The sequence below is a fragment of the Lottia gigantea genome, assembly GCF_000327385.1.
Source record: "Lottia gigantea unplaced genomic scaffold LOTGIsca_4, whole genome shotgun sequence".
Taxonomy (NCBI): domain Eukaryota; kingdom Metazoa; phylum Mollusca; class Gastropoda; family Lottiidae; genus Lottia; species Lottia gigantea.
Genome location: NW_008709379.1, coordinates 5,939,162 through 6,011,250, shown reverse-complemented (window position 1 = coordinate 6,011,250; position 72,089 = coordinate 5,939,162). Strand labels below are relative to the sequence as shown.

At 35.0% G+C, this 72,089-nt stretch overlaps 5 protein-coding genes across 5 annotated transcripts; 2 read left to right on the top strand and 3 right to left on the bottom strand.

The window, feature by feature from the left end:
* Positions 1 to 1,993: 1,993 nt before the first annotated feature.
* On the bottom strand, positions 1,994 to 4,779 carry LOTGIDRAFT_153921 (hypothetical protein; the record flags this gene model as incomplete). The annotated part of the gene is made up of 2 exons (XM_009059917.1): positions 1,994 to 2,343; positions 4,323 to 4,779. The coding sequence occupies 2 exons, from the start codon at positions 4,777 to 4,779 to the stop codon at positions 1,994 to 1,996; spliced, it is 807 nt and encodes a 268-aa protein (XP_009058165.1).
* Positions 4,780 to 17,444: 12,665 nt separating this feature from the next.
* On the bottom strand, positions 17,445 to 18,038 carry LOTGIDRAFT_153920 (hypothetical protein; the record flags this gene model as incomplete). The annotated part of the gene is made up of 1 exon (XM_009059916.1): positions 17,445 to 18,038. The coding sequence occupies one exon, from the start codon at positions 18,036 to 18,038 to the stop codon at positions 17,445 to 17,447; it is 594 nt and encodes a 197-aa protein (XP_009058164.1).
* A 7,331-nt stretch (positions 18,039 to 25,369) lies between these two features.
* LOTGIDRAFT_153919 (hypothetical protein) lies at positions 25,370 to 26,551 on the bottom strand (the record flags this gene model as incomplete). The annotated part of the gene is made up of 1 exon (XM_009059915.1): positions 25,370 to 26,551. One exon carries the CDS (start codon positions 26,549 to 26,551, stop codon positions 25,370 to 25,372), a length of 1,182 nt encoding a protein of 393 aa, XP_009058163.1.
* A 12,624-nt stretch (positions 26,552 to 39,175) lies between these two features.
* LOTGIDRAFT_153918 (hypothetical protein) lies at positions 39,176 to 41,969 on the top strand (the record flags this gene model as incomplete). The annotated part of the gene is made up of 2 exons (XM_009059914.1): positions 39,176 to 39,724; positions 41,886 to 41,969. 2 exons carry the CDS (start codon positions 39,176 to 39,178, stop codon positions 41,967 to 41,969), a joined length of 633 nt encoding a protein of 210 aa, XP_009058162.1.
* Positions 41,970 to 53,999: 12,030 nt separating this feature from the next.
* Positions 54,000 to 66,102, top strand: LOTGIDRAFT_228863 (hypothetical protein; the record flags this gene model as incomplete). The annotated part of the gene is made up of 9 exons (XM_009059913.1): positions 54,000 to 54,072; positions 55,019 to 55,058; positions 57,269 to 57,341; positions 59,516 to 59,819; positions 61,910 to 62,119; positions 63,016 to 63,141; positions 63,604 to 63,684; positions 65,041 to 65,142; positions 65,346 to 66,102. 9 exons carry the CDS (start codon positions 54,000 to 54,002, stop codon positions 65,960 to 65,962), a joined length of 1,626 nt encoding a protein of 541 aa, XP_009058161.1. The 3' UTR covers positions 65,963 to 66,102.
* Between the last annotated feature and the right edge of the window lie 5,987 nt (positions 66,103 to 72,089).

Here is a 72,089-nt window from a genome sequence, read left to right as displayed (position 1 = left end):
TCGAATTCCCGCACTGTCCGAATTGGGTCTTTATTTTTCGTGTACACAGGTCTAATTCATAATTATAATATTATTATAAACTGGCACGGTGTACAAGAAAGAAATTGTGATTTGACCAAATGAAAGCTTTTAAAAATATTCGTTTTATGATGTAAAATGTTTTGATTCCTATCCCGCAAATTTAGTTTCGATGGGTCTTTTCTGGCCCAATTCGGACAGTTCGAGAATTCGGAATTTTACACCCGCCGTTCATTAGCCCACATGATGCAGAAAAGTAGGAAGTAAAAACCCCAAAATTTCATTTCATTTTGAGTCCCAACACTAGATTAAGCTGCTTATTTAACAATTAATTATTTTAATTAACATTTTAAAATCAAGTTCGATCAAGTAGATATGTAAATAGCATATTGTATTATTACGACCTTTTTGATAATGACAAATTTACATACTGCCCTTTTAATTACAAAAGAATAAAGTGATTCAGTAAAGAATTTACTTACTATATTCATTTTGTAGCAGTCGTCATATTCAGCGTCAGTCGAGTGCTGCTCGTCAATATCACCAGAAAGAAGAAAACATTGTTTAATAGGACTGGAACACATCAACACATAATTACAAGTTATGTCTTCGAAACATTTAAATAAACAAAAGTTCATATCGACGTCCTCTATAATCTGAGTTTTATTATTTATATTATTAAATCCTCCAACGTATACAGTCTTTATCAAATCTTTCACAGGAAAACATCCATTTAAATATCTTAAAAACAAAAAGTACAGCAGGTAACTTAACATTTCCATATTGCTTTCCTTGTGTTGATCAGCTAATTTCAGAGTATGAATGTCTCAAGTCCAACTTAAATGATATATTGTTTAAATTTATTGTCGAACTGTTGATATCAACTTATTGACGTTAATGTCAGAAATATACAAAATATTGCAAATAACACTAAGAAATATTCAACTAGCTCTCAATGCATTTAAATCATAGTATTGTGTACTTTGAGTACCGTGGTCTGAAGGTATATAATATGAAGTACACAGTCTTTGCACAGTAGTACACGAAGGTATATTATTATCGATTCATATAACACTCAACTTTTGTTATTGATGGTCACACAGGAATTTAAGATTGAAATGAAGAAAATCTTAATTCTGAATAAATAAAAAGTTAAAATTCGAACTAAGATATCATGAATATAAATGATCACACCAAATTCTATTAAAATCAGATAAAAACTGTGGACGGACGGACTGACCGACCGACCGACCGACGGACATGGGCGACAACAATATACGACCATGTTGGCGTATAAAAAGGGTATACGTGAGCAAAGGGAGTATACAACATACTTTAGTGAAACATAATATACATCTACAATTTTTACATACATTCTCAATTCCAACCGCTATTTTTCTAAATCTAGTATCAGGACATATTTGAAGTGTTACAAAAAGCTCCAGCTAAGTTAGGCCAATTTATAATTTTATTTAGTAACCACCACACCAACTCAGTTTTAGCATGTATTTGTATTTGTCCTATCCCTAAATATTTCTAGAACTACAAATGTTGAGTTATAAACATGTACAATGTCTATGGGAGCATATCGATAAACAGATTCACTGTGTTCTATAACGATTCTAAACCCTGATCCATTAACAGCTGCATCATAAACTTGATCTTTCGAACCATATACCACATCTCTCGACCCATCAAACGTCAGTATCTTCTCCCACGTTTGTCTACTTTCAACATACCACCTTGTTCCGCCTGTTTCAATGGTTGAAATGTTAGTTGAGGTTTGTTCCAAGATGTGAGATACAGATACTATTAAACCAGTTAACGTAAAACTATCACGTGATACAAATATTTACGCGCGAAATATAAACCAATAAAAATATACCAGTAAACCTACTGGCGTGACTTCTCTTTTAACAAGATTAAAGTTCCCATCTAACAAAATAATGTCATAAAAACAATTTAACAAATCAACCTAGTACGATAAATCATAGTCATTTAGATATTTTGGTAGTTTGCGGAGTCTCTTTGGTCGTTGAAGGGAGGTTGATGGAGCAACTGTAGAATCAACAGATGGTTCTTCTGGCAGAGTTATCTCAGGTGGTGCTTCGGGAGGAATGTAGGGTGGATCAATCATAACAGACTGGGGAGTAACATCGGGTACGTCAGCTTCCTCATCGCTGTCATTGTCGTCCTTTCGATGAACAATATTAGGAACAACATAACTAGGGACTTTGTAACATTCATTTAGATTGACTTTGTAGGAGGCGGAACGAAGCTGTGATCCTGAAAACTTTCGAATATAACACCAATCATCCTTCATCTCTATAATCAAATAACGGTCTAGAGAACAAGCTTTGTTTCGATCCGACTGGATGTAAACCAAATCGCCTACTTAAAGTGCTGAAATATCAATAACTTGTTTGTTCAAATTTTTTGATGTTTGCATGTGTGAATGGTTATTTAAGCGTTGACTCTGTTGTTGGGATATGAGATCGCGATCGATGACGGGTATCTGTTCATTAGAATACTGATTGGGATGTGTCCATATTTCACTTGCAGATAAACCCCTGCTGCGGATACGGGAATTGAGTGTTGGCGTAGCTAGTGCCAAACCTAACGACGAAACGGGATCACCACTGGGGTCTGTACGTAATAGCTCCTCTTCAAGTTCACGAATAGCTTTTACAGCTACGGGTTTTTTGTTAGGGCTCTTGTAGCGACCTACAACTGTAACTGTAAGAGTTCGTTATTTCAAACAAGAACAGCAAATCCCTCATAACAGCAGTAGGACCATCCAATGGTCTTAGTTCTAACGAAAGTCGAATAAGCCCACCACGTAATGTAGAATGCTGTTCGTTGTCGATAAGTACTGTAGATGTATAGGATAAAGCAGTCTCGCGGAGAACAAGTATAAGTTGTTTGTTACATTTTAACACGTCAGCTGCAAAATAAACTCCAATAACTGTCGGTGGGTCTTGAGAAGTTTGTTCAGTCAACATAGTTGGGAAGTGCATGTATGGCAAGCTTCAGAGACTTTATCGATACTTTTGTCAATATCTAGAGCGACAAGCTTCAATTGGTGCTTAGTAGGGTGGTCCAATTTTAAGTGAATAGAGGTTAATACGGTTCTAGGAACTATAATGAGTTTACGCTGTGACGCCAAAGGTTGCGATTGTTTAACTACGAGAAATCCATCTCGCGCTATAGTAGCACAGTGTAAGTACCATATTACATCACTGATATTGGTTAGCTTTCGAGAGGGACGAGTTCCTTGTTTTAAGTGGGAATGAACACGTCTTAAATCTGGGTCTTCAGATTGTGTTTGAATCCATGCGGATCTAGACGTAAAAGGTAGTCGGTGAGCCCCACTGACAATGTCACTGACGGTATAAGATCAGTGGTGGAAATAAATACACAGATTTGGCAGTTGGGTTCTTTGCACGGTAAAGAGTTCCTACTGGCAAAATCGGAAGGTACATTGGCGGTACCAGCCAGATGGACAAGATTAACCTTGAAGCGGCTAACAGTAGAAAGGAATGAGGTAACTCTTGGACTCGCTGAAAATTCTCCTCTACATAATTTACCAAATGCTTGTACCCAGGTTTTTTCTGTCTGTTAGAACAGTTGCTGTATGTGTAGACTGAATGATGTAAGGACTAAAATGTTTGATTGACGCGGCTCTGCACAACGCTTCGATCTTGCATGGAAGCCATATAACTTGATGCTTTCGTAATTTTGCACTAAAGTATCCAGCCAGGGACGGTTTATTGCTGCGGGAGACGTATAATGTTGCCCCACTACCGTGATTGGCAACGGAGCCATCGGTCCAAAGCTGGTTGTTTGGACGGGGTAGTAAGATGGATGTATTGGAATGAAGTTTTTCCTGAGCCATATAATACTGTGCCCTGAGCTCATCTGTCCAAGCTATACAGTCTTTAGAAGATCTCCGAGGACGCGACACATAGGTTCCTCAAGTGCAGTTTCGGACCCGGGCACACCCATGGCCGATCTATTGTAAACACGGACACCGCGAAAGGGGGTTGAAACACCACAATACTTCATAGAAGATTTGTTAAGCGGTATTTGATAAAAGGCGTTACTCAATTCAGTTACAATTATGTATTTCCAACAGGTGATTGTTCTCAGAATCGAATCGACGTCTGGCATGAGTGAGGGTTGGGGTTTGCTATTTCTACCGACATCAGCGAAAGCAGTAACAAGTCTGAATTCACCAATACCTTTTTTTGATGGGTTTAAATATTCGATATTAACGCCTACATCTTCCGGGCGGGTAAATACACCCTCAGATTCAAGTTCGTCAAATTTGGCCTGTAATCCGCATAGTCTGTCACGAGCATATTGGGGAAGGCGACCTTTACGCTGTGGGGGCTGAACCGGTCCCATATTTACAACAGCTTCAAAAGGGCCTGACGCACCATTGTAGCAAGAAATATGCTTATCAAAAACATGGTCATAATCTTGTAGAACTTGCTGGAATGAAGTTTTTTGCTCTAAGGTGAGTATATTATCGGAATCTAGGTTAATTGACTCAGAATGAAATGAATTACTGGACGTGTGCGCTCTGGTATGTTGATTGATGTACTGAGGATTCGTGTCTCGGATTTCTGGTTCGGACACGGACAGTAATCGTGCTTGACAAAAGTGATCATTCTTGGCAAGTAACTTGGGATATGATGAAGAATTGACTAGGCGGACTCTACCAGCTGCTGCTTCAAGAGTGTTGGAAGGTGGCCACATATCAGAGTCCTTTCGATTTCAAGCGCAAATAGAATCTGATCTACGCTCAACGGCGATCATGCCTTCAGGTAACAATATTTCAATAAACTCACCAGGCAAAATGATAGATGCGGTCAAAGTGGATCGCAATACGTATGCTTGCGTGCGGCGAATAGTGGATGATGTGGAATCATATTGTTGATTGGGTCCATAATATACAGTCTTGTTGCCTTGAATGGTAATTTCTTGTCTAGCTGGTCGAACATTCGACACCATCGAGAAGGAAAGGAGCAAAGTTTTGGTCTAGTGACAATGTCTATTGAAGGTTTTGTCTCCACGCCTCGAAAGAGGTGATATTTTCATGCTTTGTGAGACTCCATTGTTTTGGAGCTCTTATATTTGCTGTCATGACGACTATTTTCTGTTGTAAAATGAATCTGGCAAAGTTGGAGGCGAATGTAAAAAAAAAACAAGTGAATGTACCTTTAAATTAGTCACGACTTCCGAGATAGTCGACTCATCCAGATCTCTTTTGATCAAAAAGTTGTTAACGGTTGACAGATTGAACGAAATAGGTAGTTCGTTGAATGATTAGAGTTCTGATCCCAATCCTGCCTGTCAATGTTAACACACTTTTTGATGATGAATTCACAGGTTTAATCACAAAATAAAGTAATAACAAAACGCCGCTTTTACTTGAGCGGAAGCCAGTAAAAGTAAACAAAACTATCACGTGATACAAATATTTACGCGCGAAATATAAACCAATAAAAATATACACCAATACTGCCTTAGTATTTGTAAGTGCCTTCTCATTGAGATACACGTCAGCTCCTTTGTTTATATCTTTTAGACAATTAGTCATAGACCCTATTATTACATTGCCATTTTTCATTTCTAAGCAAGGAGATGATCCAATTTTATTCTCCTGGAACCATTTTATCGCAAAGTTCTTCAAATATACAACACTTTCTTTTCTGTCATTGAAAGTCATAGACCATTCAGAAGCGTGTGGTTGTGCTGAACTTATTTCAAGTCTATGCCGTGCTATGAAACTATCAGTTGTAATCAGATGATTGAGTTTAACATTTTCTATTGTAATTGCCCAAATATTGTTTGATACCGATGCACCAGTGTTCTATGTTGAAGATAGTAGTGTATTCTGGATTTCCATAGATAATACTAACTTTTAAACCTTTACCAGCAAACCGAGTTGTAAAGCTCTTGTCCTGTCCCGTAATCCACTGAACTATTGGGCAGGACAGACAATATCAGTGACCACACATTCCCAGAATTACAATGAAGTGTATTACACAGGTTCAGCAAAACGATTTGAGCTCGTAGCATGCATATTATGTACATGTAGGTCATATATATATGCCCCTTGTAAACAAAACAACGCGCCAGCTTTAGAAGTTGGCGAAGGGGGTGGGAAGGATCTCAAACAAATGTTTACGACGTAATGTGAAATATTTAATCCGGCAACGAATTTCATATATTTATATTACATAAGCACAAGTAAAAGATTCTATTTATCATACAACTGCCAATAAACACATTGAATGTACCGTTTGCACAGAGGAGGCGTTTGTCTTCATTTTGAGGTCACACACTTTATACACCTTCGCTTTGTTAAAGATATTCTAATGTTATTATACGCCGATGATCTTAGTATTTTATTTGACACAGTTGGAGATTTACGGAGAAAAATTATTATTCTTGAAAACTTTTGTTTAGATTTTAATCTTAGAGTAAATACATCTAAAACCAAAGTGGTTGTGTTTAGAAACGGTGGAATCCTCCGTAATTATGAAACTTTTAATTATAAAGGTAATAAGATAGATTGTGTGTCATATTATAATTATCTTGGGATAATAACTTATTCGTTAAAACGAAATATTTTATAAAAGTACGGAAAATTGCTACGTAAATTCACACCATTATAACACCTTTACTGAAAAAGATATTATTTGTATATTGGTAAAAAGTTTCGATATTTTTGTGCCGATATTAGGGCCACAAAACAGTCGATAAGATTTTCATGCTTTTGAAACCTTTTGTACAACATTCCATGACCCTGCAACGAAAAAGGTACTCTTATAGGATGGAGCTCAATAAAAATTTCTTTGTTATTTGTAACATCCGTTTGTGGATTTTTGTGTCGCTTGATCACAAGTCAGAAACCTTTCAGATTGAATCCAGAAGAGCATAACAACAAACTTTTTTGTTTGATACATCTGTCTTGTTTTAATAAAGGGAAGTATTGAACTATGTATGATTGAGAATATGATTTCTCACATATCGAAATTGGTTGGCTGACTTTTGCCGTGTGCTCATTCTGTGTCTTAGATTTAAGGTCCAACATTATAAACAAATTTTAAGCAGACCCAAACGTTACAAATTGTTTATCTCTAAAAATTATCTATATAGTGATGTTTGAACTTATCGCGTAAAAAAATACTGCTATACTGCGATACATAAAAAAAATTACATCTTCCAACTCTTATTACTTTAAAACCCAATCATTACATTACTCACATATATATTTTGGATTTCACTTGTCATTTATACGCAGTTATTTAAACCTCCTTCCAGTGGCACTTTATTTTATATACACTAAGGTGCACCTGGGCCTCATAGACACGGTCCCGTGGATTTGTTTATGTGCTTTTCACTAGAATAGTCTAATAGTATAGCCAGACGAAGCTTAGTATGTAGTGTTAGGGTGTATTGAGACAAGTCTCAATGAAAGCACTGGCCTAGGTCACAGAGCAACAGATAAGTCTATTGATTATGTGAAAATTAGTTAGTATTAGTATGATTTTAGTTGAAAAGACACAAACACAAAAATACACTGCATGTTATATAATATACTGTATATAGCCATGGCACCAGTCCTGAAATAAGTATTCTCTGAAATCTAACTCAGAAATAGATTAATTTATTGATAGAACATGATACATTTATATTAACAAATCTATGCTCCTAGGATGAATGGACATTGTTCAATGGTTCAAGTCTACAGTGAAAGAGAAAATTGCTAAGATTTTGATTTCTTTTGTAAGCTACAACCAAACGTTTTGTGTATACATGGGGAAATTTGTTCTGAAGTTCCGAGTAATGGCGTTTGACTATTATGGAGGCTTTGGTAGTTGTAGAATCAAATGTCGTTATAAAGGGTATTATCTGGTTATCATGTTGAATGTTGAGTCCATTTGGCCTCACAGTCTGCAGTTGATCGATCCAATAACTTTCGCGTTGTAGACGTCTAAGCTTAGGTTTCATGCTAGGTGATGTAGAAACTGTTTCTATAGGCATGATGAGAAGGTCATCAATGGAATGATCGGGAAGGTTGAAGTGATTCGCAATTGGTCTATCCTTGCCATGCACTATATCATAGCGATGGCCATTGAATCGCGTCTGAGTTTTATTGTCCTCTGCTAGGACATTTGGACTGGGATATCTCATGTAGCGAGTAGCGATATATGTAGCGAGTTGTAATATTGTCTGCGAGGACGGTTGGGCTGGAATAGCTCATTCAACAGCAAATTGAAATGTCGTCTTCTTGGACAGTGTCGGTAGTGCGTTGTAATCTGCTTAGACAGGGGGACTGGGAGTGCTCAGTCAGCAGCGAGTTTGATTGAAAGTGGCCTGGAATAGATCAGTCAGTGTTGGGCTAGATTTGTATCTACTAGGACAGTGGGATAGAAAGCTCAATAATCAGTTTGATTGTCATCTACTGAGACAGTGAGAATGCCAGAGCGCAGACAGTATCGGGCTGGGTTGTCTTTTGATAGCACAGTGGGAATCAGTCGGTAGTGAGTGGGATTGTCATTTGCTAGGACATTGGAACTGAAGAATACTGAGGATAGATCAGTTGGTTGTGTGATGGCTGATTTGTGTCCTGAAGACTCATCACGGATGGGTAGTTCAGTAGGTCCAAAGTCAGCCCCGCTGCTGGTGTAACCATTATTATCCGCTTACCCATGATCTGGTGCAGCACCATTACCATGAAGAAAATACATCAAAAACATTCCTAGCACCTGTCATGCTTCACTCGAAATGCTGGCTAAATAAGAATCATTTGAAGAACTACTGAACAGTCCTGAAAATTAACATATTTTTCTATGGACCGAGCCTGTCAGGCCCGGCTACACTTTTACTTCGGAAAATTTATTCTTCAATATACTGGGCATATACGACATGAGATGAGTTTATTACTTTGAAGAGGGTTAATAGGGGAAAAGAAAGTGGAGGTTAATGAGTGAAGAGAAAGCGAGGAAAAGGGTGAGGAAAAGGGCCTTTTTTACTCTCGCTTTCTCGCCTTTTTCCTCGTTTTCTCGCCTTTTTTGCCCCGGAAATACGGTATCAATTGTGAAAATTGATTGAAAGCTCACATTACTATTGCAGTAACCGACTTCGCTTTCTCGCCTTATTCCTCGCTTTCTCATGGGCTAGAAGTCGAGAGTTGAAATGGCCGCAGCCGGCTTCGATAGTGTACGTAAAGTGGCCAAAAAGACCAAAAGACCCAGGAACTCTTGGAGCGTTAATGTGTCGTCGTTTTATGTTCGTTCATTTATATGTGATTCGGACTAAATCTATATATTTTAATCCATCGACCCATGATTAGAAAATTATGTATATTAATGATACCCAAGTAGGTCAATATCAATCCTTCATCACATCGCAAAAACATCTTTTATTCAACATGTAAATCGGTCATGAGTATGGAAATCCATATTATTGGTAATATTGTATTTCGCGTGATTGTAAACGTTCCGTTTTATGAATGTGAACGCAGGAATCTGGTATTTTTAACAGATTCAATGAAGCTGTCAATTGGTACCAGTCCATAAGCAGCGTAGTGCCTCATAGGAATGTGACAGAAAAAAAACAATGTTGAAAAGACTGTGTTTCTGAACAATGTTATAAATATTACATCTGCATTTGTCTACATATAAAATTCGCTCGACTGATTACTACTACATAATATATACAGGATAACGATTACTTACCCATATACCCACATTGTCCATTTGAGGGATGAAAAACAAAATTTACTGTTAAGGACGAATTTGTAAGGAGCGAAATGGGAAGGGGCTATGGGAATAAACCGAATGGTTAGATAATTTTTCTGTCTGGTGGAGGGTGCCACGTTTAATGCCTTAAGTCAGGGAAAATTGTTCGACCAAGAAGCAAATCACCTTTGCCTTGATCCAAACTCAAAAACAAATAAAAAACCAATCTGTACTAACGTTAAAACTGAAGACCGAGTTGTATCAACTATCTCCCCTTTGTCGATTAGATTTATGCAAAACCTAATTTTACCACCAGGATTCAGAGAAGACATGCAATGGAACGTGGAAGATTCCGGCTAACAATTGATATTGAGTGGCCCCGCCACACCTGAAAGGCGTTCTCACTGCTCTACTATTGCGACGGAAAATTGGTTCAGCGTGTGTTAAGGACACTTAGGCTTGAAATGTATCGCAATTGTCGCCACAAATCGCCGAGTCACGTAGATTATTTTGGCTCTGTAGAAAGAGCTCTATTATGTTAAATATTATGATCATGCCATCTGAATTCATTTTTTTGCAAAACCCCTGGCTATTGTAAAGATTTATATTTCTGTCACTCAAACTGAATGTAGTTATTAAATTGATATTTATTCAGGTTTTATATAGTTAGTCAATCTGAATATGATTTGTGGTTTCATTTAGTTATTGAATCGTAAATCAATCTGAATATGCTTTGTGGTTTCATATAGTTAGTGAATCGTTATTCAATCTGAATATGTTTTGTGGTTTCATTTAGTTATTGAATCGTAATTCAATCTGAATATGTTTTGTGGTTTCATTTAGTTAGTGAATCGTTATTCAATCTGAATATGCTTTGTGGTTTGAAATAGTTAGTGAATCGTTATTCTATCTGAATATGTTTTGTGGTTTCATTTAGTTATTGAATCGTAATTCAATCTGAATATGCTTTGTGGTTTCATATAGTTAGTGAATCGTTATTCTATCTGAATATGTGTGATTCGTTATTCAATCTGAATATGTGTTCATGGTTTCATATAGTTAGTGAATCGTAATTCAATCTGAATACGTTTTGTGGTTTCATATAGTTTGTTAATTGATAGGTTAACAAAGTTGAAAGAAACCTTCCTGGATAAATTTAAAAGCTGGTGAGCAATTTATCCTGTTAGTGTGTAGGACTGAGTATCAGTTTCTTTAACATACACTTTAATATCCAGTTTATTTGTTTCTGCTATGGAATCTCCCTTAAAGATAGTGGTATCAAGAAAGTCTATGCTTTTGTCACTCACGTTTGCGGTTAGTTTGATGGAAGGGTGGTGGTTATTGAGAATTTCAAAGAATTCCCAAAACTGTTCGATAGAATAAGTCAAAACCATAAAAATGTCATCTTAAAAGCGTCCGTAAAAAAGTGGGTCAAATGGACATAGGGGCAATACGTTCCCACTTAGCCATTAAAAGGTTTGCGTACGAAGGGGCGAATCGTTTGCGTATAGCTGTCCCTGAAGTTCGTAAATATGTATTACCATTAAATGTAAAATCGTTTGGACTGAGACAAATCTCTACAAGCTGTAGAATTACATCGTCGGGTCTGTTTGGATCTGGGTTTCTATTAAAAACTTTACGAACTGCCGTTAAACCAGTAGTGTTATCGATATTGGTATACATAGAAGAAACGTCGATAGAAATTAAAATAGCATTAGAAGGAACTCGATGATTTTTTATTTTATTGAAAAAAATCGGTTGTGTCTTTAAGGTAGGCGCGATGTTGACATGCTAGAGGTAGTAAGAAATGATCAATGTATTCTGACACTGCATACGACTCACTACCACAGTCAGATATAATTAGGGATTTAATTCGAGATAAACCACTCCTTGATTGGATTCTTATGGATTTTAGGCAAAGTGTACAAATGTCTCTCGCGACAATCAGGTTTGGCAGACAGATAGTCATATTATTTCTGTTTGAGATCATCATCATCATCGGCAAGAATATTGTTAATCATATTAGCAGTTTCTTTGAAAATTGGTTTCGGTATAATGGCATAATGTTTAGGATTATTCAGTTGATTCTCTGCTTTTGAAACGCAATCCTCCCTATTCAGAATGACACAACTCTTTTTAATGACAGTGACAAGTAAGTTAAACGCTTCACGTTCCACTCGTGTGAGATTAGGCTTTTCGTTTGTTATGGAGAGATTCTCTGTTTGGCTATTCATACTCTCAAATGCTTTCAAAGTGGATGACGGCCTGAGGGGGTGTCCACATGGATTTAGGAATAAACATTGTTCTAGCACCACGTGGGGGTGGTTTCGAAAAAAATATGTGTAGCTAAGATTTTGTTGAAATCGTTCAATGGATGGTCGGAGAAAATTTAAGTTGGCTACCTTCGGTGACGGTCTAATATTAAATGCTGAAAGGGTGTCAGAATTTTGCGGTTCAAGTTAACTACAGTTTGACCTAGCGGTGGCCTCTCAGTATATTTATCCCCAGTAATTAGTTTAAAGACTTACTCGATGCTTGAAGCTGGTGTATCCAAAACAAATAAATACTGTTTGCTGTTTCTGGAGATCAATGAAGATTATCAATTGGTTCGAATTCTTCTTCGTAGGGTGGTACGATTGTTGCGCTGCTTTCTTAGAGATTTAATTTGAGATGGGTATCCATGAAGCTGTAGCAATTACTTTCTGGGCTACTTCCTTTCTTGCCATGCTTGTTGAAGAGAGTAGAGATGTCGGTCATTGATTGTGTGTGATTCATGTCACCCCTTTTTAAAATCCTTTTAAAAAAATTACATCAAAATGAGACCCGATATATATGTGACTTGGTTCTAAGTTTTAGACCGATTTCTAAGATCCGATTGTTTCTTAAGATTTGTTCAGTGTTTAAAGCTAGTTTTCTATATATTATAGTCCAAGAATAGGCTAGTCCGAGCCAATTTAGAGCCTTGTTCAATTTTTAGTCTGACAGCTGGTTGTCCTTGTACTATATTAATAGGATATAATACATGTGGTTGTTAACTCCGCATTCACTGAGTGAGGTCAAATCTCGAGTTAGTGTTCTGTGTTAGTGTTAACACCAACACATGACACGACATTTGAACTCATTCTTCGTGTTAATATTGTATGTCTGGTGTTACGCGAATCTAATATTACATTTTCATTAACACCATATAAACAATATTTCTAAAAATTGTTCTTGCATTGTTTTGTTTCTTCAACTCACTCGATGAGGACCACGAGAGTGGCCGCATTCGGGGCAGTGTCGGCGAGCGCAAGGTGCTTAGCGAGGAGTTCCCTGTGCTTAGGGCGGTTTAGGCTGGCGGGGTGTTTTGTGGGAAGCCAAGCGTTCTTAGCGACGTTGCTTTTTAATTCGCGGAAATACCGATAAATGAGGAAGTATTTCATAATGAAAGTGGTATCGGGTGTCAAGAATGGTAAGCATCTCTTGCATGGCCTGGGCGTTGAATTCGAATGATTACACCGTCAATATAGATTATGATATCTTTGTTATTACCATCAACATCTCTAACAGTTAAATTAGCGTATTCCTCTGGGCGTGGTAGTTTGATGAATCTTGGAGCAAAGCTTAAAAAAGAATTGGCAACCTCATGGACGTATAACAAGGTAGTAGTTTTAGCTACGGCACTGGAAAAACCACCTGAAGCCAGATATACTAAAATGTCTGCGTGCGTTTTTGAAAAACACGCATTTGTTTCCTTGCTGGGTCTCGAACTCTATAATCACGATACTCAGCCGATAACTCATCTAATTCATGTTGATTCACCCGGATATGACGTACAAACGGTTCCGCACTTGTAGCAGGATGCCTTTCCAAATTGTTGCCTCTATTTTGTACAGCAATAGCTTGAGCATTTAAATGAAATAAAATGGCTGCTAACACCAACACTAAACTTGAACTCATGCTCGTGTTAATACCCAAGAGATTAGTGTTAGCGCAGAATTTCTAAATCCATTTTTAGACTCATTTCAGACGGGAATCGATTAGAATTTAAGTACCGAATGTCAAATTGTAAAATAAAACCGATTGCCAAAAGAAATTTCATAATTATGTCATTTTCACCCGCAAATAATGTCTTAAGGTAACCCCTGAAATCGCATTTTCGATATTAAGACTAACACGAAGGAGAAATCGTGTTAATACGATGCTTAACACCATGTTGATAATTTTTATATGAGGGCTAACACGGAACACCAGTATGAGGTCAAGTCTTTCGGACTAACATCAAATAAACCGCGTTAAGAAATAATAAACACGTTCAAATAAAGCTTTAATATACTATATCACATCATCAAATATATTTTAGAAATTTTAATTAAGGCTAAAAATCCATACAGATCGGTTCTGTGTGATATTTAACATCCAAGAAATCATACCTATAGTAAGCTCGTGTTACACACTCCGTGTTAATATCCAACTACAATGGGTGAGTGTTAACACCAACACATGACACGACATTTGAACTCTTTCTTCGTGTTAATATTGTATGTCTGGTGTTACGCGAATTTAATATTACATTTTCATTAACACCATATAAACAATATTTTGTGTCTCCCTTAAGGTGACGAAAGGAGAGCTCTATTTTCACTGCTTCCCGCAAGAGGTGTCAGAAAAGTTACCACAGGGATAACTGGCTTGTGGTAGTCCAGCATTCTTAGCGACGTTTCTTTTTAATTCGCCAAGCGTTGGATTGTTCACCCACCAACAGGGAACGTGAGCTGGGTTTAGACCGTCTTGAGACAGGTTAGTTTTACCCTACTGGTAGGGGTTTAGTCCGTCTTGAGACAGGTTAGTTTTACCCTACTGGTAGGGAACTCTTTATGAACGAGTGACTACGAGAAGATAGGACTGACTAGTACAAGAGGAACGAACGTTGGTTAGGAATTGAAAGCGTTGATGTTTGCTGGTTTATTTCCATTGAGGCCTTCCCTTTGTGTGAGTCGTACTCGGTAGAGCGGCCTGTAGTGGCTGCGATGCAGCTAGACGGACAGAGCTCTCTAATTTATTTTCCTGATTTATTGTGTGCTAAGCGAATTAAAACATACCTACTTTTCATTTGAATTGTGTCTTCTGCTGCTGTCTTAAATTGTGTCCCCCAGGTTGGAGAAATTCGAAAGGAAGGGAGGGGGAGGGGAAAGACCAGAGTATGAACCCATGTTCGATGTTTTTGCAGTTAAAATAAATGAGACAAACCCCCCCCCCCCCCCCCCCCCCCCCCCCCCCCCTTCTGGTGAAGTGTGTATCTCTGAGACCGATCGCAGTGCTTGGAGAAATTTTCCTGGTGTGCAAAGCCACGTTTGGACATACCAAGTTTGTTCAGACTGGACGTTGTTTCGAGTGGGCGTTCCCTTGGTAGAACGGCAGGACAATCTGATAGAAAGTACATTTAAAACATCCCTAAACTAATAGGCCTACTATGAAAACTAATGTAAGCCTATCTAACTTTATTGTTTTTGTGTTTTTATCATAGTAATAGCAATAATAAAACTTAATCTACCAACGATCCGAACCGCAAAACAAAAATCAAATTCCATAAAATCATATTGTCAAAACATTGGTAGGAGCTAATGAATTTTTCATATGCGGAAATATATCAATAAATGAGGAAGTATTTCATAATAAAAGTGGTATCATGTGTCAAGAATGGTAAGCATGCCCTGCTTGGAAATATATCAATTAATGAGAAAGTATTTCATAATGAAAGTGATATCAGGTGTCAAGAATGGTAAGCATACCCTGCTTTGCCCCACACCCGCGAGGTAAAAACAAAACTTAGTGTTATATGCACTCTAAGTAAGGCTAAATTGATATACGCAAGAAGTGAACAGGAGTGATCATGTCCTTTTCGCTTGAGATACACGCCTCAATAACACACAGTTAACATTACATTACAAGCAGAGATTGTGTAAAGGGGTGTTGTCAAGGAAACTGTACGTATTATTCTATTTATAGTTTTACGTTAGATATTTGAAATATTCCCTACTGGGACTTCGTTAAATGGACATTCTGGAGGATTTTTTCTCATTACAAGATAAAATACTATAGCTCGATATCGAACACGTTCAATATTAATAGTAAGTAGTTTGGCATTTTTTGTAGCCAAAGTACATACATTATTCAAATTTAGGGAGTTTCGAGTGGGCGTTCCCTTGGTAGAACGGCAGAATAATCTGATAGGAATTACCTTTAGAACATCCTTAGATGCACGTGACCTAAAACACACATGCAACCTGTAAATTTTGACCCAATTCATTTAATTGATTGAAATCTAAGTTAGAATCAGTGTTTAATGATGGCGATAGGTGTGGCTCCAAAGAGTTATATATGGACATCAGACAAGCTGAAAACAATGCTGACAATTGTATTAGAGAATAATGGAAAGTTTGTTAAGCTCCGGAAAGGAGGTAAATCGTTTGTTGGAGAACAGATGCTTCCACCCACGGATGGTTCAGTGGTGGAAAATGTGATGTAACATGGGCCGCAAGTTTCGTGATATTATCAGGAAAACCAAAGAATCAGGTCAAGGCACAGAAGATGTTGTTCCCAAATTAAGGTGTTCCGAAACAGTATTCACGCTTTACCAGGATTATTTGGATTTGTATTTTCCAAATGGAAGTAATGTGAAACCAATGGCTGTAATGACAGAGAAGGGGGTACAACAGACAGTCAGATCTACATCAGTATCCAAAAGTGCTTCATCTTCAGCTTCATCATCACCCAAATCTCCACCACCAAAAAAACAGAAACAGAACACGCAAAGAAATATTTGGAAACCTCTACCGATCAGCAACAGCAGTATCTCCAATTGATGTCACAACAGACGGAATTAATGGCAGCTATGCACAATGAACTGAAGATGATACGAATGGGGTTTATGACTGTGCATAATTTAGAAGTAGTTGAACATTTAGGTTTTGTTTCGCAAACACCTAACCCAGATTAATCTACAAATACAGTAAACAGAAGGAAATATAAATTTCATGTTTCCTATTTTTCTAAATAAATACTCTAGTAATTTTCTTGAATTTCAGACAAAGACACATGTCACATATTTTATTATTTTATGGGTATCAAAAAATGTATTTTTTTTATTTTTTATTTGTTAATGAAATGTGTTGTGTATTAATGAATATATCAATTAAATCTTATTAGCTAGCTGCGTATATTATAAAGGGGGTGGTGAGTTGACAATCCCAGAGTGGTGTCAGGTGTTCGGAAAGTATGTACTATCGTGCTTCGCTAAGGAAGAAAAGCCTTGTCCATTAGTCAAGCCCATTGGACTATAAATATAAGTAAATGCATTACTGAATACATATTGGGGCATATATTAGCTATTTTGCACTGATATGTTGACAAACATGGTCCAGGAGGAATGTTCTACTTATTGTACAGCATTGACGTGTAGGACTACATTTTGGACACCAATCGTTGCCGTTGATGATTAATTTCACACCGTATTGGATATCATTGATTATATTTATTACAAAAAATGTGTGTAACGATTGTGAAGAACACATACAGCGATGGAACATATTGATGCTAAATTTGGTCCTTTTTGGCAGCAAATCTGTTTTCTTTCATCTGAGTCATCCTCCATTTTAATTCTGTGGCACCTATAGTTCTCTCTACAATTTATCTCTGCCGTGTGCAAGTGTCGTTAAATTGCATTTGTTGTTGGTTCAGATTCGCGCCAGTAAATGTGTGCATCACAGATGGGTGTAAATTACGATAAGAAGGGTCACCTAAAACAACGACGTCGTTCGGTAGTGTGTGCAGATACTGCATGAATTCGGGAGACCATTCTGCTACAATTTTATCGAGGGTTGAACCAGGTAGTCCAGATATGACATGTCGAATCCTTCCGAATTTATCACAAACATACTGGACATCAATAGAGTCACATGATTTTCCATGTCGTCCACAATAATAAGCATCTCCTGCATGGTCTGGGCGTTGAATTCTAATGATTACACCGTCAATATAGAGTATGATATCTTTGTTATTACCATCAACATCTCTAACAGTTGTTGTTAAATTAGGATATTCCTCCGGGCGTGGTAGTTTGATGAATCTTGGAGCAATGCTTAAGAAAAAATCGGCAACCTCATGGACGTATAACAAGGTAGAAGTTTTAGCCACGCCAGTGGAAAAACCAACATTTCTGTAATAACCCCCTGAAGCCAGATATACCAAAAATGTCTCCACGTGTTTTTGAGAAACACACATTTGTTTCCAACTCTAAAATCATGATACTCAGCCGATAACTCATCTAATTCATGTTGATTCACCCGGATGTGACGTTCAATCGGTTCCGCACTTTTAGCAGGATGCCTTTCCAAATTGTCGCCTCTATTTTGTACAGCAATAGCTTGAGCAACCGATATAAAAATACTTTTAATGAAATAAAATGGCTGCTAACACCAACACTAAACTTGAACTTATGCTCGTGTTAATACCTTAGAGATTAGTGTTAGCGCAGAATTTCTAAATCCATTTTTAGACTTATTTCAGACGGGAATCGATTAGAATTTAAAAATTAAAATAAAACCGATTGCCAAAAGAAACTACATAATTATGTCATTTTCACCCACAAATAATGTGTTCAGGTAACCCCTGAAATCGCATCTTCGATATTAACACTAACACGAAGGAGAAATCGTGTTAATACGATGCTTAACACTATGTTGATAATTTTTATATCAGGGCTAACACGGAACACTAGTATGAGGTCAAGTCTTTTATATATATTTGAGAAATTTTAATTAAGGCTAAAAATCCATACAGATCGGTTCTGTGTGATATTTAACATCCAAGAAATCATACCGATAATAAGCTCGTGTTACACACTCCGTGATAATATCCAACTAAGGTGTTAGTGTCCAAATTCGGTATTAACATCAGTGTTAACACTAACACGGAACACTAACACGGGATTTGACCTCACCCACTGTCTGTAGTCTAGTACATTGGTGCAGGCCTAGCCTAGTGCAACTGAGGTCACAGTCTCTAGCCTTATATTATTAAATAAATTTACCCTTCCCTTTGGCAGTCGTTGACCTCTCTCTTTAACAAGCAATTTTTCATTCACACACTACAAGTTTGGGATCTGCAAGTTATCGACCGTTAGGCCTATCCCTTGTAGAGACATAGCACCAGACTCAGCCTCAATTAATTTCCGGTGCTGCAAGAACTAAAGGCCAAGGATGGAGTTCATATGATGAACAGTTCAGATGAAAGAAAGAATCATGCCCTACTAGCTCCTGGCGATATATTGACTACTTATGGCTATTGCATATGCATAACTCAGTCAAACAAGGGCAACCCCTTCAAAATAATACGATACAATTCCCACGAGGAAAATGCTTTGGTTTCAACAACAAAGGTATTTGCAATAAACCTCATAGCTCATACCTTCACAATTCCATTCAATGTGGAATTGGACATTCTGATTTGAGTTCTTATAATATCCCACCCAATCACAGACAAGAATATAAAAAACAACCGTAGCATAACGCCAACAACAACAAAACGAACGCCCAATGGAACACACCATCAAACACTCAGCAACCACACTTCAATAACAAACCCAACAACCAGTATAACTTCAACAATGAAAACCAAAACCAATCTAGCAACACAAATAACAAAAACTGAAGAGATACCCAATAAATAGGAGTTAGCAAAGTCACCTTTAAATACTAATGTGATCTGAAATTGCCACATGTCTGTCTGTTGTCCGTATTCCAGAGGAAACAACAAAAGAACTCAAAACCTTGATTGAATCCTTTCTCAGTCTTCTTAAAGAAATGCCACCCATGGATCTCTAATTGTCTTATACAGGGCCATACGGCCTGGGAGAGCTCTTAAGGCGTTTTTATGATACAATGATTAATATTAGAAAAGCTCATTATTTTACCAGCTTTAAAAGAGATATTAAATCGACTTGATGGTTTGGTTGAACTTTCTACAAAACTTTAATGGTGTTACATAATTACCCAGAATACTTGGTTCTCAAATGATATTTTAAGTCTATATAGTGACAGTGTTGGCTCTCATATTCTTGGTATAGCGGTATTATTTTCAATGGCCTAAATTTTGGAAAAATCAGCCAATCATGTGTGACATTACCTTTCTAGAGCTAGTTCCTGTAGTTCTATCTCTTATTTTTTGGGGAAAAAACAAGCCAATTAAATTTCGTATTGACAATGAAGCTCATGTGTATATCCTTAATCCCAGACTTCGAAAACAAAGAGAGTTTTATATTATGAAGTACAATATTCATTTCAAGGCGATATATATTATTAATAATAATATAGCTGATTCTATTTCTCGACAGGAGTGGACGAGATTCCGACTTTGCCCCCAGTTACGCAAATATCTTTGCCCCCTCCCCCTTTTAATGGCTTTAGTTCAATACCGTGTGGAGGTTCTGTGTGTCGTACCTGCGAACATACCTGTTTCTCATTATTTTCATAATAAAAGGACTGGAAAAATCTTCATCGTGAATGACTATGTGTATCGTGAGGTATATTTATTGATATAATTTGGTTTGAGGTTAGCCAAAGTCTTTGAAACAAGGTTGATTGTTTTGCTTACAGATGGTTGTGAGGTAGAACACAGATTCCCAACAGCCAACTGAAACACGCCGGTAGCATAATACCTCAATGCAATAAATAATAGCGCATGACTACGATTTGTGCATCTGGACAATTGATTTGAAAGTAAGTTTAAAAGAACATGAAAAGTAGGTTTACGTAATCGAAATATTTTTCGAAATTCTAAATCATTATCCATATCAAATGGATTGTCCCTCTCTCTAAAAATGCGTTCCACGTCCCAATGCCCGTCTTATATAATTAATATGGTTAAATCTTACTAGTGTTTGGTATGATGGTATTCAGAAAAATTTCGAAACTATGTAGAAACTAGTCTTAAGATTTAAATAGATTTTAAAAGCTATCATGAGGAGGACTAATTTTCAACACTTGAGGCAGTAGACACTTTTCCAGCATAGATTCAGCAACCATTGTTTACATTCTGATGAGCTTCATTCTGGCGATATGTTCTTCTGTTTAAAATTTATTTTCGAATCATGTTCCTCAGTTGACATATTCGTGATAGAGGTTTCTATATCAGTCTTCATAATTTTGTTGATAGAACTATCAGATGCAGTCGAAGAGTGGCGCCTGAAATGACAATCAAAAATAGTAAACAAAAAATTGAAAGGAAACTCTCCAGCCTCCGTTAGTCAGTTACAAAACGACAGCAAGATAGTTAATAGGGCTATTTCGACATAGTTTTTGTTGATAAGTACTAGAGCCTTATTCTAGATTCACTCGCAATTTCATTTCGCAGTTACACGACTACCAGTATCAATATCTTATAGTGGTGTAGCTTTGAAACCAAAAATTGTGAAACATAACGGCTCGGGAATTGATTTAAACCTATAAGCATCTCATACAAATTTGTACGACCATTTCCCCCGAGAACAATTTCATGTTGCGACGTAGGTTTTTAACGGGAAATTACAAAACGTTCTTGTCCTTGCTAGTGGTTGACTAGAAGGCAATAGAACATTGAAAGAGATTGTGAAACATATAACAAGAAACAGATCATGCCCCGTTTCTCAAAAGATCGTAAGACTTAAGACTAAACTTACGACTGTCTTAAGTTTACGATTACGTGCGTTTCTCAAAGACTATCGTAAGTGTCACGAATAATCTTACGATAAAAATTGCCACACGATCGAGTTGCTGAGCATGCGCAAAACAGACTTAGTAGCACAAAACGTCTTTGGAAGGCGAGGCGACAAGGAAAACGAATTGTTCGAAAAATCAAGTAAATGTTTTCGTCAAAGAGGTTACTGCATAGCCTATGAACCTTTATCTCTGGTAAAAGGAAAATTTTTCATCCTTATTAACATTTTGGCAAGACCGTTTTCCAAGGGACAATTTTTACGGGCGAGGCGAAATTATTCATTGTAATTCAAGGCGTGAAAAAATTTTGATTTCCAGTTAATGAAACTTAATGATGACGTTATTCCTGTTTTGACGTCATCGTCGAAGCGAAAAAAATGGTGGCTTTCAACTGAGACGAAGGCGAAAAATCGAGAAGGTGGTCAGTGCCATGCTCAGTCAAAGACACTTAGGGATCAAATCTGATGTCAAAATTTCCCTTTTTACCATAAATTAGTTATTTATTGCGAAAAAAAGACCATTTGGTTCTACCACCTGATAGTTACGACAGCTTTGACCACTCGTAAGTTTACATGAATTAGTCGTAAACTTACGATAATTTTGATTTTACGATTTTTTGAGAAACGCCATTTACGATCAAATCAGCACTTACGACCTACGATTGATCGTAAGATTTTTTGAGAAACGGGGCCTCAGTGAAACACCTTATTATAATTTTTACCTATTTGTTGTACAAAGAAAACATGGTTACTAGTTTGAATAAAATTGCTACAGACCCAAAAGTTATAATGTAAAGAGTGCTCAATGAACAAGAATTTTCCAATACTCACTTCCTTTTAACACTGCTAATGAGAACTTCTTCCTCTACGGACACGTTAATTGGAAAAATTAAGTTATCATTGGTATTTACTTCTACATTTGTATTCTATTCAAGACATCTGTTGGTTTACTAACTGTGGTCAACTTAACCAATTCTTCAACACCATTGTTACTTCTTCAGCTTCTTCATCATAAGGATTATGGTGTTGTTCTAATTCATTTGGAATCAGATCCTTAATTCTTAGGCAAAAAATCATATAATGGTTCAGGTCGGTGGCCGCCTCCTGTTCTTTTCAATTCCTTATTATACATTTAAATTCTTTTTCGACAATGTCCTTAAGCCTATTCCACATCTCTTTAATTGTTTTGCGGGTCGGGTCTTACCATGTATTAAACATAATTTATTGATAGACTATCTTCCAAGCTGTTTATTTACGTTCTGTTGCTGTGCCCTCTGTTTTTATCTTTTATTTATTTTACATAAAAAACTTACATCGTTTGGTATTCTTCTCCTCGCTCCAATTTGCCACTCTTTCTCTCTTTTGCTCTTTTATTAATTTTGTTTATCCCTTACCTAAATTAGTGCTTTCTGTTAGGGGCCCCACACAACAAAGAAGAAAAAACAGTGCTTATCACTGATTGAATATAATCACCGACTAAGAATTTTTTTAAATATTGATTAGCTTAATCAGCCCCAAAAGTAGCCAGCGTTCGAGAATACGGGCCTCAGTCTTTAACACTTTCATTATTATTGATATTATTTTAAAATTCGAATATTTCCTTAGGAATGTTCACATCATACAGAAAAGTTTTCAGTTTTTTATAAATAAATCGTAAATTTTTTTTTTTATGTTTTCTGTATGAAAAATCTCAAAACTTTTTAATCCCTTTTTTTCCAACTTCTCTTTTAAATTTACATAATGATTCAAATGTTCACTATGATATCTTTTATGCGATTCTATAACACTTAATATCAAATCCCATAATGTTATCACTTTCCTCAACTGAAAAAAAGAAAGTACAAAATATATACAGTGGTGTAACCTATTTTCGTGGATATAAGGATTCAAGACCGAATTTCGACAAAGTTAAAAATACGAAAAAAAAAAACTTTTATGTCTTAGATGTTTCCTCAGATATTCTACAAAATAATTAAAATTGGTTTGTTTCGATTTTCTTTATAAATCTCTCGCTTTAACCCATATTTCATGAGCAACCAACTCGCCAACGGCGACAGAATGCGTCACCTATTTTCGTGTACAACGTTTGGCCTATAAATAAGTCTAGAAAAACACGTCGTATGGAACCGGGTGGAATAATTAACTTCTCTTAGTATTTATCTTTAATATCAATTCATTATAACTAGTGAAAATTCCTTGAAAGAACCACGATTTAAAAAAAAAATAGTGACTGACAAAATAAGACACGTAGCGTGATTTATTGCTAAAAGTCACTGAAACAACATAAGAATATGGCCCACTTTGTGTTCCATAGACATTTTGCTGCTGACACGGAATCCGCTAGTTGATCACGTGACTTCATTCGTTGGACTACATGGATAAAAAATGGTGACGTTTGGTAGTAACTGAAATCCGCCATTTTGTAGTTGTCAAAGTATACATAGATACATTTTAGCTTGCTTGAAACTACTGGATTCATTCTACTAGCTGACATTGTACAGAAAACCCATGTTTATCAAAACAAGCAAATGCAGAGGACACGCGAGGTCGTACTTGTAAACTATTAATCCTTTCCGGAAATGCACGAAAAATAGGTTAGCACGAAATTAGGTTACTTGACTGTATATATACAATCTTTGCTTATTTACAAAATAATATTACCAAAGATTATATTATCTAGTGGTGTAACCTATATTCGTGCTTATAAGGATTCAACAAAATTAAAAAACGCAATTTTTTTATGTCTTACAAGTTTCCTCAGATATTCTACAAAATAATTACAATTGGTTTGTTTCGATTTTCTTTATGAATCCCTCACCTTGACCCATATTTCATGAGGAACCAACTCGACAATGGCTGCCAAATGCGTCACCTATTTTCGTGTATAATGTTTGATCTATAAATAAGTCGAGAAAAACACTTTGTATGCATACCTTGCTTGAAACTACTGGATTCATTCTACTAGCTGTAGAAATAACCCATGTTTATACGAATACGAAGGTCACGCGAGGTCGGAAATGTAAATTATTAATCATTTCCGAAGATGCACGAAAAATAAGTTAGCACGAAATTAGGTTAGTTGACTGTATTCCAGTACAATATAAACTGTCGACAAAAATCATATGTATTATACTCTTATAAAAGTTTGTCCTTTATTAAATTCATATAACATACCTGTCTCCGAAGTTTTTGAACCCATTGATCTATTTCCTCACATATATTTTCCATATTTTCCTCTGCCATATTGAAACGAAGAGGTTTTAAGCTGTAATTCACAGATGAGACTTTAGTTGTATTTGTATTGAATTATACTTAGAGTAAGATTTTCATTAAGGTGTGTTCTCCTTTTTAAAAGAGTATATATTAAAGCTGTTTTCGCCTCTAACCGAAATAAAATATGTGCTTTACATAGTATTGTCAAATTTTAGGATCGTAGAAATGTCAAAATTCAATTGGCAGGAAATTTTAATAACGTAAGTATTATAGAATCAAATTTTAAAATGACATAAAACATTTAATTATTGTTTGTAATCTTCCAAGATATTTTTGATTTTGGATTCAAAAAAGCTCAAAGCAAGAATAATTATCTATGTTCAGCTCAAAAATAAATTGATAAAATGATAATGAAACAGTCTATAAGCTAGACATTTATTTATATTATTATGATCACAGATTATCAGAGTTACTATCAAATATTTTTTTTAAGAATTGTGTGTTAATAAACGTACACTGGAAATTGATCGAATTCATATAAATGTGTCGAGGTTCTAAACAAATCAAAAAGGATGATATATTGAACAATTGATGCATATGACGTTCTGTGCGAGTGCACTAATTGTTTTGAAGAAGACGACTCTATTTTTTATGTGATACGAAGTTTATTTTGACATATTTTTACAGCCATTTCCTTGACCATGTTTCCAACTGATTGCGGTGGTACGTAGGTTAACTTTTGTGGAAATTCGTTGGCTATATCGTGGTTTTTCCATGTCAAATAATGAAGTCCTCGCCATGTTGCCATCATACGAAAATGTCGGTTTGTTTCAGGCCAATATATCGGGTATAATTCAATCAAACCTGAATGGTTGGGAAGAAACAGAGTGTGAGATAGTCCAGCACCATGCATTCCGATCAAAATATCTGTTTTAGATACGATTTTCAATTGTTTTTGCATTGGTAACTTGTCAAGTTGCAGCGCCTTAATATTATGACCCGGAAGTAATTTTGAAACATGGTCGACTAACTCTTCTTCATTTTTAATCTTACGAGACACGAGTCCTGAAGGATTGCGGGGATGTGCAACATAATCTCTTCTCCAGATAAATAACACTGACAGATTATCACAATCCAGTGTTTTTGAAATACTTTCTACGTTATGCTGTTTTACAAAGAAATTACGGAAATCGTTTAAATAAGGCACAAAAGTTAGCTCATGATTGTTCAAGGGGCTATTATATCCGGGAATTCCCCAAATCAGATTTGAAAATAATGTCTTTTGTCTTAAGGCACCGGCCCTGTAGGTATGTTTAAAAAGGCTATCCCACGTATCGTCTAAACCACCATATGGATGTCCATCAATGAAGAGAATGTTGACGTTTTCTGGGCGTTTTTGAAACAATAACATAACAAGAAAAGCGTTATAGTAATCCGTCATGGTATGATATAAATTAACGTATTCATATCTTTGTATAGCTATCGTCATTTCAGGTATGACATTAGAAGAGGCGTGACGTACCTGATCATTAGAACAAACATAAGATCCCATCCAGTCATTTAAATGACTATTCGGTCTATTGAAAGGCTTAGCCAACACTTTTTCACACCGAAGTTTAAAATATGATTGTTTAAGTTTGAGATATTCGGAATTCTCTTCTTGGTTCCAAACTAAAGTCATATTTTCGCCACCGCGATGTCCTTGAGCTTGATCCGGATCTAAAATGACGTTTTGTAGTTGAGCGAATTCTCTTCCAAATATAACGAAATTCCCTGTTTGGTCACTTATGCGATCCTGGAGCCAGCTGCACACATAATTCGGTTGCGCCATATTTTTCAAGATGTCTTTTGAGCAAGGGTCAAACACCATCCAGTGGTCATGACGAGGATGAATTTCGTATAGTGAATAATTGTTATTTCCGTAGTATCTTCCGTATTTTAAAAGCTTTTCATGGAAGATATCGAATATGAATATACTTAATACAATGTTTAGAGTAATAAATAGTAAAATATATTTTTCATATCGAATTCGACGGATTATTCGAAAAACCTTCATTGCACACGATTATTTTGTTGGTTGAATTGATTTTCCGGGGTTGTCCAAACTGGCAATGTCACGTATGAAAAGACACAGTTCTCACGATGTTAAAATATTACACATCACCTGCTGAGAAAACCTTCTGTCATCTTTCTCTGAATAGACCTAAAAGAAAATCTATAACCTTTTATTATCAAATCTATTAGTATTTAATAACCTTCACCTGGAGATCTGATTATGCTGTTATTTATGATATATAGTAAAACATGTGAAAAGATATTGATATTTTTGAATGCGTTACCAGACAAGAGACAGTTTGCACAGAGTCGGTTAAACCACTAAACTTATTGAGGAATATTACCCAATAAAATAAGTCCAAAGTAATTGGATTGTTGATTTTCTTGTGATTTCGATAATTTACAGAATGAAAAAATGTCGTGTATGAATTTTTGACAATTTTGTTTTTGTAAATAGTTCAATGCTCATCACGAGTTTGATTGGAGCTCCACGGTAAATATTATGAAATATTTTACTTTCCAAGAAAATGTTGTCCCATTCTGCGATTGAGTCTACCCGACTTGTCTTTGGGACCATCCACATGTTTAATAATTGGAATTACAATGACTAGTGAAATAGGCTGAACTAAGACTATTACTCAACCGATTATCTATAAGTTCTATGTAAGCTGAAAAATATATCGCTTTGGGTTATGCTTATTTTCCTTTTTGGAACACCAAGTACCACCTCTGACTGGGTTTGACTCCTTTTGAGGATCCACACAGGTAATTATTTCCTTTCGGGTTACATATTTATATATAAGGGATGAATTGAATTTGAATTTTAGTAACAGTCTATCATTTGGTCAATTTTAATAGAAGGAACTTTGATTTTTAAAAAAAGATAAAGGTATAGGACAAATTCATAGAGTCTGTGCCTCTCTGACCTGTTTTTGTGACAAATTGGTGTTTTTGAAATTCGTATAACGCCATATTTTACAATTATTTGCAAAGTTTAATGACCTAACTCAAGAGTCAAAAAATATTTCCTTGGAAATTCGTGACAATTTAGATGTCGAAGGTGTAGCTTTCAAAAATAAGCCAACAGACCTACATACATCTTAACCAACAACCAAAATCAAAGTTGATGTTATTAGCTTAGATCTGAGAACAAAAGAGTTAGTTATGAACACAGTATAAGTCTGATTTACATTGTCCCAATTGCTACTTGTTTAACCATTAATAAAATTGTTTTGAATCGTATCTAGACGGTATTAATACATTTCTGTGCTTGACTATATTAGACTAATTTGAATGTGATGTGCAAGTGCATAAGATTTTATTTAATTAAACTATGAGGCTTGAATTCAAATCGAATTACCTTATATAAGTGGATATCAACTATATCTATATCCTATACGTTCATTAGTTGTGTTTTATCTTTATATGGCCCATATAAATTATAAAGATAGCGTATGGGGGCAAGGTCTAAAACTAAAAGGCCAAACTGATAAGTCTATCGAATGGAAAATGCTCAAATAAGGAAATAAACGGGTGGAGTTACCCGCTACATTATAGTTTGGTTGACATAATATGTATCTTTTGTTTCGTTGTCCGTTTTCTAGTGCCAAACTGCATTAACCTTGGTATATTTAATTTAATAATATCATTCGATTTTCACTAAGAATCGACATTGATGCAGGCAACAAATTACGATCTTGATATCCTGCGTCTTTAATGTCTTGTAGATTTCGGCTATATACCCCCAACACCCACCATTAACACATTTGGTTCTCGCTTTTTGGGATGTATGCATGACTGAAATACACGTTTACCAAACTTGAAATCTGATTTCAATATTTCATTTTGTTCATTTTCGTCGATGTTATTTTAACATTGTTCAGAGCTGTCTGGTCGAAATTAGGAATGGTGCAAATCTCGATACACATAAAACTTCTTTATAATCCCTTTGACCATATAAGTGTGTTATGTATTGTGTGTGGCATATTTCTTTTATATAATTTGATTATTATTTTTCTTTTGTCGGGAAAATGAGAGAAAGAAAAAAACATGAGTGATAAATATATACATTCTTCAGAAAGCGATGAAACCCACACTACTCTTGTATTAGGGAGAGTAAGGAGGTTTTAGCTATATTTGTCTACTGATATAAATGATAATTGTGGTGAAGCTTGATGATCGGTTCAGTTTTAAATATGGATTGATATTAAGTGATAGTAAATACTTCTTATCAGTATTCGATTTGCACAGATAAGGTTTCTGTATTGTTGATAATGTCGGGTCATGTCACTAAATAATGACCCATTTCGACAAAATGGCTTCTTAATATACAGATGATGATTTTGTGATAATGAGAACATGGTCTTAGAAGTTTTGCGGTCTATGAAAATGAACTTAGATTGCTTCGTTTGTAGCATTTACTACTTTATGTGTATAATATTAATAAAAAAAAACCCAATTAAAATCCCGAAAGTATGATTAATATGCAGACTGGTGGTTTTATATCTGACAACAATTTTGTCTCTCCTTGTCAGTATCTTAATTCATTTGGATATAGAATTTTTTTTGGATAAGTCTATAAATGATTTTTTTTATCTCTCTCGTTTTTATACGCCCACAATATAATGTGGTTGTATATTGTTGTCGTCCCTGGCCGTCCGTCGGTCTACAATTCGCTTTTGAACACAATGAAGACTACAGTTTTATCTGATTTTTATGAAATTTTGTCATTTATATCAATGATATCTGGGTAAAGTTTAATTTGACGATTTTTTGATGAACGATTTACGAGTTTTAGCCCTTGAATGAGTAAAACCGTGTCAAAATTGTTTATGAAAACTATAGAGACTACAGTTTCCATCTGATTTTAACACTCTTATGCATGAATTAAGAAAAAAGTTCATTATTATTTTTTGTGTGTGTTTTATGGTACAGAAGGGTTAAAATTAATCATATATTGACTTGTTTTAAGTCATATGTTGTTGGTTACCCTGTCCTCATTTGAAGACATATGCATTTGATGTATACTATATATACTATTTTCGTAAGATGTCATAGATAAATAGAGCACACCCTAACATTTTATGAGATTATTAAAGGTATTGAAGATTTTAATTTTGAAGATACATAATCTGAAATGAACTTTTCGCATCAAACAAATTGCCAAGTATAAAAGATGAAATCTCATGTCAGCCTAATCTGCGGGTTAAAAATGCCAAGATTGTGTACAAAATAGGGGGTTATTTTTTTAACAATCAAATTCATAAAAACTAAAATCATGTAATCATTTTAATTTTTTTTAATTGTTAATGTAAACAAACTCGGTCTTAAAACAAATCATAAATTTACATTTCATTGATAATCTAATCAAATTCTAATTTCTAAATCAGAAAGACACTAATACATGTTTACTCAAATTTCATTGTTTATTCGACACAATTGGAATGTCACAAATTATGCGTGTTATCGTCGGCGATGTAAAAAGCTCCATACAATCAGGACATACCTGTTCTTTACACTTAACATAACAGAACCTTGTGTTAGAACTACAGCCTTGATAATGACAACAAAGTGCATTTTTATGTCTGATGTATGCGACCAAGGACCAGAATGTTTTTCAAAGCGCACTTCAGGTGGTGCTCTATTTGCATGTCTAGACTTTTTCATGCCATCAGTTGGTGAAAATGGCGGTCGACCTGGGTGCTTCAGACTGCACAACAGCAACACTGTATTGATTAGTGCTCTTCCAACAGAAACCTTAAATTCCAAAAGATCGACATGAGGTGCTAATTTGCGATGAAGAAGCCAGGAATTAGCAATGCAGACATTTACAAAATACGCAAATACCATTGTTTGTGTTTGAAACTATGTCGATATGTTGCCACCAATTGATCCGTGAGATCTAGACCTCCCGTATGCTGATTATATATTTTTAAGGTTGATGGTCTATTTATGATCTTTTTCTCGCTTGAACTTTAACGCCTAGCTTTATCGACGGGCTCCTTTCTACAAAAAGTGGATGCAACCGTTTCGAAGAAATTAGGAGATATATCCACTTTACTGATGTGGATTCTGATGATGATGATATATTCTTTAAATACTATACTATCATGCTATCAGCAATTATTTTCAATCTAATAGCTTCATCAGATGTCCGGATTCTTAGATATCTTACATAGGTCATAATCAAATTAATACCCAGAAATATCTTTAATTCCCCAACCGTTAATGTTTTCCCACTGCATACAGGTTAGATTGGAATACAATTTTCTCAGCAAGTTTTTCAAGGTAAAGACAAAGGAAAATATCAATTGGATCATTATTTCTGTGCCTGTAATCAGCATCTGTACCTTTAAATTCTGGTGACATTTTACGATTAGACGTTTTAGACGGACTAAAACAGTCAACATTTATAAAACTATTTTCAATTTTCATGCTTTTAAATAAGGATCAGTTTAAAAACGAATGACACCGGTGCATGCATAGTGTGTTCATATGAGGACAACAGTAAATTTGCAATTTTTTTTCAAAAATCACAGAAACATGATTTTTTTTGTGTCAATTTGTATTTGAAAGTAATATTAAAAGAAAAAAATTACTCACCATCTCAACATTAATATTTTTCGGCAATATTTTGTTTGCTTTTAGTGAAAAATTAAAAAGTTGTTTGTTGATAGAGGCCGTAATAATAGGTCACCGTGACATATTTCAGATATACATATTTGCTCTTTGAAGTTGACTATTTTCCAAAACAAGAGAAAAGTGTTCCTTGGTGAGTACTACTTGATTGATTTCCAATAAAAAATACACCGGAGTAAGCAGCCCGGCGTCCAAAAACACAAAAATGTAAATCAGAAGTCTTCCGCCAACAAATAAACAGCTTTGTTTACATTTGTGTCTGTTATGCCATTGACAGCCTTCTCTTTTTTTTTACATACGTTGACACTATTTTCTCCACATTGCCCATATTTTATTAATATTGACAGAATTTCAAGTGCCTGTGATTATGTCTATGCTAGCAACAGGTATGTAAACAAACGCACGTCAAAATGGTGAAAACCCGCTGTGACTACAAATGTCATAACAGATTTAACGTTGATGTTAAGTCCAGAGACATAATTTTTTCAGTTTTTCGAAGAATAAACGACAGCGCAATGCTTGGATCAAAGCCGTGAATAGAAAGGACTTGCTATCGAACAATAATACTTACTTATGTAGATTTCTGATTCAGGATACTGTAGGTTCCTCTTTTCAGACTCAGTATCTTTAAATATGCGGATTTGCTGGGAACATTTCCTTGATGGCTGACATGGTTATAAACCGACCGATGATAATTATTCTCTTACTATTATTGCTTACAAAGAGACGGAGAAGAGCGTGCCGCAGGTTGTGAGACAATCTTGACATCTAGTTCGTGAAAAGTCACTGGTAAGTTTATCTATGCATTTTAAAAAAGAAAACAAAATGTGAAAATAATATGACAGGACAATCTCTGAATCTGCTGTCAAATCATCATAATTTATTATTATTTATGGCATGTAACATACTACATGTAGCCTATTGATTGATGTCTATATATAATTTAAATGTAGATCCAGTACTAGTAGGGGGTTTCAACTCATGGTAATAACTCCTTCAAACTTTAATCACTATGTTGGAAGTGTGGAGAGCAATTATACTAAATATGTGAAATGGCAACTATCATTTCCACTGACCACAGCAACCTACCCATTTACAATTTTGATATGTTTCTGATATCCTACCTGATAGTCAATTTGTAATTAAATCCAAATATTTCCATGTTGTGCATATTGACCTGTTTCTCATATTTCTATACGCTCACATGGAAATGTGGACGTATATTGGCGACGCCCCTGTCCGTCGGTTCGTCCGTCCGTCCGTTCACATTTCTTGTAGGCACGATAGGGGCTACAGTTTTTATCCGATCTTGATGAAACTTGGTATGCATGATATATTGATGAGATCTCTGTCAAGTTCGAAATTGGTAATATTTGGATGACCGGTTTCAGGGTTATTTCCCGTGACCTAGTAAAAACAAGTCAAATTTGGCTCAATAGTCACAATAGAGACTACGTTTTTTATCTGATCTTGATGAAACTTGGTATGCATGTATATATTGATAAGATCTCAGTCACGTACGAAATTCGTAAAAATCGGATGAATGTTTCCGGAGTTATTGCCTTGACTTAGTAAGAACGCGTTAAATTTCGATTGTAGGCACGATAGAGACTACAGTTTTTATCCAACCTAGATGAAACTAGATGCATGTCGATGAGATCTCAGTAGAGTTCGAAATTGGTAATAATTGGTAATGGTTTTGGAGTTATTGCCTTTGACTTGGAAAAAACGAGTCAAATTTGAGTTGTGGGCGCGATAGAGGCTACAGTTTTTCTACAATCTTCATGAAACTTGGCATGCACGTATGTATTGGTGAGATGTCAGTCAAGGTCGAAATTGATAATATCAGATGAATGATTTAGTAAAATCGAGTCAAATTCAGATTGAATGCACTAAAGTGACTACAGTTTTTATCCAATCTATACAAACAACTTTTATCACAAATTACAGTGATGGCTGTTTCTTGTATGAGCCCGCCATAGTGTTTAAAGTTGGAGTCCAAACTCTTAATGAAATCTTAATATTTTCAACCACCCTTTTTTTTTTTATCTCGGTCAAGTTAAAATTGGTAATAATTGGATGAACCGTTTCAGGGTTATTGCCCTTGTGTGTACAGCGATGAGACATTGTTCATGTTTGAATTTGATGATAACTTTATGAAATGTTTCATGTTTTTGCCTTGACTTATAGATGATTTTAAGATTATTTGAAAATTCACTATTAAGCCACTAAATATTTTGTAATCATATCTTACAGCTGGTAGTGGGCGTATGTTACCTTGGCTGGCAAGCTATCTTCATGAATTTAAATAAAGATTTTAGGAAACCTTATATGCAGAGAAATTAGTTCAACAACAGTATGAGATAAAACAAAAGTATCCTTATTCCACCTCTCATCCTACTGTATAAAGGTAGATGGAAATCCTGGTAATGATGAGATGTGTGATTTAGCTATCATGGATTCAGATGTTGAACTTCCAAGTTTAAAGAAAACAGTTGGTAAATATATTATTAATGTTTGGTAAAGTTCCCTTACATGAAATCTTTTTTTGATGGACTTTATTTTCAGATAAATTTGGCTGAGCTTCTGTCTGAACATTAAAATGTTAGTGTTATTCATAATTTTTATGTTACTTACATATAACTTACTGCAATTACAAATCTCAATTACGTTTTAATGATAAGCCTGTTGAAACCAGTATTCTTCTTATATATTTCAGATTCGGAAGATAATGGATTTGCATTTCAAATATTCTATATCATTCTTTTAAACTAACTTCACAAACATTGCTCTATCACTAGAGGTTACGCCTACATGCCTGTGCCTGTGCTTAACCACCATGTTACAACCTAAAATTCCTAATTTTAAGTTGCTTGCACCCTCAATGTGTGATGATACTAGAGTGATAATAGAGGAGAACAACAGGTTAAAAGAGAATTGAAAGCTGCCAGAATAGAACTGAAATAAGAAAAGTGGGGTGTTTCGAAAATTGCTGGCAATGATGGTCTTACAAAGTTATATAGAGGTCTTCAAACTTTTGTCTTTTTTATGGCTTTTTACTTATCTTCAGGATAAATTTTCTTGGATGTCTTATTGAACAGGTGAAAGTAATGACTGTATATGTATTCACACTACATTTTTAAAACCCATTGAACAATTTTCAGCTGTTTTAGTGCGAAATCGTTTAGGCCTTTTTGTTCACAACATTTCAGACAGATTTAATATTGCTGTTGGAACTTTTTCTAAATATTATTATACATGAATATGCCTTTTACAGAAATAATTATATTTTTTAAACCCATTTCCAATCAATTTTGAATGAAATATCCCAATACACGCATTATCATTGATTGTACTACTAGTCGTAGCTTCTGATATTTGTTATCATTTCTGTACCGGTTCATAATGATTAAAAATAGTTCATAGACATTGTTATTATTTAAAGGTTTGTTCCCACTTTCCCGGCATTAAATTTTTCAAATCCGGATTAGTTTGGTTACACGGATTAGTCGTATTAGGGCAGATTCTACTAATGAGCTGATATAAACCATGTACACCTAACTTAAAGTGAATATTAGTGATACAAGTTCACGTGTCAAAATGTTGAATATAAAGTGAGTGAACACTATTAGTGAAGTATATAACGACGAACATGTCATATCACTATTATTATTTCCTTGCATCGTGGCTAATGCGATTTGTTTCAAATAGTCGTGGTGGTCAGAACCTCTGGTACCAGGGTCATAAATTCAGCATAAAGAGGAAGAGAGAAAGTGCACTGCAGATGTTGCAAGTCCACCTGTCCTGCATCAATAAACACATCCAGTGGAATAATGACAACTTACAGAGATATCCCAAACCATATCGCTTCACACTCGAAAATTGTTGTTCCTTGCTTCAGTAAAAGACATGGCTAGAGCAGATTGTAGACCACTTCCATCATCTACCAGGAGGAAATAATAAGTAAGTCCTATTTTTTTTTCTTTTTATTATAACTGCGAGCTGTCGAAGTATCTGTTTTTGACCATATTCATTCTAACTTTTCTGTCTTTTTTCAGAACTGACAGCTGTTGAAGGCCCTGATGTAGTGAAGACCTTCCCTACCTTCTACAGCTCCCATAGCAGCTTATACAGAGCCAGAGCCAAAGAAATCCCTACTCTTCCTCTTATAACTTTAATATTAATAACTTTATTTTGGCAACCCATTTAGTCAGAAGTCGACTGGCCTGTAACATAGTTAGGCATGAAAATACCGTTATATGGGAATTTTAGCTATATTCACAGGTCTGAAGGCACCATGTGATTGAGTTTGTGTCAATTCCATCCAAAAATCTGCCTAAACCCCCATTACTGTGGCCTATGCAAAAATTGGCCATGTAGGGGCTTCGTCTTTGACTTAAACAATTATGTTAAATGTGGTTTAAGAATCCGATTTTCCATGTGATAGTTTTCGTCAAGGGCTATGACTTTTTTTCGGGTCACATAGTCACCAAAGATCAAGCTCACGAGATATGGGCCTTGAAAAGTATTGTTCTCAAAAGGCGGAAACCGGAAGTATATGTCGGACATCATAGATCAATGACCTTGACCTCGCATCCATGTTAAAGGCCACAAATGTAAATTGTAAAATCTATTCCTTTTTAAAAGTAAAAAGCCCCAACAGATTTATCTTTATCACATATTGGCCATAGTAGTTACCTATTGTCCTGTAAAATATTATTGGTGACAAATACATACTTTTTAGGTGAGGGGATATATAGGCGAAAGCCTGTTCCTATGTGAATAAAATATTGTTTAGAAAAAACACATACTTTGCGAGTAATAATAAATTGCAAATATATAAGGTGAATGTGAATCTGGCCCGAATGAATCACGCCTATCCCAAACATGCTGCCATGTCTGTTAATGTGTGTACTTTGTTAAGTTATTCTCAAAATTTCAAGCGCTTTAAGCTATTAAATAACGAAATAATTTCACGATAAAGGCTTGAGATTTTACAGCAAATGTCAAATTATGCACAGTTACAATAGAAGTCAGGACAAATTTTGAAAAACGCGATTTTGATCAAAATAACTGATATATGCCAGATAAAGAGTAATAAAGATGTAAAGAAAAATTTTCTCATATGTAAAATAAGTCACGTAACAGAGATCTTTCAAGCTAAATCAAATGTTTTGTGAAAGGGTAAATTCAATCTTGTATCAATACAACTTATCGTATGGTTATTTTAATAGCTTCATGGTAGCTATAATATTCAGGTATGTGTGAAATGTGAACATTATGTGACGGAATTTCTTTACTGATATAAACATGATCTAGAAGTGTCCCACCTTCAGTAGTGTAATGCTGAACAAGCTGTTGAAAACCAAATTTTTGAAAACAATTCAGTATAGACAAATGACCCTCCAAGATATTTTGGTTGAAATCCCCCATAATAACATAGTCTGAACCAGATTCTTGTAATTCAACTAATAATCTTTCTAACATTGGGAGAAATAAATCTAATCGATAAACGGGTGGTCTATAGATAACAATTACGTTAATATTTTTATCCAAAATATTCAAAGCAATGTGTTCTATATTCAAAACTCCCAATTTTAAAATGTTGACATTTTTGTTTTGCTTATAATATACTCCTACTCCTCGGTGCCCCTTTTTATTTTAAAAATTTGAAATCTCTAGTGTCATCATAGCTGCTGATGGTGGTGAAGAAGGAAACCATTTAACTTTAGCTTTGCTGGAGTTTGAATTATTTAGCCATGTTTCTGTTAAACAAATTATATCACCTTCTAGCACTTTCCTGTTTTTCTGTAAATCCTCTATGTGAATAGATAAACCCTAAACATTGTGTAAAAATTATATAAGTATCAGTTGATATGGTCTCGTTTTCGGGTTTAAAAAAAGTATCCATTGCTCCTAATACCGATTCAATTTTTTCATCACAATATATGTTTTTTTCTGTAAAATCTTGTATTGTAAGACCCTGTAATGTTTTAACTCTGCTTAACGCAACATAGGCTTGACCAGCTTGGAATATTTTATGAAGTGATATTACGCCTCTATCGAGACTTAGACCTTGACCTTTGCGAATAGGAACTGCATAGGCGAGACGTAATGGGAACTGGCGTCTAACATCGCCCTTATATTTTTAAGCAAGACACTAATGGTGTATCAGTCAATTTTAAGCGTCATTTCAATGGTTCTAACATCTTCTGAATAATCTAGAACACTGGTGGACACAGAATTCGGGCATTTTTCATCAATCATTCTAGAATTATAATCATCAATTTGCTGATTAGTAGAAAATATGTGCAGACAATCATCTTCTTTACCAGTTACCCTACTCTTTAACATTTTGACGTCTGAAGCAAGCATTGGTTCACTTTTTTTTCTTTGTCTAATTCTATTCAATGTTTGGGCAAAGGCTAAATCATCTTTTTTTTAACTGGTCTTAGTTGTCACATATCTCCAAAACATATGACACAGATATTTCCAAATAACTCATCGATACCCTTTATTTGCCCTAATCGCCCATGAATGTAACAAAAAAGCTTATGATCTACCATTGAAATTTCATCTATAATTAATATTTGTAAGTTGCGATATTTACATCTTAATGTATTAATAGTTTCTTGTCCCAATGGTTGATAGGGTGGAAATAAGAACCCCTTTCTTATTGAAAAACTGCTGTGAATAGTTGACGCTCCAATATTAAAAGCACTCACCCCAGTTGGTGCGGTTAAGAGAACAGTGATATCATCTAAACTTTCCGCAGTTTTCGCAAAAATTCATTAACTTTGTTCAGACAATACTGGCGAACGTCATAAAAAACCTGAGATTGTATTTCATTCAGGGATCTAAGTAAGGGAATAGCATCACTTTTCGAAATAGTATATTAGTTTCAGTGCGAACTCTGCTACTTTGACCTTTATCATATAACATGTCGAGAATTTGAGGTGTATTGTCATCTTCATTTTGCAAAGGTCGTGAAAATTCGAACAGGTAAATGTAGTGAAAATTCACTGCTCTTAATAAGCGTTTGTTTAAATATTGTAAGTGAAAATATAGCACAACTCGAAAAAACAAGTGAATTATTATAGAGCTAAAAGATTATGTAGTCAGACTAATTTATTTATGACCTATAATATGCTTAACAGACGACACTAAGTGTTGTTTGCTTTTATCCCCTCAGCATAACACCAATAACAAAGCAAGTCAGTGGTTCTCCCACATGTGGTTTTATCTCTAAAATTTCGGATCTCAATCGGTTTATTAAACCAGCTTTAAAAAATTCTGCTATTTCCTCGGCTATCGAGACAGTAAATAATGTTTGGGCTAAAAACGTGGCGATAGCACTTAAGAATCATTATGATTCACAGCTGGCTGAAAAAATTTCCTTGATCAAAGCACGCAATATTACGGAATCAAATTTTAAACAATTCACTTTCGAAGCAATAAATTGGGCTAAGAAGTCATATCGCCGACTCCAAAAAGATACCCTTGATCAATTTGATAAAATCATACACTCTTTTAAAGACGTAGGTGTGGTGGAAGACATGGAAGCTGAATCTCAACCAGTTTCTACACCAAACAGACATCAGTTACCATTAATCGCAGATGTAAGACCTACGCCGAAAGCAAAAGAACTCCATCACCTTCTGGCCTTAGTACTTCGCAAGAACCACTATCCATAAGGAAGAAACCTCACACTGATAGACGTACTTTACCATTACCAACTTTTACTGCAACTCCAACCACACCAATGACGACGCCAAGATCGAACCCTGAAACACCGAAACCTCAACGTACCAATACTCGCCGCCGCTTAAGTTTAACCACCTCACCCCCATCTCCAGCCTGTAAACCACGACGTCATAATAATGAGAAGGATAAATCCAAATGGTCTATTCCCACACTCACCAAACCAACAGTTATCATTGGATCTTCCAACATCAGCAACATCCCGTTCCTACATCCAGATACCCAAGCCGAATCTTACCCTGGTGTCCGAATTCAGCATATCAATACATTACTCTCCAAGATCTCTCCAACGACCATTCCGAAAAAGGTGTTATTTCATGTTGGCCTAAATAATAAACAGGAATCAGGAGAATCCATACACAGAAGAATGCTGGAACTCCTCAAACTTGCCAAGTCGAAATTTCCGTCTGCTACCCTTTACGCCACACAGATTCCTTACTCAAAGGAGCTACAATTAGCTGAACCTCATTTAGTCAATAACCTCCAGAAGTTCAACAGTCTATTATATCATAAACCGTCTACCAATGCTATTCCTCGCTTCAATGGAGTGGTCAGTGTCATTTCGGATAACATCCACTGGATGTCCCCCACTGCAAAAAGTATTTATTTTTCATGGGTCTCCCATTTAAACTGAACGCGGGGGAAATGCTCTAAAATTAGGAGAAACTGTGGTTAACCTCAGTTCCCGAAAACTTTCTCCCCTTGAAGAAAGAGTTTTAGATAGAGGTCTAACATTTATTCCGACATCTAAAACTCTTTCCCATGAACCAATTTTATCGTCGGTTGAACACGTCAATAGGACTTTTAAGTTAAATTTCTTTTTTCGGAATAGACTCGGCAGAGGCAAGCGAATACCGTTCATTGAAAAGTCTGGTTGGACTCCACCAGACAGCGCGATTGACTCAGATATTTTGGCTACTTGCGATAAATTACATGAAGAAATATCTCATTTACCTCTGGTGAATGAAAAACACAACCTCACCAAGTTTGAAAGGAAAGCTTTGAATAGCCTAAAAAACGATCAGAACATTATAATACGAAAGAGTGACAAAGTCAGTTGCTGTGTCATTCAGAATCGCGAAGACTACATTTTTGAATAAGAGAAACAATTGAACAATGCTAATCATTACCGTGTACTTGATCAACCTATTTTCATGGAAACTGCGCAAAAGATAAACAATATTTTAAAAACTTTAGTAAACAAACAATTTATTTCTGATTCCCAATATGACTATCTTTCAGCGAAACCCGAAGTCCGTCAACGTCACATTTATACTTTACCGAAGATTCACAAAAACCCGGAAACTGAATGGTCATTAGCCAATAGGATTCCTAAAGGCAGGCCTATTATCTCAGATTGCGCGAGCGAATCCTACCGTGTTTCTGAATACATTGACCATTTTTTACTTCCATTAGCGTGTAAGCATCCGTCATATCTTAAGGATACCACCGATTTTGTTGAAAAAATTAAAAGCTTGAATGTTCCTCCAAACGCAAGATTTATCTCATTAGATGTTACGAGTATGTATACCAATATTGATAATAAAACCGGTTTAGACGCTGTCCGAAAGGCCTTTCTTCGAAATCCCTGCGTAGATAGACCCGACAAAGAAATATTAGAACTTTTGGAATTATGTCTAACGCGAAATGACTTTGCCTTTAATGAAAAAATTTATCTCCAGACTTCAGGCACCGTGATGGGCAAAAGATTTGCGCCGAGTTATGCAAATATCTTTATGGCTGAGTGGGAACTGGAAATTTCTTCCATTTCCCCTTTTGAACCTTTCTTCTATGGAAGGTTTCTTGACGATATTTTTATTATTTGGACCGAGTCTTTAACAAATTTTTGGCAATATTTTGAAATTTTAAATAATCACCACCCTTCTGTAAAACTAACTGCGAATATTTCTGAACAAAGTATGGATTTTTTGGATACTACGGTATTCAAAGGACCAAGTTTCTCTCAAACAAACAAGTTAGACATCAAAATATTTTTTAAACCAACGGATACTCACCAACTTTTATATAAAAACTCTTTTCACCCAAAAGATACTTTTACGGGAATAATCAAATCACAAATTTTGCGTTTTTTTAGAATTTGCACTCAAAAAGTAGATTTTGATGCAGCTTGTAGACTAGTTTTCAGTAAATTAAGAGAGAGGGGCTATTCCAAACGATTCTTGCGCAAAATTAAAAATGACACTGTTTTGGACCTTTTGAACCCCCTCCTCCAATAAATAACTTTGGCGCAATACCATGTAGAGGTTTTCGGTGTCGCACCTGTGAACATATCCATATGTCTCATTATTTTCAAAATAAAAAAAACGGAAAAATATTTGAAATTAAAGAACGTCTCACGTGTACGGATAAAAACATCATTTACCTAATTTCGTGTAAAAAATGTGACAAACAATACGTCGGCGAAACCCAGAACGCGTTGCGAACTCGATTTAGCGGCCATCGCTTTGATATAATTCATAGCAAAAATAGACCAATTTCTCATCATTTTAATTTACCTGACCATTCCATTGAAGACCTACTTATCATGCCTATTGAATCAATTCCTGACTCTGATCTTATCAAACCAAAAACCAAACGATTACAGAGAGAAAGCTACTGGATGGACCAACTCCAAACAGTGGCTCCAAATGGACTTAACATCCAGCATGATAATCAAATGATTCCATTTGTTGCCACCTTTAATCATACAGCTGCCAAAACCTCATCCATCGTCAAACAGTATTACAGTGAATTACAGAACAGACTTCCGAATGTATATACCAAACGACTTGTAATTGCCTATAAGCGCAATAAAAACCTTAGTAATTTTCTGGTCCGTGGTAGACTCGATCCCATTGAATCCAATAATACTTGACCTCCTTCTCTATTTTCTAGCTCATTAAGTTTAATATATTCTAATCCTTATATATAGATGTTTATCTTTTCAGAACCTATAAATACTCTTTTCTTTTAGAACTGGTAACAAGAAAACTTTCATATTATAGACTTTTGTTTATTTAGATTACTCGTGGTTGTTTTTTGAACTTAATACTAACTATGCTAACTTCACCTTATCTTGTATTGAACATTTATCTCTTTATTTGTGACCTTGGCCAGTGCTTTACATAGAAGTTTTTAGGAACTTCTTCACTCGTAACACCAATAACCAAACATTGCAGTATAATGTATCTTGCAGATAGAGTTCTATTAATGGTACAGACAAACAGACAAAATTCGAACTGGTTAATGTATCAAAAAGTCACTGCTCTAAATAAGTGTATGTTTTAATATAAGGGGAAATTTTGCAAAAAATTTAAAAAAAAACTGTGAATTATTATAGAGTTGAAAGATAGTGTAATTAGATTAATTTATTTATGACCTATAATAATCTTAGCAGAAGATAAAATTGCCACTTTCTTTTATTGATTAGAGCAGTCGGAAGCCAGTTGAATTGGTGCCTGCTAGGCTATTAAGTGCTGTGGGTTAGAATCCCGCTCTGTATTCTGATTCCACGGTCAGTGTTTGCTAAAGACAGCCCGCTGTTTGCATTTATTCCCTCAGCCTAACTAACACCAATAACCAAAACTGTTGTGTGTATCTTGCAGATAGAGTTCTATTAATGGTACAGAAAAAATTCGAACAGGTTAATTTATCAAAAATTCACTACTCTACATGAGTGTATGTTAAATTATTGTAAGTGAAAATTTAAAAAAAAAAAGCTATTTTTATAAGTGTTAAAAGATTACATAATCAGATTAATCTGTTTATGACCCAAACTACTTCACACCTGCATGTCAAAAGTTCATATGGATAGCTTTCCTATCATATTATCTAACCTGTTATAACACCTGTCAATCATTTTAATCCCCACAATCTACAGATTTTTATCACATTTTTTATCAACATTTAACACTTTTATGCCTATTTTCACAAATTCAATTTTGTATTAAACCACCCATGTCACATATCGTTGATAAGAGAAAATTGAGTAGATCCTGAATATACAAACCATATTGCTAGGAGTTAGAACCCTCAGTCGAAAAAAACCCAATATTTTTAAAACATATTTTAATGGATTATTGTCACATATCATTGAAAAGATAATCAAAAGGGAATTACAAAATTGAAAAAAAAATAATTTTCTGTGTTTATTAGAAAAGGTCATACAGCCGTCCAAAGTTGTCAAAAATGTTAATTTTTGAATGGCTATTAAACCGAAAGTTAATATTTTTCAACCAATATGAGTACACCTGTGGATAGCTGAGGTCAAGAACATCATACAGTGAAATTTTCAAGGTCATCGAAGGTCAAGGTCAAATGATCAAAAAATTCAAACGAATATAAAAAAATTCAAATTCGAAATTCAAAATTCTTTTCCAACAAACTGTAGACAAGGTTACAAAGTTTTAATAGACACCAAAATCATAAAAATCGGATAAAAAATGGAGGACTAATTAATTTTTTTGCTAAAATAGGTCAGTCCGAGGCGACGGCTTATGCATCACTTCCGGTTTGGATTTTTGTTCATTCTGACTGACAGACAATAAATATGGTTTTTGCCAACATCTGAAATTTACACCGGAAGTGGGGGTGCCAGGCGTGATTTAAAAAAACCGGAAGTTCTCATGCAAAAACCGGAAGTGATAGAAAAATCTTGATTGTATAAATTTATTTGTATGGACATTCTGTATATGTCCTGTGAATTTCAGATCAATCGGATAATTAGCGGCTGAATTAGAAATTTTGAGCTTTTTTGAAAATTTTGGATTCAAATTTTTTTGACAAAAATATTTAAAATTTTTTTTTAGCCTCACCAGATACGTCTTATAACAATGAACATATTAAAGAAAATTTCAGGTAAGTCGGTTCATAAATAAGCCCTACAGACTTGAATAAGATAAACATAACGAAAACAAAGCGTGACAAATCGATAGATTTGCCACGCAATGACGCTTGGGTTTAGTATTTGTATTGCACGAGTCTCTTGGTGTACACAGTTTCATAAGATGAAAACTGCAGCTTATTTTGTGTCTACAAGAAATCTGGACGGAATGGGCATATAAAAATGGTTTGCAATAGGTCTTTGCCATCAATTTAAACGAATTGTGCAACGTATTTTTTAGTTACCTCAAAATATTGAATGCGAATTTTTTCCAAGAAATTAGGTATATCAAATTGTGGTCAACGCATGAAAGTATAATGGATAAATTTATCGCCAAATAAACCACATGCTTAGTATAAATCCTTTGAAATCCTGATATTTGTGATTCAATGGAGAAGAAAATTTAGAATAAAAGTTGATGGGTATCTTGTTCTTCAAATAAAAAAAACAACTACTGTTTTACTTTCTATAAAATTGGTACCTGAACACCGGAAAGCCAAAGAAGTAAAGGAAACATTAGTTCATGATTATGTTACACCTAGGTTTGATTTCTCTAACAGCTTACTTTTCGGTATGCCTTCGTATCAAATTCAGAAATTACAGCTTATCTAGGATTTTGCTGGTCGGCTGGTTGCCAGATTGTCACCCCAGGCACGTGATACTATCATACAGCCCGTTTTGCTTCGCAAGCTTCATGTCGAGAGCAGAATTTGCTTCAAAATTCTGAGCATTATCTTCAAAATTATTTGCTTGCGTACAGCGCCGTGTTACCTTAGTGAGCTAGTGATTGTTCGGAGACTTTTTTTCTTAGAAAATGTTTATTAACATAGTAATATAAATTATTTACATATCATAATAATATACAAATACAAAAAGAAATACAATATTTCGCAAAAAGTATAGATCCTCCACAGACAGGAAGTACTTACTTTATTTTCCTTTCATTTTATAAATGAAGTTATTTACATTTTAAAATGTGAAATATGTACAGATAAAACAAGGCCTGTCGTAATATATACATACAAAGTGAAAGTAAAAGCATGGTTATTGACTTATCTATTTATTTAATTACTAAGAAAAAAGTAGTTATATTTGTAATTTCCATTCTTTAGAAATATAAAAGTAATGAAAATAGCAACACAGTACTTTTACAGCATCATTTCTTTTACAAAATAGATAACATTCTGCCCTGAAACCCGCCAATCGGAAGTAGATAAAAATATTTAACGAGTTATTGCCTTTTTTCTTGGTAACTTTTCTTTAATTTTTAGATTTTAAACGGGTTAGGCACAATTCTCGATAGATTTTGACGAAACTTGGGAATTGAAAATAGAAAAATTAGAACTAATTCATGTGAGTTATTGACCTCAAACTTGAAACCGCATTTAATTTTAGCTCGATCCCTGTAGGATTTTGTTATGTTATCATCAAACTGAACAACCGTCTTCATTAGTTCAAATGGTGTAGAAAAGTTTGATAACAAACACTCACACCAATTTTCGTCAAAATCCATCAAGAATTGTTTACGAGCTAAAAATTTAACGCGTATTCAAGAACAAGGTCAATAGCTCTAAAAAATATTTTACGATTCTTTTGATTTTCGATAGGTCACATCCTTAGGTTATTACAAACACACGAGGTTTCGTCAAAATCTGTTAATAAGAGTGTTTACGTGCTAACATTGAACGTATTTTCAAGAACAATGACAAAAACTCATACTAATAATTTTTCGATTTTTCTGATTTTTAATAGGCTTCTTCCTTGGGTAATTACTCACACTAAGTTTCATCTAAATCAGTGCATTCGAGCTACAAATTGAATGCATTTTCAAGAACAAAGGCAGTAACTCATACTAAATATTTTTGGATCTTTCTAATTTTCAATAGGGTTCATACCTTGGTGATTACAAACAATCAGTCAAGAATTCTGACTTCTAGATTGTTTACGAGCAATTGAGGACGGACTACGATATACGCCCTCGTTTCATGCGGGCGTATACAAACGGAACCAAAGTTTTGTCTAATTTAAACTAGAATGCCAATTTATCAATTTTTCTTTTAGAAAAAGAAGGCAAGAGTTTAGAATGGATTCGCTTCCAGTGGATGCTAATATCGCAAACTAGGTAGTTGTTCGTAGTATGTGTTAGTTGGATTGGTTCAAATTGGATGATTCTGTGTTGTTGGTTTGGTTGTTCAAAGATGTCGGCACAATCAAATATAGGTGCGAACAAGCTGGTAGTGTTCGTCTAAACCAAAGTCACTGTTGCCTGCAAGAAAAGGTTGCAGCTTGCTTCCGCGAAAGATGACACAAAACTTTTTTCATGAATTTATTAAAACAAAACAAAATCAAATGATCTGGATGAGTTTTTCAAAGAACCAAGAATACCCTACTACACTAGCCCAAGTAGGACTAGCATGAAGTCAGACCATAGAGAGCTTACCATTAAGAACACAAATGCATCACATGCCGTCTGTGCCATAAGTGATGGAGCACCATCAGGAGGAAAGGAATCCGAAGGCATTTCACTGCCACTGTTGTGCTACCCTGAAACTGACAGAATTTATTTGTTTGTTTGATAAAGAGGTTCAACTTCTTGCCTCGATAGTATTCTTTGACATACCAGCCACACCATTGTTAGCCACGGACGGGGATCATGTGCTGACTGCTTCATCCCTTAAAGACATTACAAGATGAGCTCTATGTAAACAGTATGAGGCAGATATGGTACATGCAGCAGATGCCATGGGGTGTGGACATACCTATCTGGACAGTAGACGTTGTCGTTCTGGTCTTTGCCCTAGTCAAAAAGGGACAGTAACAACTGCATTAACTATGTCTTTATTTTGTGATAGGCAAAACCGTATTAGAAGTTTCAAGACTTGTGTCACTTTGTGTTGTGTCATTTGCGAATGACAATACTTAGTTGCAAATATATTCCTAAAAAGTGCAGAAAGGTTTTCCAATGTCTAAGTTTTACCAGTTGCCCTATGGCAATTAATTAAATCTTCTCCTTACCGTTCCAAAGGAAGCTCTAAGTTGAGTAAGAAATGTGACTTAAAGACCATTTTTTTACTAACATTACTTAGTCTCAGAAACTAGATTTTTTTCACGCTCGCCGTTGAAATTTGAGCGTTTAAATCCATGTGTATCCAGAATTATCTCGTTTGAAAGTTATAAAGACGAGTTCTCTTTTCTTGAAACACTGCCATACATAAAAAAGAAATATAGAGAAATAGTATGTATAATTCCTTGTTTGAAGTATTTTTAAAGAAATTATTTGATTTTCTTACGTTTCCAGTACTTTGAAGACTATTTACAAATATTAAAGACTAAAATCAAGAGAATGTTTGTTTGTCCTCGACTTTACTCAGCTTTAGAAAATCAAATTTAATAAAGAACTGTAAGGGTTCGCCATCTGTTCGTTCCTTAGTATCAGAAACGGAATTTTTATAATCAGTAATAGTGTTCACAGCTCATCGTCGAAATTTGAGCCTTTAAATGTGTCCAGAATTATACGCGTGTGGAAGTTGAAATGACGACTCGTCTTTTCTCGAGACTATAGAGCATATAGAAAAGAAATATATTGAAACAGGAAAGTGAAATTTCTAGTTTGAGGTATTCTGAAGGAATTATGCGATTTTCGTACTATTCAAAACCCAAATCAACCGCGTACCGTACCAGTCGGTACCAGGTAATACTCAACCGTTAGAAAAGCAATATGACTCAACCCCACAGTCCGATATAATCGGGCGACTTTTAGGGATCCTGTTTGGAATGAATCATTCCTTTACATGATTCTTGGATTTGAATGGTCTTATTGGCAAGCTTTCTGATTCATTCTATACTAAGTCTAAACCCTTGATCAACCTGAATTTGTTTCAAAAGGCAGTTTGTACTGGTTTTGGTGTTTGGCTGTATAATGACATCATAATGATATTATTAATTGGAACTTTCAGAATAAATAGGAGGCATATTTCTCGACAAACTTTAAAGTTTAGATTTACTTACATAAACCTTTTTGTATAGTTTTGGTGTTAGAAAATTAACGTGTGAATTTTTTTCAGTTAAAACTTTCAGATACGTTAAGGGACGCATTTCTGGAATTTAAATAATAAAAATATTTGTTTTGTAAAAATAATAAAAAATATTGCAAATTTCACTCTAACTGCATTGGTTCTTTTCAACAAAGAAGATAAGAAGTTGAATTTAAAATACTATTAATGATTTTCAACAATCGTACAATATATATGAATATTTCTTTGAGATAGTTAATATAACAAGTGGTTGCCTAGCAAGATGCGCCCACTTTCCTGATACATTTTCAGTACATCAAGAGCGATCACCATTCTGTAATTTGTGCAAGATATTGTTGATTTAATCAAACACACAAATTTCAAACCGTCACCTCTTTTGCGTTAACAAGCCAACTAATTTTGATGAAATAACTCAAATTCCATTGATCGAAATACATAATTATGGAATATAATTACATTTGTGTAGTCTGGAAACTATCGTTATTGAGTTACGGCCCCGTGTTCAATTATAGGAATATCAGAGTTACTTCCCATATTAGGCCTTTTTAATCGTGATTTTGTTGAAGCAAGCCACTTTCCAAAGGCCTAAAGAAATTTGAATTTTTATTGTATTAATTTAATTAATTTATATTTCTCCTAGGATAATTTATGGAATGTATGATCGAGCGTCATACTGCACATAGAACTTAAGTCTTAAGATAGCAATCCAGTTTATAATTTGAATTTAATCAGGCACGAAGCCAACACGTGGTTTTGTTGGTGACTAAAAACAGTTCGCTACAGGTCATTTCAGCATAGCTTGTTCAACAAAGCAGAGTATCAGTTTCGCCCTATACCCCTTTTTACTTCCGAGATTGTCTTCGTTTAGGTTTTCCACATTCCCGCTGCATATGACCTCCATTGGTCCGTTATTTCACCTCCGGTGTTAGTTTTGGCAATCCACTTTGCCATGGTGCCGACAATGCACATTGAACTCTTGGGATGGATTCTTATAGCCATGGTGCCGACGATGTAGCAATACACACTTTACTTCTTGTGTGGCTTTTGGAGCCATGATGCCGAAAATGCACACTGTACTTCCTTGTTGGCTTCTGATAGCCATGGTGCCGACAATGCACTGCACTCTTTTGATGGCTTTTTATAGCCATGGTGCCGACAATGCACACTGTACTCTTTGATGGCCTTTGTTAGCCATGGTGCCGACAATGCACACTGTTCTCTTTTGATGGTGTTTTATAGCCATGGTGCCGACTATGCACACTGTACTCTTTTGATGGCGTTTTATAGCCATGCTGCCGACAATGCCCACTGTACTCTTTTGATGGCGCTTTATAGCCATGGTGCCGACAATGCACACTGTACTCTTTTGATGGCGTTTTATAGCCATGGTGCCGAGAATGCACACTGAATGCACACTGAACCCTTTTGATGGTTTTTGATAGCCATAGTGCCGAGCATGCACACTGTACTCTTTTTGAGGATGTTTATCCATGGTGCCTACACTGCACGTTGTTTTGTTAGATACCAAATACCACCAGCAACATGGATTCTCTTGAAGTCATGTGGGCGCAAATCCAGTTGCAGAAATGGCGGTGTTCTGTGGATTCTTCACAATGCTGATTGTGTACATCGGTGCATCGTTTCTCTTCAACAGAATTCATGCTGAAATCAACTATTTTTCAGAAGTATCTAGATGTCGGCACCAACCAATCCAAGAGTTTCTAAAAGGAAATCCAGATTACCTTTGAGTACTAATTCTATGAAGAAAAAGGCAAATGGTGGATCTAGTAACATCGCTGAAGAATCTAGTAGTTCTGTTGGTGGATCTACAATTGATGCTGGTGGACTTCATGTATGCAGTCTCTCCCAAGAAGCCGAGGATTGAATTGTGGATAAACTCTTTAATAAACTTTCAAACCATGGTCTTCTTCAAACTTCGGCAGTTGGTGAAGTGTTATCCAATCAACAAGCGGGGGCTATATCATCTGAAGATATACCGTCTAACCTTTCTTTGGATGGGAATATATCAGGTACTTCTGATTTGAGTATTGGGAACAATCCCTCTACTTCTAACTCTATATATTCTTATAATCTGGGTATATCTGCCCATGTGTCAGATAAGCTCAAATCCTGTATTTGGCAGAAAGTTTTTGTAGAATTTTCCTCGTTATTGCCTGAAGGACTATCTGAAGGATTCAATATCGATATTGAAAACTCTGGAAATGACAAACTTCTAAAGATTGTTTCAAAACCTAAGTCAAAGGTGCTAAACATAGAAAATTGGCTCAAAGCATTCCACATTTTCATGGATATATATTTGCAGAAATATCCAAATTCTTATTCGGGGCTTTTAGCCTATTCTGCACTCATACAGGATTTGAGTAAATCTTATGGCCAAAAGGCATTTCTATTTTATGATTCATCTTTTAGAAATCACATGCAGTCTCAGCCACTTCAGTGGGGAATTTTGCATTCTGAACTTTGGCTGCGTGTCACAACACTTTACGGAGCCCGTTCTCAAAATAAGGAACCTCCAAAGCAAAAACGTATGTGTTACGCCTTTAATCAGAAAAACGGTTGTACGCGTACAAAATGTACGTACAATCATCTCTGTCTGAAGTGTGGTGGTCAATCATACTCGTTGTAGGTATTTTAAAACAGATGTATCTAAGAGTTTTAATCAGGACGATTCTGAATGAATCCAATCTTCAAATAATTCCTTTCGTGCCTCTCGCAAACAAAACACACAGCCACAGGCTACCAACGCCGATACATCCTCATAAATTGTATAATGTTCTTGATGGTTATGATTCTATAGAACGAGACTTCCTAGTGCGTGGTTTCCAGGAAGGTTTTCAGCACCTCCCTTTAAGAGTATTATTTGTTCACCTCTTGGTCTCGTTCCGAAGTCATCTAGTGCAGACGGAAAACTCTCCTATAGAGTCATTCACGATCTTTCATTTCCGAATGGTAACTCGATTAATTCCTTCATAGACAAATGCTTCACGGAAGTTGCATACGATTCTATCGATGACGTTATTTCTATTGTCAAAATGTTGGGCCGAGGGTGTCTCATGGCCAAAAGCGATATTCTCGATGCTTATCGTCATACCAATTCATCCCTCCGATTACAAGTTACTGGGTTTCACCATTCAAAATGGCAAAAATTTAAACTATTATTTTGATACTTTTATTTACAATTTTAACGGAAAATGTATGTTTCTGTACGACAATTGGTTATCTTCAGATACTATCAAATTGTATACAGACGCCGCGTCGACCAAAGGGTTCGCGGCAGTTTTCAGTTCTCGATGGTTCGCTTTTCCTTAGTCCAATGAATTAAGATCTATGCACATCAATGCCATGGAGCTGTTTCCAATAATAGTTGCTATGGAAACGTGGGGAGCATTAACGAAAAATCACAAAACAATTTTTCTAACCGATAACGAAAGCACCAAATTTGTCATAAATAAAATGTCCTCTAAGTGTCCGCTAATGATGCGCCTCGTTCGCAGATTAGTTATTACTACCCTTACTCATAATATTGTTTTTAAATCAAAACACATCCCCGGGAAAATAAATACTTTGAGTGACTCTTTATCTCGTTTGATGTTTCAGAAAGCCAGGGAAATAGCACCTTATTTGGATTCGGAGCCTTTTCCCGTTCCACTGCAGTTTTTGTCGGTTTAGATGGAGTCGCTTGTAAAATCCTGGAATCTGCAATGTCACCGTCGACATTGACCTCTTACAAAAATTATTGGTTGAAATTTACTCAATTTTGTCATCATAGAAATTATCCTACACTGTTGCCGATTACTCAGATTTGTTTAATAAATTTTTTGGCATTTTTATTTGATTCTGGGTATGCTCCCAGCACCATTGCCTCTTCAGCATCTGCTATAGAGTATGTGCATAAATTATCTTCTCTCGAAAATTCGTCCGATTCCTTTTTGGTTAGGAAATTTATCAAAGGTGCCCAAAATTTGAAACCTTCTACAGATAGTCGACTTCCAATTACTAAGGGATTGCTGAAGCGTTTGGTAGATGCTATACCGATAGTCGTATCCCTACATTCTCACCAAATTTTGATTAGAGCCATATTTACTCTCAGCCTTCCTTCGTATGGGTGAAATATGCTTGAAATCAAACAAGGATCCATCCTTCGAAATTCAAGTGTCGGATTTGAGTATACAGGTGATAAACCTGTTGGTTTAAAACTTAATTTACGTAACTTTAAGCATAAAAAATCAACATCTCCTGTGTGCATTCATATATCAGCAATGTCTGGCGATTCAAGTTTATGCCCAATTATCTGTTTACATACTTATTTAATTTTATGTCCTCATGAAACTGGCCCACTTTTTCAATTAATGGATGGATCTCCAATTTCGTATTCTTTCATAACTAAAAAACTGAAAAATATTTTAGAATTCTTGAATTTGAATCCTAAGCTTTACAAATCGCATTCGTTTAGAATTGGCGCCGCGAGTAGTGCATTTATTTACGGTCATTCAGAGGACGCCATTCGTTGTTAATGTGTCAATAAGTTCCAAAGCTTTTACGTCAGATCGGAAGGTTAGTCACAATATTCCATTTTGAAGGAAAGCTTTGTTCCACAATATGTAGGTAGCGTAATGCAATTCAGTTAATGTTATGTGGAATTGGTATCAATGCGTTCGCTCAGCGCAAGCTTTGTAGGGTCTCTTTGCATTACGTATGAGCACAGGTTTCTGAGTAAAATATCAGTTTTTCCTGGGTGGCATCGAAGTCCGGTGATCAAAGGTGTTCCGCTAACATTGTTGTAGGTATATGTTTAGACGCTATAATATTTTATTTAGATTTTAACACATTTTGTTTTTGATGTTTTAAATGATTTACTACTTATGGGTTTGAATAATTGCATCCTTTAAGACGTCAGCACGAGGCTGGTCATTAGGGTCAAGATCTGTTTTGGTCAAACTGTATCGCGTGTGTGTTTTGAGTTTTTTGCGGACCTTGGATGGGTGGGTCTTCACGTTAACGTGATGACTTTGGCGGAATTTTATCTCCCATCTTTTCGATGGCTTTGTATATATTTTAAATTCTTTTGTTATATTCAAATTGCATTACAATTTATTTGCATATTGTTATCGTCATTTATCTTAAATTTGAATAAATGATATTTACGCAATTTGTAGTTTAAGATTTGCCATCTCAAACGAGCAAGGTCCACAAAACACTTGTTTGCATAGGGGGTTGGAAGCGACACAAAAATCGTCAAATTCAATCTTGACTAAGATCTCATCATTATTAATGATCACACCCAATTTCATTTAAATCGAATGAAAACTGAAGTCTCTATTGTGTTCACAAACAAATTTTGAAGCGTTTTTCAAGGGCAATAACCATTCATCGAAAAATCTTCGAATTCGAACTTGACCAAGACCTCATGAATATAAATAATCACACCAAATTTCATTAAAATCAGACGGACGGACAAGTGCGACAACAATATACAACCACATTATAATGTGGGAGTATAAAAAGCTACCTTCTTCCAAAAACCTGCATAAGTAAAAAAAACAGTTTTACTCAATTTCATTTCCAGTGATTTGAGACAAGGGAGTGAGGTCTTCACACAAGAGTTTGTAAGAATTTTCACACACAATATCAATTTTCAAAAAGCTCTCAGACCAGCCCGCGACCCCAAGAAAATAAAGGGTTCTTTAGCGTAATAAAACTTTATTGCAAAATCCATGCAGTATAAAACCCCTATGTGAACGTTGTATAAGGGAGATAACTTTATTTGCAAACGGCTATTCCTAGAAACGGTGAGCGGTTTACAGAGAAGTATTATCAAGGTTACTAGTGTTTATTAATTAATCGATAACCATGATTAGTTATATGAATCAGCATTAAATAATGATAAAATGGTAGTTTTCCCAATTCATTTTCCGACTGGAGTAACGTTTCAGTTTCAAGATCAATATTTCCTTAATACAGGTAAGTATATTATTATTCAAAATATCTGTGGTATGTCCTTCAACGATATTCATTAAATTTATTTTAGAACCATTTTATAATTATATTTTCGTACAAAATTGTTATAATGTAAACTATACTTCTCAAACATACAGTGGTGACAACTATTATAGTCGAACAAAGATAATACTCGACCAATTCGAAACATAAAATAAAGAATCAACTTTTATACGGGTACAATGAATAGTTTGTTAAACTATATAAATAAAATTACACTGTGTTCGTCGCCAACTGAACTGCTTAAAATTAAATCTTTGTTTGACTAAAATATAGGCCAACTATACGAAATGTAGTTGTATTATAGAAGTAATATAGGTCACGTCAATCCCAATGAAAATCAAAATTACAATACATTGCAAAATATCATTTTAGCTTCAAAAATTATTATCTGACTTGTACCAGTCATTACTGTATAATAATGATTATAATTTGTTGCATAAACTAAACTAGTTGTCGAAGCAATATAAATTATCAAATGTAACCGTGTCTAGACATGTTGTTAGATAATATAGCATTAACATGTAATATACCTTTATCATAATAAACCACACACACACCGTTTAACATTCAGGATATAAAATTGATAAAATGATATATAAATATTTTTTGGTTTACAAATATATATTTACAAAAAAGATACATATTTCATTACTTACAAGAATATCTAATATATAGAATTATCTTACCTACTATATGAAAAATAGAATTTAAATTAATAAAAGGGATTGCATCAAGGTTTTTTTATATTTTTTTTATGTATATCGGGGACAGTTATCAGCATCAATTTGCACGATTCCAATTTTCTACTTTATAGAATATTATAAATATGGCATCCGCGGATAGAAATATCAAAATATACACTGTCAAAACTTGCGGGAATTGCCAATTTTTTTCTGTTTTTAAAAAGGCTTAATTGTTGTTATGTCCCCTGAAAGCGTCATGGACAGGTATACGATATATTCTATATATAAAATGGGGAATTCCAAGTTTAAAAATAAATAAATCGAATACCTGCCTTAAAAAGTAAAAATCCTCAGTTTGAAGATATTTTAAGGTAAGATATGATTAATATATGAGTGATTAAGGGATGTGGTTTGAACACGAAAGCAGTCTATTCGTAAAACAGTATTGCTTAACAGATCTATATTGTTATAGGAAATTTACTGCATAGTCTACTTCTGTGTTGACATACTTATCTTATAAAAACACACGACAATGTTAATAAAGCACCCAACCCTGTCCGTTTTCCCTACTAGTAGCACATATGAATCACCGATTCTAGAACGGTATTAGCAAAGATAAAAGCCATAAGGCGTCTTTAAAAGGTCAGGTAAAAAGCCAGGTAATACTAAACCTATAGGTATGATACAGTCGATCAAATTATTGTAGTTAACACGCATGTGTGATGTTCTTTGAATAAATTAACTACAGATTTTAAAACGCTAATATAGCGTGTGTAAATGCCATAATTCACCTTTTTAAAGGCCATTGTAGTTAAAGCTAGTATTAGTAGGGGATGAGGGAGGGGGGGGGGGGGAATCTAGCCGAGGCCCGTGTGCTTAAGGCTACCTAAATATACCTCGACAGTTAGAAATCAATATGAAATTATGCTGAATTATGAAGTTGAGCTGTCCTGTCAAATTCTTGAGCATTGTATGGAGTTACCCGTCTTACTTAACCCAATCGGGTGCAGAAAAATAAGACGTAAACCGTCTTTTATACCCCTTTTACACTCGGCCCCGTTAAAGATAGTCTGGCCCGGATCGGTGCCTGGCTTCGATCAAAACGCCTGTTTACACCGGCGCTCTGTGATCTGGGCCAGGCCCACTTTAAACGGAAATAAGCGTGCACTCTCTAATTAAAAAGATTACAAAAGGTCCACATTTGTAGATTTATAATGGCTGATACGGAAGTTGTAAACCCTGCACATGCGCAGAAGAATTTTTAAACGGAGCCAGGCACGCATTCGTTTTACACTAGTAAAATTTAAGTGGGTCAGGCACCGATCCGGACCTGGCTCACCTCTTATTGCGGTGCCAGGCCCCGATTAAATTGGCTCGCTTTATTCCGTTTACACTTGAAGTGGGCCAGGGAGCAATCATGGCCTGGCCCACTTTATCGGAGCCGAGTGTAAAAGGGGTATAAGTCCTTGTTATTTTAAAGCTAGTAGCAGTTGAAGGGTCAATGATAATAAGCTCAGCCTAAAGAAAACCAACAACCCATCAGCTGAGGTGATAATAGCAGTGGGGAAGGATTCAAATGCGTATTTAAAAGGAAGGCCGTGTATAACAGTATGCTAGTATCAGTGGGGAAAGCCCAAAATAAAAATAATAAAAGTAAATTAAACGGATTTTTACGACCTACGGAAATGATGCTGTAAACTTATGAGGCACTGGGGAAAATGTCAAGCTACAAAGATAAAAATTGGCATTTGAGATCAGATATGCAATTTCAAGTCAATTCGATCAAAACTGTGAATTTGAGGGTGAAAAAGATTGTCAAGATTGTATGAAGATAGTACAAAGAATATGACTGCAAATGGCCTGGAAATTAAATGAATGGAGTTTAAATGAAAACCGACATCGTCAAGATTTTGCCATGACAGTGGCATTAGTTTGCACTTTTTCGATTTACAACTGTCGAGGGATATTTAACGTGCACAGTGATGCAGTTCGGAAGGGGCTGACATGTAAAAGGCGTCTAGTTGTTCGGATGCTACGGACTGTCCGCGTTAATGATACAGTAGAAACTATGTTAAGAGACCACGCAGTCTCTTACTGGAAGTGGTCTCTTATGAGAGAATTGAGTCGAAATTCAAATTTCAAATTTCAAATTTCAAATTCAAATTTCAAATTTCAAATTTCAAATTTCAAATTCAAATTTCAAATTCGAAATTCAAATTTCAAATTCGAAATTCAAATTTCAAATTCGAAATTCAAATTTCAAACTCAATATTCAAATTTCAAACTTAATATTCAAATTTCAAATTAGAAATTCAAAAATACAAAAACATGTCGTATTTGAGCTTCCGTACTTATGCAACTGTCCTGGAAAATTTTACACTGCATGTAGTTGCCCAATTAGGTGCAGAAGAGTTGGACGAAAAACTATTGTAGTATTGTAGTTTTTGGAAAACAGTTTGATTATTTAATTTCAGTTTGTCTCAGATTGCAATGAAAATTTTGGTTTTCCTCTTGGCGCTTACTGTTCAAGTTTTCAAAACTGAAAGGGTATGTACTTTTTAGATACAGTCTGGCACAAACAATTGTCCATATTCTCCGTCTGCTCGCTATCAAGTTCCAAGCTAGTTTGTTACGGATCATTTCTTTCTTGGTGTATAGATTTGTAACCTAATAATTATTTCTCCTATATTCTTAATATATTAAAGCGATTGTAAAGAGTTTTTCTAAAAAAAAAGTATGTGTATCGGGGACACTGATAGCATCATTTGCGCCATTCAAATTTTCAGTCAGACGTACACTAAACTAAGTGTTTGATGACGTCACTAATCGAAGGGTCATTACAGACGTCTGATTGAAAATTGGAATATCGCAAATTGGTGCTAACAGTGTCCCCGATATACAGAAGGATATCAGAAAACCTCTTTACAATCCCTTTAAGATTGTATGTAACAATAACTTTTTTATATTGCCGTGGCCCTGTCCGTCGGTCCGTCAACATTTCTTGAACACAATAGAGACTACAATTTTTATCTGATTTTAATGAAACTTGATTTGATAATGTATAATGATGAGATCCTAGTCAAGTTCGAATTTGACGATTTTTTGATGAACGGTTTTTTAAATAATTGTCCTTGACATAGGAAAAACGCGTCAAAATTTGTTTGTGAACACAATAAAGACTACAGATTTCATGTGATTTTTATGATGAAATAATGGAGTTTTACGTCTTTTTATTTTCATTGATGAGATTTTTGTCAAGTTTGAATTTTCAACGATTTCACTCTTAACAATTTTTTTGACCTTGATATTAGAGCTGTGTGACTATATTTGGGTTATTGTTATTGATTTTATAATAAATTGTGGAATTACTCAGCATGAATAACTGGCAGTAAATATATATATATCATTGAATTCAAACTAATAAAATTTCTTTAATGTGAGAAAATTCGTACTTAGTCACTAAAGACTGTTTTATCATTTCTGCCAGCTGCCAGTGGGCGTACGTTACCTTGCAAGCTATCTTTATTGTCTCAAAATGAGCTGAGGGTGTCGGGAGATTAAAGACATTCAGAATGATTCAGTGCAGAAAATATAATGTCATTTTACTCATTTGTTTGCCATTGTACGTTTCAGAAAACGGCACAAAAATCTTCTGTTTTTTTTGTCGAGCTGTCCTTTTACAGTTGATTGTAAATACTCCTCAATGTAACATCATTTTATTTATTCAACATTTCTGGTGAACGTAATAGATACATTTTTATCTGATTTAAATGAAATGGTGTAGTTTTACCAATTGCAGTGCTGATGTCTATCCACAATCTTCCAAAAATAACAGAAGAAAGGCATATAAAGATGAAAATATCTTTCAATAATATATCTTATCCAAATAATTTCCTTTAAAGTGATACTACGTCTTAGAATACACTCGTCCTATGGCTAATATTTGTGTTTAATAGTGACCATTGGTTAAATAAGTATGCATCCCAAACTTTTGAAAAAGCGACAATAAAACTGTAATGAAAATTTTTTATAGAAAGTGAGCAAGCGACAAGTCTGTTCAGTTTGAGAAAAAAGAGTCTGGGTAATCAACACTAAAACAGGAAACAATCATCTTCCGGTGTATACAAATAAACTTTGCTAATGATTCGTTGAAAATTGTGTTAGTGGTGGAGTATTCATTCTAAATCATTTGAATTGCTTTTTCGCGGAGTTGCTTAATCTCCTACGAGGCATTATTATATCGTCTTCAAAGTATGTCTGACAATGTCGAGGTCAATTCAAGAGTAGAGGTCAAGGACGCGGGAAACCCCACTTGAGAGTTACTTCACCTTGAAAATAACACCGGATTTCCTAGACTCACGATTTGAAAATCGCTTAATGGATGTATTAAGCGTTTTATAATTAATTACTTGATTTTGTGGATATATCGGATAATAGAGGGATTATATAGATGTATAGTTAGGACACCAGGTAAGTCCACTGATGGATATATACTGATATTGGCCAAATTTGAGTAAAATTTAAATTTCATGTTCATCCTAAGACGTAGTATCCCTTTAAAGTATATACATTCACGCATTTAAATTTGCATTGGTACCATTTCAATTTAATCTTTATTATTCAAATTGATAATTGATGTAAAAGAAGTATACTTGTGACCTTGACCGGTGCTTCTATAACACCCAACACCAACCGAATCGATTTTTATATTTAATTTCTAGGTAGAAGATGTGTTTTATTATCATAATAGAATAAAATGTGTAAAGTGTCCAAGAGGACATAAAGTTTTAAATCACTGTACCAAAGATCTTAGTCAATCGGATTGTGTTACTTGTGAGGAGGGTACGTTTGCTGTGAGACTTAGTTCTTCTAAGCTTTGTGGGAAATGTAAAGATTGCAGCCACACTTACCAAATAATTAAGAAGAACTGTACACCGGAAACGGATACTGAATGCAAATGTCCTGATAAAGAATATTTCTATCTAGACTATTGTAAGTCGTGTGAACCACCTAGAATTAAAAGGGGTAAGTAACACGGTGTTGTTCTAAAAGAGTAAGCATTACTCTGGATAATAGAATTCAATAGTAGTTCTCTGTAAAACTTTTAAATTGGACATGAACGCAGGCTTTCGTCTAGAATTATCCAACGTGTAAAATGTGATATTTGTACGGGAGATCAAGAAACCAAACATGTTTGTAATATAACGCATAATACTCAGTGTAAACAACTACCCACCACCAGTCTATCAACCATCCCAGAGTCTTCAGTAATCCCAGTATCTTCATCAGGTAACACTGACAAACTTGTCATATCATGTTCGTTATAAAGTTGACTAAATCAATTCCCAACAAACGAAATAGACAAGGATAATATAGTGTCTTTGAACCCTCCACTAAGTAAAAATGTTTCTACAAATATTGGTCATAAATTCACGAATCTCCTATCAAAACACTTCCCCTAAAAATTCACATAATTTTCATTAAAATACTGTAATGGCAAGTCTTTAAACAAACGTTTCGAACCGGTGGGTGTAAAATTCCGAATTCCCAAACTGTCCGAACTGTCCGTATTGGGTCAGAAAAGACAAAAAAATCGAAAGTAATTTTGCGCAAAAGGTGATGCACAAATTCGGAAATCAAAACATTTTACATCAAAAAACGAATAATTTTAAAAGTTTTTCAAATCACAATTTCTTTCTTTATTTTTAGTGTACACCGTGCTAGTTTATAATAATGCCGTCTATGAATTGATATTATTAATAAATATAATCGCTATTATTCAATGGACTTTTTTTGTGATCGAACGCGTCTTCCCATTATCTCCCTTGAATAGCAACATATCAAGGTGACAACACAGCGGTTTGAAACTCTGAAAAAGTTTGAACTCTTGGTTATTGCTGTTTCTCACAACCAGGCAACATCTTCCCCACCCTTGTCTCCTTCCCATTCAGAAAATGTGCTGGTCGGTAAGGGGGCTGTGGGAGAAGATTGGAAACACACCTCTACATCTACGTGGCATTTAGTGAAAACCTGTTACAGACGTTTTAGGGAATCACACTCACAGTCGGATTCAACTACTAGTACTACTCCTCCATGCTATATCCACAGAGATATAATATATGTCTAAAAATATATGCTAAGCCTAACTGGTAATGGTTACGTCATGACAACAATATACTATAATAATAGTAAAAATACTAATGTGAAAAGGAAGTCACAAAGTTTGATGCCAATGTGAATGATGGGAACAGGCTAACATGCAGTGAGTAAGACGGCATCATTATAAATTATACTGTGTACACGAAAAATAAGAAAAAAATTGTGATTTGACCAGATGAAAGCTTTTAAAAATATTCGTTTTTTGATGTAAAATGTTTTGCTTCCCGAATTTGTGCACGACCTTTGGCGCAATTCTAATTTCGATTTTTTTGTCTTTTCTGACCCAATTCGGACAGTTCGGGAATTTGGAATTTTACACCCACCGGTTCCGAACTCTTGAAACATAGACATTTGAATAAGTTCTTATTGTCCAATTTCAGTATGGACGCAGGCTGAAAATAGGTCATTTGTATGAAGATCGCATAGCGTGAAACTGAGTTACAACATGATTTAATTTTTTTATACGGACCTATATTAATTTTTGAGAATCTGATCTAAAATTTTAAACACTTAGGAGATACTGGGTTACTAATCAAAATTTGGGTATTGCTTGACCAATTTTTGGTATGTGCAATAAGTCAACTGGAGGATAGGAATGGCTATTAAAATAAGTTCAGATGTTTTTTTTTTCACATCCAATGACCCGGTTTGTCGTAAATTGTGTATATATCTTGTAAAACTTTTAAATTGGAAATGAACGCAGGCTTTTGTCTAAAATTATTCGATCAACTTGTGAATGAAAATCACAATAAATAGGAAGAAATATTTTCATATTTCCAAAGCAATATTATTTTGTGAAATGTGTCTGAAGTAAGACAACGTGAGTGGCGTTTTGATTATTTTAACTAGTGAAAGAATGGCTTGCTTGCCCCTTCAGCTGATAACACTGGATAACATGGGTGTATTATAATTTCTCGAACGAAACTTGGCCTATTTGAAATTTGATATTATTTTAGTTCGGGACGAAAAGGAATATTGTGAAGATTGTGAATCTGATACTTATTATAACAGTACAGTGGAAGATTGTGTAAAATGTGATATTTGTGCGGGAGATCAAGAAACCAAGCATGTTTGTAATATAACGCATAATACTCAGTGTAAACAACTACCCACCACCAGTCTATCAACCATCCCAGAGTCTTCAGTAATCCCAGTATCTTCATCAGGTAACACTGACAAACTTGTCATATCATGTTCGTTATAAATTTGAACAATTATCACTTTCAACTAAATTCCATGAAAATTCTATTTTTCATGTAAATATAATTTCGTACAGAATGTAACGGGAATGTTTCATATTAACCAAGAGGATTTTGTTTTAACATAATGTACCTCAAAGGGACAGTCTGATTTTTATATGTAGGTTGGAAATTTCTTTTTGTGTCTCAAAAAGAAATGTGTCCCTGATCAATTTCTACCACTTCCATTATGAAATACTTACTCATTGATGATTCATATACTTCCTTCCTCATGTGAAAGTTTATAAGCTGCTAATTTATCTGAAAGTTTAAACTAAAACTAAAATGTCAAAGTAAAAGTGGGGGATTGGGCAAGTACCTCATCTTTACACACACGTACTAGGAATTAATAATCACAGAATTAATTTACCAGGATCGTGAATTTATTTATACTTTTTGATATAAAACGAATAATTGAAAGCGTGTAGGTCTTTTTCAAGTAAATCATTGTCTATTATAAATCTGATAATAGACAATCTAAAAAGATATATTCTTCAATATTTAATAATTATGATACATTCGTGAATTAACATTGTATTATTATTGTATTTAATACCGGCGTTTCAATGCGTCATAAGCGGCCAAACTAGATCCACAGAATTGTCAAGGGGGGAATACAGCACCAGGATTTAAGAACTCAATGGTAAGCAATTTAAAACTGACGGAGCGGAATGCCACTGTTGTTAAAACACATTGATAGAACTTGTTCATTATTACCTGCAGTGGATTGAAACAAGTGATTTAAACCGAGCAATTAAAATTAAATTAAAAACTAGCATATTGGCCTATAGTCCCATGTATAATTTTGTTAAATTTTTTTTTAGAAAAAAATGGTCATAGTATAAGTTATGGTGGAATAGCAGGCATAGGTATAGGCGTTGCAATAATTCTAATTATTGGTATAAGTATTGGTGTTTTATTGTGTTTGAAGAAAAAGTCTTGTTTAAGAAGTGAGTTGTACGAACATTAATTTAGAAGTTCAATTTTTTTTTTTTTTTTTTTTTTTTTTTTGGGAAGGTCCAGGGTTCAATCCCGGCATAGGTCGAGATAATACCTTCGGATTTTTCAACCCGGTTTCCCACTCTCAGTTATGCAGGTAAGAGGGGCTGACATGGAAAAAGCGTCTAGTCGTTTGGATTGGACAATAAACCGAGGTCCCGTGTGCTACAGGCTGTGCACGTTAAAGATCCATCGACAGTTGGAAATCGAAAAAGAGCAGGCTAATGCCGCTGTCCTGGCAAAATTTCACTCATTGCATCTTGCATGGCGTTGCTCGTCTTCATTAGCCCACATGGTGCAGAAAAGTGGGACGTAAAACTCTATTCATTTCATTTCATTTTTTTTTCCACTGTTGTTTATGATTCATTTTAAGTTATAAACAAGATAAATATATCTTATTGTTTTGATTGCAGGTAATGCCCATCGGGTTACAGAAGAAGAAGGAAGACCTCTTGCTGATAGCAGAAATGTAGAACTGTTATCCCAATCTTCACGTATGTATCTATTCACAGCCCTACTGGCCATACTTCCTCGGAAAGTAATAAGACTTGTCAAAACTCATATTTGGAAAACGATTGTATCTTTTATATTCATTAGTTAAATTATTTCTTAAGCTTTTCTGCGTTGACACCGGAGATGTTTTTAAAGGGCTTATGTTGAATTTTTCTAATTTTTAGCAAGCCTGTCGAGTTTGCAAAATCCAACTAGTTCCATACTTGCTTAACCAATTTTAGTATTTTATATATAAAATGTTTAATTGGCAACTCCTTTAACTTTTTTTATTTTCTCCTTCGTAGAGTGAGTTTAAGTATAAATGAAGATATTTCTATTTTTATTTCGTATAATGAGTTTAAGTGTAAATTAGTTCAGGTCAGCACTGGTCAGATTAACCCTTTCAATACCTGTGATTGGTTTTCATCTTGTTTTCGTTATATCTGCTCGTTAGTTAGATAGTGAGTTCATTATTTTACTGGTTACAGACGCGCATAGTCTTAATTTGTAAAATTTGAATATATTTTGGCCACAATAATTAAAGTATTCATTTACTTTACTACTATTTTGTTATTTGGGGTTGTGAATTTTTGCTATGTGCAATTAAGTCAACCGGAGGATAGGAATGGCTATCAAAATAAGTTCAGCTGTTTTGTTCACATCAATATATTTGACAAAACTTGACTAAACTGTAAGTGTTTGCATTCGCGTTTTGATTTAATAGAAACGAAATATAATTCAACCATAGAGTGATTTAGAAATCAGAGCGCCTACCTCCAAAGCATGACCTAAAAAATAAATAAAGACAAAATCTAAAGTGAGTCAGACAGTACCGTAACTAAGCAGGGATGGGGGGGGGGGGGTCAGCTATTGCGACTGTCCCTCTTGGCACATTGAGCTGGTTGCGGGTCTGGATTCAGAACAGGTATTTATTTAAGTTTCTACTTTCATTCTTGAGAGATTTTTTACCAGACCTCGGAGAAAAGAAAATACTTGTAAATACACTGTACCGATCAATGATGGTATACCAATAAAAGGCCTGAAAAGAGATGTTTTCCATGCAGTGTTTGATTTTCAGCCTTTTTCGCTATTTGCTGAATTAAGATCCCAAGAATGAAGGCATTTGTTTATGCTGCTGAAGGGGTTGGGATTTAATTTCGAAATAACCAACCGGTAGACTATTTTTTGTTATCTCAATTTAGATGAAACCAGCCAAACTACATACTCTGAAACACAAAACAGTCTGTGTTTTAGCATTGATGTGCGAATATTTCATGTTGGGATTAAGGTTAAGTATGTCCATCGACATTTCCGTTAGAACATTTCACATACTTAGAACTGGACATCTTTGTTTTCAGAAGCGCATGGTAATTCGAATGCGAAGCCTGCATGGATGATTAAAATCCGAAAGATATTGGTAGATAATCTGCACCCGTTTGATTTATTTGTTGCCGAATTAGGTAATTATTCATTCGTCAATTTAAGAATGATCATAAGCATATTTGCTAACACAAATAGAAATATAATACAATCTTCATCAGTGTCGTCGATTCTATTTTTATGCTTATTTAAAATATATGTTCTTACCGTTTCGCCGCGGGGGGTGACAACCAATTCACCTTGCTTATTTCACCTCGTTTGAATATTTGTTTTTTTCTTCTAGAAAACCCTGAATTTAACGCACCTGCTAAATATGGTCAGTTAAATGATACAAATGTAGAAACAAAATTCTATAAGTTTATGGACATGTGGTACGAACAGACTAATGATCCAAGTCAAGAAATGATTATGACAGCTTTAAAACACATAAATAGAAATGACCTAGTCGAAAAGGTTAAGGAACAACTTGATAAGACAAGGAATACAAGGAATGATGACCAATGTGTTTCCTGTGATAATAACTGCAAATATTCACCTATACAAGTTTCTGACGATGGTCAGAGTGGTATCCCTAATCATGATAAAATTGACTCAGTGGACAACCTACAAAACACGGTAGAATCAGTGCACAACACAGATATGACATATCCAAATGGAACACAACCCAAAGAAATCAATGTGTCTGATTCGGATGAAGAGCAGCAGACTAACCTTAAACAACCTATTGAACCCATGGGCATCAAAAATAGCACGGTTGCATTGGAGCAAAACATAACTAAGACAAACCACAATGGGGCTGACCCACTCGACATACAGTGCACAGAAATCGGTGTGTCTGATATGGACGAAGATCAAACTAACCCCAAACAACCATTTATAACACACAACACAGCATCATAGCATTCAAATCAAAAGCAGGCTAAAGTATTGCCAATCTATAAATCTGGCAATAAAGGTTTGGCAAGCATTTACAGACCCGTATCAATTCTACAAGCTTTTAGGTGATAATTCGTTTAAATTTTGATTAAAAACTTAAACTTACACCTGGGTGAAAATAATTTCCACCTTGATGATAGCCTAATTCAATGAATTTTTAATTAAAAACTTTTTAAGTCATTACCAGCCTCCATCTGGTAAAAAAAAACGGAGAAAAAAGATGCTGCCTGGTTGTGAGGAACAGCAAGAACCAAGAGTTCAAACTTTTGGTAGCTATTTAGATTTAAATCTCCCACTGTGTCGTCACCTTGATATGTCATGGTTACTATTCAAGGCAGATAATGGGAAGACGCCTTCGATCACAAAACAACAAAAAGTGTCCATTGAATAATAGCGATTATATTTATTAAAAATCAAAAATGTCAATTCATAGACGGCATTATTATAAATTAGCACGGTGTACACTAAAAATAAAGAAAGAAATTGTGATTTGACCAAATGAAAGCTTTAACAATATTCGTTTTTTTGATGTAAAATGTTTTGCTTCCCGAATTTTTGCACGACCTTTGGCTCAAATTTAATTTCAATTTTTTTTCTTTTCTGACCCAATTCGGACAGTATGGACAGTTCGGGAATTCGGAATTTTACACCCACCGTTCAAATACCCCTCCTTTATCCAAACCTTGTTAAATTATTCTATAACGCTCATTTTAAATCCTACATTGATTACTGCTTCGCTATTTGAAATACTTGTAATAATTATTCTTCAACAGCTCTGAAATAGACTTCAAAAATGAATACTTCTCCACATCATCATCTTCTATTTCAAAACTTTTCTAAAATAGGAAATCTTAATCTTCAAAATATTCTTCAATATAAAAAAACACCATATGCATCCATTAACCAGATTCCTTATTTCAAAACCTTTTAGATCCATTTATAAGAATAGCTTGAAATTCAAGGCCCCTGTTTATGGAACTCTTTACCTCAATCAATGTTTTGATAAAATTAAAAAACAACTCTTTCTTGAAAAAATAGAGCAACATAATCAGATGAATGATAAATGTATATAACTGTTAATAGTTTTACTGCTTTTGTTAGTGTAGTTCTGCTGTTTTTAGTTTCTTTTGTATTTTTATGCGCCTGCCCGTCCGTTCACGTTACTTGTAGGCACGACAGAAACTACAGTTTTACACGATGAAACTTGGTATGCTTGTATATATTGATGAGATCTCGGTCAAGTTCAAAAATTGGTTACAATCGGTTGAAGGGTTTCAGAGTTATTGTCCATGTCCAATGACTAAAATATAACATGTGAATAAAATCCGTTGAGGTATGTGTATGTGTATAAAATGGTTTATCTCCCCTGATGTTGGGCTCGTTTGATGTTAACACAATTGATTTGAATCGAAAAGGTCATTTATTAACATTAACAAATGACGTAAACAAAATTATATAAAACAAGTACAAAATTCTAATTAAACTAAATTACACTTCATGGTACTTAACAAATCCATAAACATCAAAGATTGGGGGACAACACCGTGACATGATTAGGTTGTGCTTCCTCTACAAACTGGTTACACAGATTATCATTGTTGATTGTACCACCCCTTTTTCCGAAGAAAGTCACATAGATAGGGGAATATACACCAAAATATGGTTGCAAATTGCTATTTCTTAGCTTGAGATGAATATTCAAACGATTCACGTGTGAACTACCTAAAACCAAACTCTACTAATACGTTGTGCTTCCATTCTGAACACTTCAAATCTGCAGAAAAATTATCCGCCACTAACTAACAGACACAGTTAGCCTAACAATAACACTACTGTACTAGATCTACAGGACAGTAACAACTAACAAACACTTTGTTTGTTCCGAAAATTCCAATTAGTCTCTGTCAGGGGTTCCTTAGAATGTTAATAATGAAGGAAGCCCAATAAGAATGTACTTAAAGTTGAAGGGTGTAATTAAACTGGTTTTAATTGTAATTAGTTGTTTTCAGTTCACAGTATTAAAGTAACAGTTACACTTCACTGCCTTTTCTACCTTTCTATATCTTTTCTCTGGTTCTGATCTTTATTCATCTTGGTGTCTATATTTGTTCATCTGAGCTGTAATGACCCCCTTAGTTGTATTTTCCTTATGTCTTTGTGGTCATTCTGTCTATATAGTTTGAATTTGTAGGATGGTTGTTCTGTCATTCAGTATTGTATTTTCTGTAATATGGTGTAATTGAAGTTTCTTCAATTAGGTTTATAGTTTTCATTTAGTGTTTGTATACACTTTTCCGGTGTGTACTTTGGATTTGGAACGTAGGATAACTTTTAGTATAGGTATGTAAAAGTTCTGTACCGGTACTTTATATCTTTGTTGGTGTTGGTAACTAAGGTGTCGGCCATATTGTAATTTGGTTAAGTTAAGCACATACATTTCTGCAGTCAAATATTACATTTCATTAATTCTTATATTTAATCCATTACATTCATTACATTCATAACCTACATTATTTTATTACAGATTCCCTTTATATAACCCTTTGGGTTAAGGTGCTACACCTTAACTTTGGTTAGCGTTTAAACCCCTTTTAGGGTAAGCATTATTATATATATATATATTATATTGTATTGTGCATAGCTAAGTATTTCAGTTAGTATGTATTAGTGTGTTAAGCATAGGTTTTGTATTGGTATTTATATTCCTCTGTATATTTCATACAGTTCGGTAGTTATAACCTATGTTTGCCTATATAATATATATTCTATTGTGATTAAGTTTTACCTTTACTTTATGACCTGTTTGTAATTATGTTTCTTTGTACTTTCAGGGTTTTTTGTTGATTATTAAATCTATTAATTTGAACCTTTGGTGTGATGATTTAACCCCCATCACCCCCCTCGACAACATTAACTGAATTATCTGCCGAAAAGGCTTTGAATTGAACTAACCAATTTTTTTTTTAACTAAGAATTAAAAAACAATGGCGCTTTTCTCTGCAGGAACCCGGATGAAGGGTAGATAACACTTCTGTGTTATGACGTAGACTCCGTCCACAACCATTCATCCGATAAACTCTTGTTGGCTCTTTAATCGTAATTGCCATATTTCATCTTGATCTCGTCATAATTTTCATTTTGTATCATTGCATGAGTAATGTATGTAACCTATGTAAGTTTATATCATATTATAGGCCTACTATGTGTTATTTAAATTATCATGATCTCGTCATTTTTAGACTGATTATTATCATTAGTTATATGTTTTAGTTTTTGGTAGATAGTGTATTTGTATTGTTTCCTTCTTTCATATTGTACCATTGAATAATGAATGTATGTTGCATATATTATACTGTCTTTTATGGTACCGGTAATGAAATTATCTTATTTTATGACACGAAACATAGGAGCTGTAGGAGTTCGCTTGTGCTTTCAACTGTGGGTAAAAAGTAGACCTGTAAGCCTCCACCGTCAGTCACTGTTGATCTAGTTTTGCTTTGGAAGCCGCCGTCATGGTGGACGACAGCTTAAAGATGGGTTTCCTTATTTTTTAGTATTGAATTAAGCAAACTGTGATTAATTGGTGTTTCTAATGAATTATCATGTTATTATTTAACCTATCATAATGTCCATGTATTTTTACAGACCTTTCTTGATTGGTAACTCATTGGAATTCTTCTGCTGGTGATGTTAGAAAAACTGGTATTTTTCCAAGTCATTCCACCACATGGTGTTACTCAATAATCATAACTTTGGTGATTTAGTAATATTCCCAAAACAAAATGTTTGTCTTCTTTTATTTCAGCCTAAATTTGAAAGTTCGCCTATTAAATTCATCTCATTAATTCATACTTTCTAATGTAAAACTGCCTGAAGTGCAGTCGTAGAATACTGAAGTCAAGTGAAGTCAGTCTTGGAGACTGAGCCGCAGGAATTTCAACCAGGTTAGTCACAATTATCACAACGACCTGCCTGGGCTACAGCAAGTAAAAATAAACTTGACGTAATCTACATTGGGTAGCAAAGGTGCCAATATTTTAGTGTTCTAGCTGATGCCTACAGAAACTGATGTTATGAAAGCTCTGAGACAGAGAAAGATATCGCAAAGGAATAGAAGCAGTGAAATGCGCCTTTAACTGGTGGTTAGATTAATACAATGACTGAAAATAACTACCATTAATCTACAATAAATTCACCCTACAACAAATACATAAATTAAATGTTGTTTCATTAAAACGAGTAAATAGAGTAATATCCCCTTAACATACATTCGGGAGACGGCGGTAAATACTGTACTGCCCTGAAATAAGCTCAATCTATAAACAAGCTCTAAACATTCCCTTTCGTTTAATATGAGTCTAAGATCTTCAACATGGATGTCCCCTTCTTTCTCTTTTCACTGTACGACATACTATTGAAATAAATATTATACCTGTGTGTGATTAGTGTATAGTATATAAAAATAATATATATAAAATAAAAATTTAAACAAGTAGTTAGTGAGTTATAAGACTTAGTGAAACAAACCACTGCGGGGCGAATATCAAACATGGCCGCAATTATTGACATTTTGGAGAAGTTACTCAAAGGGCTAATATTTTAAAGAATTAAGCTTTCCTTCGTTTCAATGACAGGTATAGAACTCTAATGATAGCACCTTAAAACTAATAATAATGCCAATGGCTATGCACAATTATTAATATTTAGTCTTTAGACTCTAGCCTGGTGGGACCATTAACACTGACTGTATGTATCATCAGTATGATATTGATACTGTGTATGTAGGCCATTTAATACTAATAATAATAGAGCCTGAAGTGAGAGTGTAGTTTAAAAAATTATCCTTCATGTGGTCTATTCACCGTCAGAAAATTGTCTGATATTATGACTCAACGCACAAGATAAATCTAGGTGGTTCTGGTTACTGACAGGTCCTTTTGGGGGGTCAAAAGTCCAATTAAGTGGGGCAGTTTAGGTAGCCCACTGAGAAATAATTAAGAATTATTCGTCTGGAAACACGATTTCCTTACATTTCCCAGCGAATTTAAAGTTCAAGGTTATTTGTATAGGGTCCATGGTATGCCGCTGAGAAAAAACTTTGTGTCGCAGATATAGTTTAAGGTCAGTTTTTAGGACGAGGGAACTGCTTTTGTGTAGATTGAAACGACAATTATATGGAAATAATCATTAGTTATTCTTCCCTGACTGAATAATGCAATAATGATTATTGCGATTATTTTATCGTTCGAACTATTTGGCACCATGAAATAGGCCTACAATTATCTCTTAACCTCTCTGGGAGTTACCTCCAATGTGCAATTTATCTCTTATATTTAATTATATATTTATGAACTATAGTGGTCAATTGAATAAATGAAGTGAATATGACGTCCAGGTCAATTGTATGAATGAATTTTCATTAATGGCTATGTTTTAGGGGGAGTGAAATATATATGCCGTTCCCCTCCATGATCTCCACCCGTCTCCGGACTATTTTAATGGTTTTCTTCAGACGTGTATCCACTGCATGCCTGTGCCACTGCTTTTGTAACATTACTTAACCGCTATGTTACAACCTAAAATTTCCTAGCTGTAAGCTTATACTGTATATTTTAATTACTTCTGGAGGGCAATTTTGACAAACACCTAAGCCTACAGAACTGCCCACGTAGGAACTGTTATTTTATATTCGATTTTAATGGGATGGAAACACAAGGATTGTAACATTTTTCCGTTTTTTGTGAAGACTTTCCAATATCAAATCTATACTTGTAAAGTTGTTGTTGCAGAAGTGTTTTTACTTATGTAGTTTAGTGTCAATTACAGCCTACTGCTAACAATACATAGATTACAATTAAATGCAAATAATTCTAAATGCAGAGTTGAAATAATTCTGATCTAATATACAAAAATAAAGAGTTGCCTACCATAGCTGAATGATCATTGTGCCCAAACTACAACCCATATGTAATGTTTCCTCAAGGCTGTGGTTATATAAGTGGGAGAAATTACGTATAAATAGCTTAAGTCCAAACGAAATTGGCCCTAAAATCTTGCTAGGAAATCTCAACCAATCAAATCAATTCACTCA